At 50.3% G+C, this 66229-nt stretch overlaps 1 protein-coding gene across 1 annotated transcript; it reads right to left on the reverse strand.

Annotated features, from left to right (window-relative positions):
* Positions 1–21246: 21246 nt before the first annotated feature.
* Positions 21247–46338, reverse strand: MAL (mal, T cell differentiation protein). Its single transcript, XM_005891592.3, has 4 exons — positions 46104–46338; positions 27713–27880; positions 26153–26278; positions 21247–21796 (listed from the first exon to the last, which is right to left on the reverse strand). Exons 1-4 carry the CDS (start codon positions 46194–46196, stop codon positions 21722–21724), a joined length of 462 nt encoding a protein of 153 aa, XP_005891654.1. The 5' UTR covers positions 46197–46338; the 3' UTR covers positions 21247–21721.
* Between the last annotated feature and the right edge of the window lie 19891 nt (positions 46339–66229).

Here is a 66229-nt window from a genome sequence, read left to right on the forward strand (position 1 = left end):
ATAATAGGCAAAACCTGGACCGATGCAGGTATATTTCAACAGGTGAAAGTATACACGCCCTGGACTATGTCCACATGAGGATTACTGCTCAGAGATAAGCAGGATACATACCCAACATGGATGCATCTCAAAATAGCCATGTTGAGTAAAACAAGTCAGGCAAGATTTATCTCATTGTATGATTCCTTTTTTTGTAATAATCTATAAAGTGCACGTTAATGTATAGTAACAGAAAGTAGATCAATGGTTGCCTGGGGATAGGAGAGGGTGGAGAGAGGTGGGAGGGAGGGATGACAGAAGGGTATAAGGAGCTTTTGCGAACAACAGGTATGTTTATTATCTTGATTCTGGTGATGGTTTCACTGTACATGCAATGTCAACATTTTCCAAAGTGTATACTTTAAATATGTGTTCTTTGTTATTGAAACATAATTAAAATGGTTAAAAAGTTATAGTTATGAGACCACCCTGGTAGTCCAGTGGTCAAGAACCCGGCTGCCAATGCAGGGGATGCAGGTTTGATCCCTGGTTCGGGAAGCTTCCACATGCTGCAGATCAACTAAGCCCTGGGCCACAACTGCTGAGCCTGAGCTCTAGCCCCACTGTGCAACAAGGGAAGCCACCACAACCAGAGGCCCGCTCACTGCAACTAGAGAAAGCCCACGTGCAGCACCCATGCGCAGCAAGAAGAACAAGCTCAGCCAAAACTAAATGAATAAAAGTACATTTAAAAAATTATAGTTACAACCACCAGGGGGCAGGCAGAGCTCCCCCAATAGTCCCTGTTTGTTTACTGAATGAGGCAGTACCTGCTACCCTGTAGAAACTGATCATTCTAGTAAAAAGTCATCTCTCTTCTCAAAGAAATATTGTGAAGTTGGAAATGCTTGCCCGCTACACAGGTAAATCATTCCAACTTGAACTGCTAGATGTGGGATTCCTAGGAGCTATAATCCCCTACTAGCATCCCAGTTCAGGTTAAACATATTCCAGATTTGTGCTACAAAGACTAGTCTTGAAAGAATCCCATTTGCCTCTCTTCCTCTCATGCAGGGCTTGCAAACGGTGATTAGGTGGCAGTGGAAATCTTCAGAAGGTTCTTTCTTTGATTAGTGATGCAAAGAGAGCGCCTATGGACTAAGGGGCAGAAAGAAAAAAACCTTTACTTGTTCAACTGATGGAAGGCTCAGTCCAACCTCTGCCATATGGTCAATGAAGAAGTCAGAAAAAGCCAGCTGTGTGGGCTGGGGCTGCTGTTACTTCTCAGGGTCTCTGTTTCCCCCTATCTAAAACAAGGAGATAGGGCTTCCCTGGTGGTCCAGTGGTTAAGAGTTCGCCTTCCAATGCTGGGGACATGGGTTCGATCTCTGGTCGGGGCACTAAGATCCCGCCTTCCGTGGGCCACCAAAGCCCATGCACTGCAACTGCAGAGCCCACGTGCTCTGGACTGGCATGCCACAACTAGAGAGAAGCCTGCACGCCACAAGGAATGATCCCACATGCTGCAACTAAAACCCAATGCAGCCAAAAATAAATAAATACATATTTTTAAAATAAAAGAAGTAAAAAATTAAAAAATGAAACAAGGGGATAGACCAAGTGGCTCATTAACTGGGGCTGAGACTGCTGTTCCAGGCTCATGGGGAACAGTTCCTGACACTCAGTAGGCACAACCCGGGGTCCCTGGCCCCTCACTTAGGAGACTGACACAGCCATGAGACCCTCACTGGAAGCCCTGCCTGAGTAAGCAGCTGTAAGTCCTGAGCTTAAGTTTCACTTTGGACAATGGTGATTTCTTAGAAAGAAAGCTGTCCCTGCCTCTAAGGGGATCTGTAGGACCCACACAGCAGGGCGGTAGTATTTTTGTCTCATCTCATTCCTGGGGATGAGCTCAGTGTCTGGTAAACTTAAACTAGGAGTCTCTCTTTTTGGGAGCACCGCAGATATAACCAAACAATCAGGGTAAGATTTTTCATCTTACAAATGGAGCTGTTGCTGTGGAAGAGGCGATGACCTCTGGTTCATAGGAGCTCAGTTACTAAGATTCATGTTAACAAATACTCTTTTTTTAAATATTTATTTATTTGTGGCTGTGCTGGGTAGTCGTTGCTGTGCGGCTTTTCTCTAGCTGCAGCGGGGGGTTATTCTAACTGTGGTGCACAGGCTTCTCAGTGCAGTGGCTTCTCTTCTCGCAGAGCTCTAGAGCACAGGCTCAGTAGTTGTGGTGGATGGGGTTAGTTGCTCTACAGCACGTGGGATCTTCTCAGACCAGGGATCAAACCATGTCTCCTGCACTGGCAGGTGGATTCTTCACCACTGAGCCACCAGCGAACACTCTTAAAAGCATATCATCCTGAAGGCCAGGGAGAGAGGCCCAGTACGTGTTCCGTCTGCCTCCTGAGCCGGGTCTGGGACGCGTCTTCTGGGCAGCTACCAGGGAGCATCATGGGTGAGGGGGATTGCCATCCCTACAGCCAGGGTCATTCCTTGAAGCCCACGAGCCATGTTCTCCGTGGCCCTCAGGAAACCCGTGTGTGTCCTTTTAAAGGGGTCTTTAACCTCAGGCCCTCTGCCAGTGCTGGGACCACGCAGTCCTCAGAAGAGACCCCCCCAGCCACACCCCTTCCTGAAGTCCTGCTTGGTGACGTGCTCTCTGGCCATCTGCAGTCTCTTCCTTCCTGAACCTGTCCTGCCCTTTCCAGAGGCCCCACGGGGATGTGAGTTACACTCCCCTCCTGAGTCCCAAGCTGCTAGTGGGGAGAAAGACTTCTCTCCAACTTCCAGCTGTCCTCACCCACCACCCTGGGGGTTTTATTTCTGTTTACTCCAAGCCCACCAGCTGTGAGCAGGCTTCCAAGAGCCCTCTTGGAAGGCTCTATGCTCCCAGGGTTGGCGAGAGCCTCCCTCCTACCCAGAGCCTTCTTGGTAGCCCTCCCTGGCAGCTTCTGCCCAAAGCTGGTGGCCTCCAGCAGAGCAAGAAACCACACCCAACACCAGGTCCCATCCAGTCCCTCCTTCCCTTCTACTGAACTAAAAAGAACCTGAAGGAATTCCTGTTATTAAGCTGTAGAGCAGTAAGGCAGCTTCCAAAGAAACTGCTCCAAAGTGCTAGAGCAGCAAAGGGTATTTCAGGATTTGGAAATGGAGATACTTGGAGACCAAACTTCTGAGAGTGGACACAAGAGCAGCAATCTGAGCATGTGTCATGTCAGCTTTAGCAAAACAGAGCACTGGTTGGCCGGAGCGAGAACAAGACCTGAGGTTCCCTTGAGAAGGTCGGAGGGATGATTTTTCAGAAGCTCAGCAGGACAAATAGGATTTCCCAGCTGGAGTGAATGGGCTTGGGGGAAAAGCCATGAGAACAGGGTGGAGATTCAAGACAGTTCAGGAGGGACTTGCCTGGTGGTCCAGTGGTTAAGACTCTGTGCTTAATGTTGGGGGCTGCGGCTCAACCCCTGGTTGGGGAACTAGATCCCACGTGCTGCAACTAAGAGTTTGCCTGCTGCAACTAGTGATCCCGTGTGTGTGTTCAGTCACTTAGTTGTGTCCACCTCTGGGACCCTACGGACTGTAGCCCACCAGTCTCCTCTGTTCATGGGATTTCCAGGCAAGAATACTGGAGCGTGTTGCCAATTTCTACTCCAGAGGATCTTCCCGACCCAGGGATCAAATCCAGGTCTCTTGCATCTCCTGCATTGGCAGGCGGGTTAAGTCCAATGATCCCGTGCTCAGTCACTCAGTCATATCCGACTCTTTGAGACCCCATGGACTTCAGTCTGCCAGGCTCCTCTGTCCATGGAATTCTCCAGGCAGCAATACTGGAGTGGGTTGCCAAATGATCCCATAGGCCCCAACAGAGTTGGAAGATCCTGCATGCCACAACCTGGATCCGGCATAGCCAAGTAAGTGAATAAATACATATGTATTTTTGAAAAAAAGATAGTTCAGGAAAATACAGTCTTTTACTTACACATATGTGTGCAAACATACACACACACACCCTCATACTGCTGCATACTTTCAAATGGCAGCATTGTCCAGGCTTCTGTGTCTTGGGACGCATAGGAACAAAGTCTGCCCTCCCCTTAGCAGGAAGCCACGTGGGCCTTCCAGTGGCCAGGACATCTGATGTGAGCTTGTGAGTCTACACTCACTGCTGCTAAGTCGTTTCGTCGTGTCCGACTCTGTTCAACCCCACAGACAGCAGCCCACCGGGCTCCCCTGTCCCTGGGATTCTCCAGGCAAGAACACTGGAGCGGGCTGTCATTTCCTTCTCCAACGCATGAAAGTGAAAAGTGAAAGTGAAGTCACTCAGTCGTGTCCGACTCTTAGCGACCCCGTGGACTGCAGCCTACACTAGGTCTCTCCAAATTCACTGCTTGGTCACACCTAGAGAGGGGCCTTGAGTTTGGCTCGCCAGTGAGGGCTTGTTCCCGGTGTGCTGGGGCCTCACGGCAGGCTCTGAGGCTGTTAGTGCCCAGAAGCTGGGTGTGCTGAGAAACCCCTAAGAATGTGAGTCAGCCTCAGTGGGGCGGGGAGGCATCCGCTTGGATGGCTGCCAGGTTGTCTCCCCTTCCTGCATTGGTCAAATGACTCCCTCCCTTCCGAAGCCTCCCTTCGTATGAAGCCCTCCCTGTCACAGACTGGTGTGGCTCAAATCCTTGATGTCATCTGGCCAGTGGGTCACCCCAGTGGGGCGGAGCTGGGGGGGGATGGCTGCTGGCCACACAGCTGCTCCTTAACTCAAAAGCCATTGCTGATTCTGGGGAGATCCTCTCCCCTCGAATTTCCAGCCTTTCCATGGATGAAGATCTTTATTTAGAATCTGGAAAATAAAAAATAAAAACCATATACTGGCTCCTTCCCTGAGGTATATCTAAGAGTAGATGCAGTTCTAATGATTGCTGATAGAGAAAATAAAAACCAATAGAAAGCTGCTCTGAATTTGGTTATGTTTTTAAATGATACTTGTTAGCATCACAAACACATCTACACATATCTGAAAAAAAGGAGCTGAAGGGCATGTAGGAGCTTGAATTACAGATGATGCTCAGATCCAGTCCCCAGGGTCCTCAGGGTGAGGGCCATAGGTTTATAAAATCAGAAAGTCCCCCAGCTCTCTAGGAGAGCTGGACTTGGCAGTGTGCATGCGCGTGCACACACACACACACACACACACACACACACATTCCTGCTTCACTCCGGCTACAGCTGGCCCTAGTAGATCAGGCTGTAAGGTGTCCAGGTAATCTCTGAGACCCTCTGTGAAACTCTAGGTTTCAGTGATAACAATGCTGAGGTCAGGGCCTTCCAAAAAGGATGTGAGATATATGTATACACAAACACCACAATGGAATATTACTCAGCCATAAAAAGAAATGAAGTAATGCCATTTGCAGCAACATGGATGGCCTTAGAGATTATCATATTAAGTGAAGTAAATCAGACAGAGAAAGACAAATATCATATGGTATCACTTATATGTGGGAGCTAAACAAATGATATAAGTGAACTTATTTACAAAACAGAAATAGACTCACAGACATAGAAAACAAATGTATGGTTATCAGAGAGGATAGTAGAGGGTAAGGGGGATAGATAAATTAAGAGTTTGGTCTTAACATATACACACTGCTATGTATAAAGTAAGTAAACAACAAGGGCCAATTGTCTAGCACAGGGAGCTATATTCAGTGTCTTGTAATAACCTAGAATGGAAAAGAATCTGAAAAAGTATACACTGGGTTAGCCAAATAGTTCAAGTTTGTACGGGTTTTTGGTAACATCTTACAGAAAAACCCAAACTTTTTGCCCAATTCCACATATATACAGATACACACACATATATATGTACACACACACAGATGCATATATAACTGGATCACTTTGCTGTACACCTGAAGCTAACACAACATTGTAAATTAACTATATTTCACTTGCTGCAGCAGCTGCTGCTGCTAAGTCGCTTCAGTCATGTCTGACTCTGTGTGACCCCATAGACAGCAGCCCACCAGGCTCCCCCTTCCCTGGGATTCTCCAGGCAAGAACACTGGAGTGGGTTGCCATTTCCTTCTCCAATGTGTGAAAGTAAAAAGTGAAAGTGAAGTCGCTCAGTCGTGTCCGACTCTTCGCGACCCCATGGACTGCAGCCTACCAGGCTCCTCTGTCCATGGGATTTTCCCGGCAAGAGTACTGGAGTGGGGTGCCATCGCCTTCTCCGATACTTCACTTAAAAGTGGTTAAAAAATGGACTTCACCGGTGGTGCAGTGGATAAGAATCCACCTGCCAATTCAAGGGACAGGGGTTTGATTCCTGGTCCGGGAAGATACCTCATGCCACCAAGCAACTAAGCGTGTGTGCCTCAACTACTGAGCCTGTGCTCCAGAGCCCGAGAGCCACAATTACTGAGCCCATATTCTGCAGCTACTGAAGTCTGCATGCCCTAGAGCCTGTGCTCTGCAACAAGAGAAGCCATCACAAGGAGAAGCCTGAACACCATAATGAAGAGTAGTCCCACTCTCTGCAACTAGAGAAAGCCCACACGCAGCATTGGAGTAAAAGTAAAATTTTAAAAATGGTTAAAAAATGATAATAACACTCTAATCAGCTTCTTAAAAGTACAGATTCTTGTATTAACCTTGGGGCAAATGGATGAGAATCTCCAGGGCTTGGGCCCAGGGCTGTATTTCTTTAAAGCTTCCCAAGTCTGGGCAACACACAAAAAGACAACTCTATCAACCCCACATGTGCATCCAAAGAAAAATCCCAAATAAATTATGGCTTACATAAAGAACACTACAGCATTAGTCTGTTGGCTCCTGCTGGAATTATTCCTCTTTCTGCGTAAAGCTTTACTTTGATTCCTTTGCTGTCTGGGAGCAAAGTTTCAAGACAATAAGACACGGAGGCCAAAGGACTGCTCATCCCTAGCCATCTCTCCACCCAAGGTGCAGTTGCTCCTGAGCCTGAATGTCCTGGGCTCCGGTGTCGGTGGCACCCTTGTTCCAGAGGTGGACTGGAGGGGTTTGGCTACAATCCATAGCCAGGTCTCAAGGGCATGACTGAGGGTGGGGGTGGGGTGTTCTGAGTGCTAGCTTTCTGAAAGCAGAAATCACAGGTCTGGAGCACAGCCTACCTTGGCTCCTTCCTCCTTCAGAACATGAAGAATGAAACTGTTCTCTAAACAATAAGCAAGCCTGATCTTCAAAGACTGGTCAGAAATGGAAAGTGTGCAGACCTACACAGTGCTGCTATGTGAGCTTCACAGATCCTGGTGAAACCAGCCTGAGAACATGAGCCCTGGTTTATTCTCTCTGTCTGACCCCTTGAGAAGGAGAAATCATCACATGATGGGGTTAGTGTGTCCAGGAGGCTGCCAGAACCATGGCTTCTGAATTGGTTCACTAGTCTATCAGTTTAATTTAGTAGTGCGTGCACGCTAAGCCGATTCGGTCGCGTCCAACTCTTCGTAACAAATAACAGCTTAAAAGAGAAAACCTTGGGATTGCTCCAAGAGAGGCCCAAAACACTGATCAAAGTTACACACACTCTTGAAAAGAATCTCTTGGCAAACTAAGAGGAAAGAGAGTTTCCTTAATGTGATTCATTGTACAGACCAGAGTAAACCTGGAACTTAAGGGCCTTAGAAACATTCCTTCCATTTAAGGATGAAATAGGACATGCATGCCCACTCCTCCACCATTAGTTCTGTCTCTGGGGTTGACCCAGTCTTCATTTGTAGTGGACATGATCCTCCTACATAGTCCAAGAATATCAATGGACAAACTCTTAGAGCAAATACAAGGGAGGCTTAGGATGGCCAGATACAGGCAACCCCATAGGAAATTGTCAAGTGGCCAGTGTCCCAGAATGACCAGTAACATAAAAGAGATTCTAGCCATGATAGCAACACAAATTATAAAGAACACAAGAACACACATAACAGACAATGTGCAAAATTGCTAAGGGGGAAACAATAAATCTCTACTGAAAGATATAAACAGCTCAATCAAATGGAGACATGATTTTCAGGAGTTCGAAGACTCTGTAGGCAGTTGTGTCCATAGATCTGGAGCTGAGATAAAGGGAGGTGATAAATGGACTAAAACATCCTTCCCATGGGTGTGAGTAATTTCTTCAAGGAAGAATGTGGACACAGAGCAGAAAGCAAGGTAGCTTCACATGGAATGCTGCAGGTCACCAAGCCAGAGAAATAGACGGCAGACAGGACAGTGTGAAGTCACTGAAGCCCAGGAAGGAAGCAGTGTCAAAGCAAGGAGGCCCAGTGGTATCAACAGCTGATAAGAGGTCGAGGAAGCTGGGGTTGACCCCAGGTCAGCTACATGCAGTAAGGAGTTAGTGACCTGCAAAGGAGTAGCTTTCTTGGGATAGATAGTGATGTTGAGATTCCTTCACCAAACAGCCCATCCACATTACCCTTCAGTGACCCTCCAGGGGATTCCCCATTTGAACTTCTAGACCACATTTTAGAACTTCCGAGCAGCTTTTAGACCTCCTTATAGATGTGAGCTATCACACAAATAAAACTTCAGGTGCAGATTAATTTAACCAAACATTTTAAAAAGAAAATAATACCAATCCTGCACAATTCAGAAAATGGAAAAGGAGAGAAAACTTCTCAAATTATTCTATGGGACAGGCCTTACCCTAATATTCAAACTAGACAAACACATTACAAGACTATTATAGAACAACAAACCTTATAAGCCAAGACACAAAAGACACAAAATCTTTGGCAAATATTAGAAGGTTGAATTCAACAAAAACCATTTTTCTACAAATCCATTAAAAATACATCATGACCAAGTGGAGCTTATTCTACAATGCGAAGTTAGTTTAACATTTAAAATTCAACTGATGTAATTCCCCATATTAACAGACTAAAGAAAACCCATTTGATTATCTCAACAGATGATGAAAAAGCATTTGACAAATCTGACTAAATTCAGCAACTTTTCATGGTTAAATCTCTCAGAAAATAAAAAACAGAAACTTCAACAACTTTCAGTTCAGTTCAGTTCAGTCGCTCAGTCATGTCCAACTCTTTGCGACCCCATGAATCGCAGCACACCAGGCCTCCCTGTCCATCACCAACTCCCGGAGTTCACCCAGACTCACATCCATTGAGTCAGTGATGCCATCCAGCCATCTCATCCTCTGTCGTCCCCTTCTCCTCCTGCCCCCAATCCCTCCCAGCATCAGAGTCTTTTCCAATGAGTCAACTCTTTCCATGAGGTGGCCAAAGTACTGGAGTTTCAGCTTTAGCATCATTCCTTCCAAAGAAATCCCAGGGCTGATCTCCTTCAGAATGGACTGGTTGGATCTCCTTGCAGTCCAAGGGACTCTCAAGAGTCTTCTCCAACACCACAGTTCAAAAGCATCAATTCTTTGGCTCTCAGCCTTCTTCACAATCCAACTCTCACATCCATACATGACCACAGGAAAAAACATAGCCTTGACTAGACGAACATTTGTTGGCAAGGTAATGTCTCTGCTTTTGAATATGCTATCTAGGTTGGTCATAACTTTCCTTCCAAGGAGCAAGCGTCTTTTAACTTCATGGCTGCAGTCACCATCTGCAGTGATTTTGGAGCCCCCCAAAATAAAGTCTGACACTGTTTCCACTATTTCCCCATCTATTTCCCATGAAGTGATGGGACCAGATGCCATGATCTTCGTTTTCTGAATGTTGAGCTTTAAGCCAACTTTTTCACTCTCCACTTTCACTTTCATCAAGAGGCTTTTTAGTTCCTCTCCACTTTCTGCCATAAGGGTGGTGTCATCTGCATATCTGAGGTTATTGGTATTTCTCCCGGCAATCTGGATTCCAGCTTGTGCTTCTTCCAGTCCAGCGTTTCTCATGATGTACTCTGCATATAAGTTAAATAAGCAGGGTGATAATATACAGCCTTGACGTACTCCTTTTCCTATTTGGAACCAGTCTGTTGTTCCATGTCCAGTTCTAACTGTTGCTTCCTGACCTGCATACAAACTTCTCTTCTCAACAACGTTAGCCTGACAAAAACCATCTGTGAGATACATCCAACAAGTACCTTGTTTAGTAGCAAAAGACTGAATGCTTTCTCTCTGAGATTAGAAACAAAGCAAGAATACTCACTCTCACTATAACTATTCAGTGTTTTAATGGAGGTCCTAAACAGTGTCATAAGGCAAGGAAAAGAAATGAAAGGCATCTAAATTGAAAAGGAAAAAATAAAATGTCTTTATTCACAGATGACATGATTGTATCTATATAAAATCCTACAGAATCTATGAAAAACTATTAGAATTATTAAATGAGTTTAGCAAGGTCATACAAGATCAGTATACAAAAATTAACTACATTTCCACATATAGCACCAAACATTTAAAAATGAAAATGTCATTTACAGTAGCGTAAAAAGGAAGGATATTAACAATGTGTGTAAGATCATGAAAAAATAGTTGCTGAGAAGTTAAAGAAGATTAAATAAATGGAGAGATATGCCACATTTAAAGATTAGAAGACTCATATTGTTAAGATGTCAGTTTTCCCAAAGTTGATCTGTAGATTCAGTGCAATCCCAATCATAGACTCATTAGGCAGAAAATTGATATGGAAATGTAAAAGACCTAGAAGAGTCAAGCAATTTTGAAAAAGAAGAAAAAAGAGGGCTTACAATAGCTGATTTCAAGGCTTAAAAAGTACAACAGTGTGGTATTGACTAAAAGATAGAAACAAATCAGGGGGTACACAAAAGAGAATCCAGAAATAGACCTACAGTATATTGTGAAACCAGTTTTGACAAACACGGCCAACTGATTTTTGACCCAGGCTCCAAGGTAATTCAATGAGGAAAAGGATAGTCTTTTCAACACGTAGTGCTAGAAGCCTTGGATATTTGAACAGGAAAAAAAAAAATAATGATCTTACTTTAGGCTACACACAAAAATTAACTGAAAATGGAACGTAGATCTAAACATAAAAGTTAGATCAATAGAATTTCTAGAAGATAGTGTAGGAAAAAGAATCTTCGAGACTTTGGGGTAGGCAAAGACTGAGGTATCTTAGAAATACAAACAGCAAAAAAAAAAAAAAAAAAAAAGAATGCCGTTACTGAGTGTAACCCAGTAGGGAGCAGGTGGTGACTGATTTTTGGTAAATCAGTCTTCATAAATATAAAATCTTCTGCTTTTCAAAAGACAGTATTAAGAAAACAAAAAGCCAAACCACAAACTGGGAGGATAAACTCAAAAAGGTCTTGTATCTGCCAAATGTCTTGTATCCAACTTCAGTCATGTATTCCTCAACGATATGTACAATTATTGTTGTTGTTGCTCAGTTGTGTCTGATTTTTTGAGACCCCATGGACTGTAGCCTGCCAGACTCCTCTGTCCATGGGATTTCTCAGGCCAGAGTACTGGAGTGGGCTGCCATTTTCTTCTCCAGGGGGTCTTTCTGACTTAGGGATCAAACCTGTGTTTCTTGTTTGGAAGGCAGATTCTTTACCACTGAGCCACCAAGGAAGCCAAATGTACAATTAATTGCCTCTCATTAATTCTGGTTCTGTATTGTGAGTTGACCCACTTGCTAATATTTACCTGTAACCCCGAAATCAACCCTCATGGCACTTCTACAGTCGTTTGTGGACATGTGCAGACTACTTAGGAACTTGACTCGCCTGATATACAATTTTTGGCTGAGGTTGAACAAGGTGATGCTCTGCCTTCAGGTTTCAGCCCTTGTCCTGATATCAAGCATCCTTTTCATGGTCCATTTAGTGCCATGTGTTTTGCATTTTTGTGCTTTGTGTTGGTGATCTTGTTTTTTCAAATAGTGCCCAAGCATAATGCTGGCTGCTGTTGACCAAGTACCAAAAGCTGCAATGTGCCTTAAAGAGAAAATGCCTGTGTTAATAAGGTTCATTCACGAATAAATTAGAGTGCTTTGACCATGAGTTCAACGTGAATGAATCAACAAATTACATTAAACAAGGTACCTTTAAATAGAAACAGAACAAATGATGTATTTGCCAGCTGGTGAAAATGTAGTGACCACAGGCTTACAGAACCCGATCCTATATTTACCCTAGGAGAAGTAGTTCATTATTTACTAAGCCAGTGTCTGTGGTGACTTTACCAAAATAACTACTGCAAATAATGAAATTCAAATATATATCTGATTGTGTGTGTGTGTCTGAAGCATTGTCCTATTGCACTCAAGATTTCAGAGTTGCAATTTCTTTCATGTTTGCAGGGAAATAATTTTCAATGAAGCTGGGACTACGTTATAGGTTCTGGGCTATGGAGGGCGTGGTGTGTTCCTGCAGGTCTGGCGCAGGCGCACTGCTTCCGGAACCTCAGACTGATGGGCGGGGCAGCGTCTGTGCACACAGCCCACTACTGCCATCTTGGGCTGACTGTGGGGGGCAGCTTCTCCTCAAGGTGGCTGCCAGTCAGGGTGTTGGTGAAGTGTTAGGTGCCAGGCATCTGCACAAGCTCCCTGTAGGCCACTGAAACTAGGTTTCACACAAAAGAGGTTAGTCCTATCACCTGAATTCCAGCTTATTTGTCTTGGGGAGCTCATAGGTTGGTAGTGACCACTATCGTGCTCTTAAGTGGCTCAGCTCTGAACGGGCCTGGAGCCGATTCTCCCGGAAGTCTGGCTGTGAAGGGGAAGAGCACAGTGGGCGGAGATCTTTGGGGTTTTTTTGGTTTGATTGGGACTGTTGCTGGTTTCTTATATTTGGGTCTTGCTGTTACTCTGTGGCTCCATCGGTGTTGACCTTGGTCTTGTTTGGAGGGACGGGACCTGAGCAGGAGCTGAGGTGTAACCCATCACGGAGCAGGTTGTGGCTGAAGGTTGTGCGCCGCAAGGGATGCTGGGAGGAGGGCGGGGCTTGGACAAGGGAAGGCCCCGCCCCCATTCCTCTCCCCGCCGCTCCCCCGCCACCACTGTCTAGGGCCGAAGAGGATGGAGGTAGGTTTGTATTATGGGAAGGACCAGGAGCAAGCAAAGAACCCAGCGAAGACAAGCGAGCGGGAGATTGCTCTGAACAACTTCTTCCCTTTTTCCTTCTCCTCCTCCCTTTTAAAATTTTTAGTCCTTAAAAAAATTTTTTTTTAGAAGTAGGAGGTGAGGTCACTCACTGTGCTGGAGTGGGTAACCAATAGGGACGTGAGAAGAGACCTGAGTCTGAAATCTATTTCAATTCGTGGATGAGCCACCATGGCTGGCTGAGGCCCTGGTGACTCTGGAGCCAGGCAGGTCGGCGGGACTCAAGAACACATCTGCTGGTGTGGCTGTGTCAAACAAAGTACAAGGTCCTTTTAGCCAGGCTGTGAGGGGGTGTCCACTCCCTGGGGGTCTGTTCTCTCACCCTAGCTGGAAGAACAGTCTCCTTGAGCGAAGTGTATCCTGGGTGGGAAGGATGGGGTCCTGGTGCCCACACATGCTCTCTGGTAGCACAATGATAAAATAATCCACCTGCCAATGCAAGAGATGGGAGAGCCTTGGGTTCAATCTCTGGGTCAGGAAGATCCTCTGGTGAAGGAAATGGCAACCTACTTCAGTATTCTTGCCTGAAAAATTCCATGGACAGAGGTGCCTGGTGGGCTACAGTTTATGGGGTAGCAAAGAGTCAGACACGACTGAGGACGCATGCATGCATGTGCTGAAATACAAGCATCTTCAGGGGACACTGGCCCTTTGAAACTCCAAAGGTGAACAGGGGCATCTGAGAACCTGTATGTAGCTGGGGGAGTTGGGGAGACCCATCCTGGAAGGGACATGGGACTGTGGGGGGTGGAACATTTCTTCAGGGGTGGTTCCCCTGCCTGGGTGCCCGTTCAAACTACCTGGTTCGGGACTGGTCTGAGCCTCTTAGCAGAGACCTCAGCGGGCTGTGGTCCAGAGTCTGTACAGTGGAAGTGGTAATAGCATTTGCCTGGTAGGATTGCTGTGAGATGACAGCAGAGAACGGGTGGGGAGCTCTTAGTTTCAGTCCCATTGAGAACGCACGCTGGCCACTCGGGTCCCTCATGTTTAACACAGGAAGGACAGAGCTGAGCAGGTGGTGAGGGGCAGGATGGGCCCTAAGGTGACCACAGGGCAGCTTTCTCATCCATCAGCCCTCCCCACCTGCCTGGGGGTGAGGCCAGAAACCCCTGTTCCTTCCACTACAGCTAGGGGGTTGTGCATACAGGACACCCTGTGGGGAGACCCCCTGAGGAAGGTCAGGGACCCTTCCTCAGAATCAAAGGCTGGAAACCCACCTGACTCAGGTGAGTAGGGTGAAGGGCAGGCAGCCCTATCTGAACATCTAACCGACAAGGCCAGCTCCCCAAGCAAGCTATCTCAGGGTGCATTCTGGTCACTGTTTGCCCAAGGCAGGGTGCAGGCCGAGACTGGAGGCCCCTGCCCCGCTTTCAGGAGTCAGGGCTTGGCTAAAATATGCGGTCCGTCTACCTGCACTCCCTCTGCCTGCCAGCCCTTCCAGGCCTGGGTGATAGGAAGGAGTCATAGGAGGGGCCTCCGGGGCCTTTGCCTGCTTCTGCCACTCGCTCTCCTAGGAGTTGGTGAGAGTCCCTCGATCTTTCTAGCCTCACTGTGTCCTGTTGTGGGCTGGTTCTGCAGAGAAGCAACCAGTCAGGGCGTCTGCTTGGGCGGGGTGCTTGCTGGCTTAAAAAGCAGAGGCTGGGGGTGTAGGACAAAGGACACCCAAAAGTTGGAGCTGGCTGGGTGTGGGGACACATTGTCATCATACAGGAAGATAAGTGATCTGCACATGATTCTCAGGGATGGCCATGCCTTCCACCAGCTGCTGCTGGATGTGGTCTTAGGTGATCCACGAGGTTGTCATCAGATCTCACCCCAGAGACTGAAGACCGCAGGGTCTACTAGTGGCCCGGAGCCTGGGCACTGCCCCCTGCACTCACAGGGATGGCTCTTTTTGACCTCTGGCCCTGCCTTCAGTGCAGGTTGTTAATTCAGCTCCTCCCTGTCTGTCCTGCCGCGGTGCATATGGGAGAAAGCATTGGCGGTATCCTAAAAGAGGAAGGTGTAATGCCCTGTTTCCTGGCAGCGGACAGTTAGATTGTTTCTGTGTCTTGGCTTCTGCCATGAACAGGTGGGTGCCGGTATCTCTCTGAGACAGTGATTATCTTATACTAAGGGAAGTTAAATCAGACAGAGTAGAACACATCTGTATCGTCTCACTTCTATGTGGAAACTAACAGGAAAAGAAATAGTAGAAACAGATCAGATTTATGGCTGCCAGCAGTTGCGGGTGGCAGAGGTGGGAGAACGGGGTGAAAATGGTCAAAGGTACAAATTTCCACTTAAGAGATGAATACGTCCTAAGCATGTATTATACAGCATAATGATGATAGATGACAGTACACTTCTGTATATTTGAAAATCATTAAGAGAGTAAATCTTAGAAGCTCTCATCCCCAGGAGAAAAGATTGTATTAACTGTGTGAGTGAAGGTGAAGTTGCTCAGTCTTGTCTGACTCTTTGCAACCCCGTGGACTGTAGCCCACCAGGCTCCTCTGTCCATGGGATTCTCCAGGCAAGAATACTGGAGTGGGTTACCATTTCCTTCTCCAGGGAATCTTCCCAACCCAGGGATCAAACTGGGTCTCCCTCATTGGAGGCAGACGCTTTAACCTCTGAGCCACCAGGGAAGCCCATTAAGATGTTAATTAAACTAATCGTGGTAGCATTTCACAGCATATATAGAGAGCAGTCATTATGCTGTACACTTTAAACTTCTCCAGTGTTATATGATGATTGTATCTTAATAAAACTGGAAGGGAGAAGAGGCGGGCAGCAGAGGCAGGGAACAAGGTGGGCGGCTGGCAGAGGAGGTGACTGGGAGGCCTGTGGCTGAGTGCCAGCTCCAGCGCCAACTCAGTGGGTGCTCTGGCCAGTCTCTTGGCTTCTGCAGCCTCCCATTCTTCATCAGTAATGTCCCAGACCCCTCCCAGCACTGCCCCATGACGGAGGAGGGAGGCTTCTGAGGTCTGGCTACTCATGCCAGGGCAACTGAGGGACTAAAGGGTCTGGTCAGATGACCATGACCTTTCCTGGCCTTCCTAGTGGTCTGACCCTTCACTTAGTGGTCAGAGGGCTCTGGCCGAAGTGACTTCCTTCCCAAGGGATTAAAATCTGGTTTACTATGTTAACCAAAATTTGGGGAATGAAGACTTAATTCGAAAAATGTGTGTTAGTTGCTCAGTTGTGTCCAACTCTTTGCAACCCCATGGACTCTAGCCCACCGTGCTCCTCTATCCATAGGATTCTCCAGAAAAGAGGACTGGAGTGGGTAGCCATTCCCTTCTCCAGGGGATCTTCCCAACCCAGGGACTGAACCTTGGTCTCCGGCATTGCAGGCAGATTCTGTACTGTCTGAGCCATGGGTGAATTGGGAAAAAGAGGCATCATTGGGTTTTTTTTTAGGACTGCAGCCCAGTAGACCCAGATTCAAGAAGCAGTTGAATTGTGTTGGACCACAAAATGGAGAGAACTTATCAAGGAAAGCCCACAAGGCCACAGTTTAGTTATATGAGTTGTTGATCGAGAATTGTAATTGGAGCTGGCAGGAAGTAAGGATCAGCTGGAGTCAGAAATTATTGTGTAGTTAGAAGGGGGAACAACCTTGAGACCACAAGTTTGCAGCTGGCAGATACTGTTTAAAAGCAAGTGGTGTTGTTGGTTTGATATAGTTCAGAAAAAAGTTGAAGTTGTCAGTGGTGCAAGGCTGTGTCTGAGACCAGACCCTTGATGCCCATGGGGCCTATTTTGTATGCCTGAACTGTGATTACTTCCTTATGATTTCATCTGTGCTAAACTAGGTGAAGCTATTTTAAAGTGCGTCATTACTGACTAAATGTTCACTTTTGTGGGGAAAAGCAAAAGTATCAACCCAAATTTATGACAGTGTCAGGGGAACATGGTTAATTTATAAACACAATGCCAATAACCATCATCTGCCCTGGTTAGAAACAGGATCATTCTAGATCTTTCCCTCCTTTGTGCCCATCATGATGAGCCCAGCTGGCGTTTCCCTCAGCCTTCCTTGGTTTTAGGTGCTTAGCTGAACCAAGTCCTTGAATCCTTCCAACAACCTGTGAGGCAAGACGAATATTCCTGTTCTGCAAGCAAGGGCCGTGAGGCTAAGAGGCCACACTCGTGTGCTGGCTCAGGGTCCATGCCGTAAGCCACTGTCTTCCATGGGATCACTCTCCCAGCCTAGCCTGTCTGTCCACCCCTCTTCTCCTACCACCCCCTCTACTGCCCAGACCCACAGCATCCCTCACCAGGAGAGCTGCCACCGTCCAGTGGGTGCTCACCTTCAGGGCCATGCCTTGGCCCTCCTAACCTCCTGAGACCTCACCTCCTCCACCTCACCTGGCGGATCACTGCCCTGGCTCTGCCTGCGGAAGTTTTCCTGCCCCCAGGTGCTCTCGTCGCAGACACACCTCCTTGGGAGGTTGGGCTTCCCCCTGGATTTCTCTGACGCTCCCGTGTGTGGTTTGGAACCTTCACTATCGTCTGTCAGTGTTGTGGGTTGAGGGACTTGCCTGGCAGCTCTGCACCCCTGATCCTGTGAGATGTGGCACATGACAGGTGGCGCTGGGGGATGTGGAGCTAGGTCCTTGGAACACCTACTTCATCTGTGACCTTGGGTAAATCCTTTAACCTCTCTGTGTCTAGAGTCTTCATCTGAATAGTATCCACCACATAGGGTTGTCATGAGGACTAAGTGACTAAAGAGCTTCAAGCAGCACAGGGCATCCAGTGTTGTTGGCATGTCTTATCCCATCACGTCCCTGGGTGCCTGCCTCCTTCCAGGCTCTCCTTGACTGTAAATCGACTGAAGGACATCTTGGAAGTTGAACTCCCTACATGTATCAAACCTCGCTGGGTACCATGTAGAGAGCCTGGCACTCTGATTGTCCCAGGTCATCTGTGAGAGAAGAGAGAGGTCACAGCTAGAAGCCCTGGCATCTGTCTTCAGCACCCCAGTTCTTAGATGCCGCCAAGACCATATGATGGAGACAGAACAAAGCCCATGGATCATGCGGAGAGAGGGGAAAATCACTTTAAATCTTTTTCTCAAGTCATGCTATTTTAAATGCCTTGGGCAGATGCCCATGTGTGCAGGAACACTTGGCAAGCCCACAGGCGCTTTGTGCCCTCAGAGGCCCCATTGTGACCCCGAGCCGCCCCGAGCAATTCCCTGAACAACAATCCCTTGTGTGGGCCTGAAGGCTGCACCAGCCCACGGCCCATGGCTGGCAGCGGGAACCCTCTGTCCTGCTAAGGTCACCAGGAGGAGGTCTTCAATCCCTCATTTGGGCTATTGTGGGGATTCTGAGATTCTTGAGAGTCCCTTGGACTGCAAGGAGATCAAACCAGTCAATCCTAAAGGAAATCAACCCTGAATATTCATTGGCGGGACTGATGCTGAAGCTGAAGCTCCAATACTTTGGCCACCTAATGTGAAGAGCTGACTCACCGGAAAGCCCCTGATGCTGGGAAAGATTGAGGCAGGAGAAGGAGGCAACAGAGGATGAGATGGTTGGATGGCATTACCAGCTCAACGGACATGAATTTGAGCAGGCTCTGGGAGATAGTGAAGGGCAGAGGAGCGTGGCGTGCTGCAGTACATGGGGTCACAGAGTCGGATACGACTTAGTGACTGAACAACAGCCACCACAAAAATCAGGCATGTAATGTGAATCTCAACTCCTCTAAACTGTGTCCTCCCCAGGAGAAGGGCAGATCTGTTGCCACTGACTGTGAGCAGAAGAGAGTGGCGGAAGGGAAGGGTATTAGAAGATAGTTCCCAGAGGGGGATTATATGTGGCTGAAGCCCCTACCAGGTCACCTGCCCTCCATAAGAAACACCTTCAGGATGTCCCCCAGAGCCCCTGAGGAACATGGGGTCCACAAGACTGGAGTCGTAGGTGGAGGCCTCCAGAATGTCTGGGTGGGATGTGATCCAGAGCAGCCTCTCCCTCCTTTGGTTCGTGATGCAACCCTCACCCACGTTTATAGTCACCATGGTTTGTTCTGTGTTGCAAGCTTTGGCTCTCGGTCATGTACAGACATTGGCTTCTTTTTACCCCTTTCTCAGGTCCGTGGAGGGTCTTAGCTCTTTGTTCTATGAACTTAAAGACACCTAAAGTGTCAGCAGGACGGGGTCCTTGGCTTCATGGGGGCTGCAACGTGGAGCTCGGTAGTTGCCTGAACCGGCCTGGCCTTGACTGCAGCTCAGAGCAGGCAGCCCTTTCAGGAAGTGCGCTGTGCCCAGGACATGGACCCAGCCGCGTGGCCGCCTGCAGACTCCGCTGGTGGTCCAGGGCTGCCCCTGTGCCCGGTGTCATCTGCCCCTGATGTCCTCTGCCCACTGGCCTCAGGTCCACTACAAGGCCTTGTCTCACTGTCACTTCCTGAGAAGCCAGAGCACAGACCTTCGTGGGGACAGGTCTGGGCACCTGAGGGCAGGGAGTGACTACAGAGCTTCGGGGGCAGAGGAAGCCAGCCCCACCAGCTCCAGTTCTCACCAGCGAGTGCACCCGTCCCCCTGCCTGTGAAAGGACAGTCGTGGCTGTGTCCTGTGCCCAACTGGGAGGAGGACAGGAGGCTCTCTATATGGGAGCTGCCTGGCCCAAGGCAAGAGCCTTATTACACCCATTGCAAAGAGGAGGCAAATCGAAAGCTCAATGAAACTCCAAGTGATAAAAATGACTCGGGATAGGAGGAATGAGAAAGTCATATCAGAGAATCTGCAAAGCTTGGAACTAATGAGGGTTTAGAGTTAGACAACTGGCAACTTTCAGTAGCATGTCGAAGTTCCTTTAAACTGGGTAAGTGCAAAAGCATTCAGTTAGCCTCTGGTTTCTTTCTTTTTTTGATGGGGTTGAATGTGAGCTTCTATTAGCATCTTGGCACATCATGAGAAAAATGAGACTTCCCTCAGTCAACACTTAATTGGAAATTTTGTTAAATATGTGACAAACTTCCTATCATTTCTTAACCTGTATTTTCATTTTTCAGAATATAGCCCCTATGTCCTTTTGTTCCTAATACTATAAAATTTTAACTTAAATGGACTGGGTGAAAATGGCCTTTTCTGGTACAATTACATGGGATAACAGACAGCTCCTGAAGACACCACTGAGACCCAGTTTAGTCACAGGTCCCTATACCAGAAGGGGAGTAAGATGTCAACTAGTTAAACCTCTGCTTGAGGTTTGACTCTTTGTTCTGCGTGCCCACTCAGAAGCGATTGTCCAGCCTCTGCCCCTTCACCTCCGCGCTGGGACCTGACCAGCCTCTGAGGCACCTGTTCTGGTGTCCCAGCTCGGGAACATCATGAACATCTTTGATTGAAGTGATAATGGAGCATTTCATAACAGGAGCTGAGCTTTTAGCATTTCTAGCCGAGGGCCCTCTTTCCTCATCATCCTCTTTCCTTCTGACCCAGACAACTCATACCCAGCATGGCACTGCCACTTGTCATCATGCTTCCTTTCCCATGGTAGCCCAGTCCCCTTTATCTCCTATGGAGTGGCCCAAGGAAATTCTAAAAGCAGTTTCTAATTCACATTCCCGATGGGCATAGAACACAGAACATTGTTGTTTAGTTGCTAAGTTGTGACCTCATCTTTTGGACCCTGTGAACTGTAGCTTGCCAGGCTCCTCTGTCCATGGGATTTTCCAGGCAAGAATATTGGAATGGGTTGCCATTTCCTTCTCCAAGGAATCTTCCTGACCCAGGGATCGAACTTGCGTCTCCTGCCTTGGCAGGAGGATTCTTTACCACTGAGTCACCAGGAAAGCCTGACATAGAACATACTGCCCAGAAAATTTCTGATCAGTGTTTGTATAGAGTGAGAAGAAACGTCTGCCCATTTTCTTTTGGTATAAGGACTTTCTCATTGAGCACAGGCTCCTTTGTTTTGTAGGAAAAAGAAGGGGTCCCCCAGGCTGATAACTTGGTGAGTTTCTAGAAAGAGTGAAGCCATCTGACCTCCCTGTTAGCTGAGGAGAATGGGATACCCTCTCTGGGCTCTCGGAGATGCAGGGACCAGGCACACACAGCTGTCATCTGAACTGCCCTTTGCAGCTGCCTCTGAGATTTGATCTAACCCAAGGAGTCCTCAGAAAGTGGACTGACATGATGGTGTTCCCATGCTGGAGAATTAAAAAATAAAACACTCCCACAAAAGTATTGAACATAAAGACACTTTATAAAGTATTTCAAGGGTTTATCCCATCCCACCATGGACATCTGCAAATATTTGCTGAATGACTTTTATTCCCCACGACAGGTAGATTATCCTTGAAGATGCAGAATATCCATGAAGATGGAGAAACTTGCTGCAAGATGGACCCTCAGAAGCGCCTGAGGAAAATTCCGGTAGGCAGTCCTCACGATCCAGTCCAGGGGCCAGCAGTCCGGTGTCATGGTTAGTCCTCACTCCCCACCCCACTGCCCCCTTTCAAATAGGAAACGATCTTGGAAAGACAGCCCAACAGTTGGAGGGTAAACGTAGCAAGCCCCCTTACTCTGACATGAAGGTATACGGAAGAATAAACCTCTCTCTTTATCCGTTCTCAAGAACATTCTGCATTCTAAAGTGTTATGCTGGAAGGCTGGCCGATCGGTTAACACCTTCTTGGTGTTCAGTTAAAGTTCTGCTGCTCTAGGAAGACTTCCATCTGATTAAGGAAAACACGGCATGGACCACGTACAGCAGAGTGGCTACATACGAAAACACCTGCAACCGAGATAAATGACAATTAACTGGGTATTCACGGGGGGAGTTCAGAAAGCCATGGGCTGTCCATGCTGGGCTGGCCGCTCTTGCGGTGCTCAGGGTTGGTAGCCCTGGAGCGTGTGGACGCCACTGCTTCCCATTACACATGCAGACGTGCTCTCCTGTGGAGCCTGCGTGCGACCCAGAATGCCCTGAGCACAGACTCCAGGTGACCTCGTGACACCCTGGACTTGGCTTGCAAGGTCAACCCTCTGCCTGCACATGTCATCACATCAGTGCTGCCTAACTAGAAATGAGGGCCCCCAGAGACCCCTCCAATGATAATTGCAGGTGAATATGCCCTGCTCTTCATGGAAAACTTCCTTCCTGCACACCAGTAGGACCAGAGTCCGCCACTGTGATCCCAGTGGCCTTGGCCAAGAGAGTTTGAACACATGGGTTTGCCACCTGGGTATCTTCTGACCTTGACCAGAATTTTATTTGGAGGGAGCCAGGCCATAGGAAGTGAGGGGCTGGGATGGGGAGGAGGGATTTTGAGGTTTTGGCAAAAGGAGAGGGCTTACTGAGAAAGCTGCTGGGAGCAGAGGCCAGGAAATGCAGCAGAAAGGTCACTCCATGCATGCCCTTTCAAGGCCCCGATCTGCTGTGTTCGCTTGGGGAGTATCACCCAGCTCTGGGTGGCTGGCCCCCAGAGGTTTCCTGCCCCTTAGCAAATACCTGCACCTGGCTTGTGACCTTGGGTGTGAGGGTCAAGAGTTTCCAACCGAGGCACAGCATCCAACTGGCTGCACTCCCGTGACTTGAAAATTCTCATAAAACCAGCAGTCATGGTGCCCCCCCCCGCCCTGCCTCCACACCTGGGTGAACCCTCACCCTCATTGCCAGGGGCAGTGAGTAACTTGAGTTATTTAATAACCAGGCAAAAAAATCCATCTGGGAATCAGACACCCTGTCCAAAGGGAGCAGTCACAGATGAGTGAGAAGCCCTCAAAAGAGACCTCTGCCTATCAGGCAGGAGCAGTGTACCGTGTGGGGACTTGGGGCCCAACAGAGACCCTCAGCAGGAGCTCCTCAGAAGAGGGGCAGGAAGGTGGTACACTGAGGAGAGAGAGCCAGGACCAGGAGTGGATGTGAACTCAGACCCTCAGAAGCCCCTCTCCATGAGCAATGGCCATTGCTGTCCACCACAGTTAAGACCTCGGAACCACCAGATTTCTCCAGAAATTTCCAGCTACTTTTAGTCAACTCTCAACAATCCTCAGGATCCCTCTGGTGCAGGCTGTCTGCTGCCAGCCCAGGAGAGAGGGGGAAACAGCTCTTGAGGAAGGTGTGGAGTTACAGGAGAGAGTGAGGGGTGGTCAGATGCTCATGAAGGCCAGGCACGTGGGGGAGAGGGTCTTGCCAAGCCTTCTCACATCCTCAGACCGCCCCCACATCCGCTGCTGCCACCCCACCTGATCTTGGGAGAGGCATGTGCGGTCTGGGCAAGGTCTGGGGTTAAATCCTGAGCCTGTATTCAGGATCCCTTCTCCCCCATGCATGGACACAACTGATATTTTGAATACAAAGATGTGACTTTACATGAAAACGGGCTCATATTTCCCTTGGTTGGTGGGGGAGGGGGTGTGTTCAGCCCAGCATATCGGGCCCGCAGGCAGCATTTAGATGCCTGATTCTGCCCCCGTGACTTTGCCAGAGTCTTCTCAGGGCTCTCCAACTGAGCTCACAAAGATATGGGGACATGATCAGTCATGAAAAGGATAAATAGATGATGCTGGTGTAGTCATCAGTGGAGCAGTAAACAGCAAAGAGAACAAACCTCTACTTCCCCACCCAGCGATGTGGAACAGCCTCACAAACCTGATGTGGGGAGAGAAGCCAGACATGGGAGCAGGCACACAGTGCTCATGGGGACCCAAAGCAGGTGGAGTGGACCCCAGAAGCTAGACACCAGGATGGGGTTTATCCTGAGTGAAGGGCACGATGGCTGGGCAGGGCACGAAGGGGACTTCTGGGATCCTGAGTGAAGGGGCATGATGACTGGGCAGGGCACGAAGGGGACTTCTGGGATCCTGAGTGAAGGGCACGATGGCTGGGCAGGGCACGAAGGGGACTTCTGGGATCCTGAGTGAAGGGGCACGATGACTGGGCAGGGCACGAAGGGGACTTCTGGGATCCTGAGTGAAGGGGCACGATGACTGGACAGGGCACGAAGGGGACTTCTGGGATCCTGAGTGAAGGGGCACGATGACTGGGCAGGGCACGAAGGGGACTTCTGGGATCCTGAGTGAAGGGGCACGATGACTGGGCAGGGCACAAAGGGGACTTCTGGGAGCTGCTTGTTATGTTCTGTTTCTTAGTCTGGGCGTTTGTTACACGGAGGGTCGTGAACTATGAATAATGGATGGATTACAGAATTCATCAAGCTGTACCCCTGTGTCCTCACCTCTCTAGAAGCCTATTTGTGCTGTTATTTAGTTGCTAAGTCGTGTCTGACCCTTTTGTAACCCCATGGACTGAAGTCCACCAGGCTCCTCTGTCCATGGGGTTTCCCAGGCAAGAATACTGGAGTGGGTTGCCGTTTCCTTCTCCAGGAGATCTTCCTGACCAAGGGATCAAACCCACCCGTCCTGCATTGGCAGGTGGATTCTTTACAGCTGAGTCACCAGGAAAACCCAAGACATCTATGCTGTATTTTGATAGGAAGTAAAAAAGTCAGAACGTGGTGGAGCCCAGCAGTTTTCAACTAGAGGTTAGACCAGTGGACAGGGTCATTAACTCACCCCACTTGGATTGTTAGTCAAGTGCTGGCCCACTATCCACATTCCATCTAGGTTTAACTGCCCTTGTCTGCAGTAATTCTACAGAAATGGTTGTCAGATGCCTGACTGATGTCTGTTCAGAGAGAAGGCTTCTGGGGTCGGGTTGGGGGCGGTACCTGTGGTTTCTCTATCGAGGGGGCAATGAAACAGTCATCTGAAGGTGATGGAGGCGGCAAATGATTCGTCTCAAGGGAAAGAGAGCCTGCTGTGATTCTGTTTAGAATCCAGCCATCTTGGGAGATGATCCCATATGGGAGAGGCTCCCACTCTGTGGGACAGTTGAGGGGGTCCCAGGGACCATGAGGGGGCCCTGCTTATGGCACTGGGCAGTGGCTGGGAGCTGAGGGGAGCGTGTGGCTTCCCCAGGGAAGGGGATGGGCCCCTGGAGGCTAGCAGACAGGCTTCGAGGCGCTCTCCCCGAGACCCGTCCCTCTGGGAGCAGGAAGGGCACCCCCTTCCCAGAGCCCAGCGGTGCCCACCCCATGGACTTTCTCTCCGCCTCTGTCCTGCCTTTCCCCAAAGGGGTGGGGCAGCACAGCTTTGGCACTGGGGGCGGGCATCTTGTAGTCTGTCATCACATCTGACCTTGGGGTTTACTTAATTCATAGGTTGCTCACTAGAAATCTGGGCGCTGTTTCTGAAGCTTTTTCTTAGTTTTTAAATAATATCCACAGTTAGAAATGTATCTGATATAACGAGTCAGCATACTGGGGCAAGCCCACACATGCGTAACTCTGGAAAAGAGTTTTATTAAAGGATATATTCTCTTATTCCCTGTCATCCTGACCCATCCCAGCAACAAGAAGATTCAGATTATGACCTCACAGCCTGCCAGAGGGTCTGGCTTCCCAGGCGGAGGACGTTCCTTTCAGAGCTCAGAGACTTGCAGGCAAGGTGCCCCCCAGATACACAATCTCATCCCCTCTGTCCTCCTAACGAGGGGAAGGTGGTTCCAGCACCCATTCCACCCGTAGCTTCAGGGGGTAAATAAGGTTGTCCACAGGAGCCCACACACTGCCCGGCCCCCACGGGCACGCACCCTCCTGCATCTGCCATCTCAAAGCCCGCCCAGCCTGGGCAGTGCGCACTGACTGGCGCCTGGGAGCCTGGGCACACCAGTTCCCTCCTCTGGGGCTCTGTTTCTTCAGAAATGAGGGGGGAGTTTTATTTTAATTGAAATCTCAGATCAGATCAGATCAGTCACTCAGTCATGTCCGACTCTTTGCGACCCCATGAATCGCAGCACGCCAGGCTTCCCTGTCCATCACCAACTCCCGGAGTTCACTCAGACTCACGTCCACCGAGTCAGTGATGCCATCCAGCCATCTCATCCTCTGTCATCCCCTTCTCCTCTCGCCCCCAATCCCTCCCAATATCAGAGTCTTTTCCAATGAGTCAACTCTTTGCATGAGGTGGCCAAATTGAAATCTAGTGAACTAAAAAATAGCAGGGAGGGCCTGGGCAGCCTTCCACTCAGTACCTGTGACAGTGAGCAGTGGGAGCTGGGAACAGGGCACCTTGACGGGGGACTCACCACAGCAGAGATGTTTTCATGGTAATATTTGTAGAGGAAGCCGTCTTGCAGCTGGATGGCGGCCAGAGCTTCCAGGACAGAGGCACCAAAGTAAAACAGGGAGGCAACACAGTGGTAGGCTGCGTCCTGCGGGGTCAGAAAGAGCCATCAGAGAGATGGGGCGGCCAGCTGGGAGGCCTGGGGCGGCTGTGGTCCAGCAGGGCCTGTCCACCCCGCCTGACCCTGCCTGGCCTGGGCCAGGCGCCTCCACCAGCCTCCGCCACTTCCTTTGTCACCCCCCCCCACCCCCTCCTCAGAGACACTGATTGCCCAGGGTCGATGCGCTGAGCTCGGTCTCACCAGTCTGGGGGCAGAGTAAGGACTTTGATGGAGGAGGGGCACTGCTTTCCCGTGAGGTGGGATCTAGTCGTGGGTCGGGGAGTGGCCCTTTCTGCGTGCAACTGGTAGAAATCAGTTCTGGGCCTGAGAAGTGTCCGCTGTGGTCACAGTCCCCAGTTTGGATGTGGCCTCAGTGCTCAACTCAGAAACAAAGACTCAGGCCATTTGTATTGTTGTTTTGTTGTTAGCTTTTTTCTTGAAGGATGACCAGGGATGGGGGCTCCAGTTATGTTTAAAAGCAAAACAAAAGGAACTTCCCTGGTGGCACAGTGGGTAGGAATCCACCTGACAATGCAGGAGACACAGTTGGATCCTTGGTCTGGGAAGACTTCACATGCTGCGGGGCAGCTAAGCCCATGCGCCACAGCTACTGAGCCTGAGCTCGAGAGCCCGGGAGCCACAGCCAGAGAAGCCACTGCAGTGAGAAGCCGGGTACCACATGGAGAGAGGCCCCGCTCACCTCAACTGGAGCAACCCCGAGCAAAGCAGCGAAGACCAGCACAGCCAAATAAATAAGTAATTTTTTTTTTTTTTTTCAAAAAAGGACTAGAGCAGGCTTTGAGTAGTTATAATTTTCAGGGGGTTTCTGAAGTCTAGGCTGGAGGCCTTTGGAGAGTAAGGGGCCTGGCTGACGACCCCACCCCATCCAGGGGAGGGCAGGGCAGGTGGCCCAGGCGTCATTTCCCCCCTTCACGGGCCTCAAGGCAGAATTCACGCGGAAGGGAGATCACAGGCCATCTCTTCCCCTGCCAGGCTCCTCTCTGGTGACCCCGCGTTAGAGGCCGGGACGGGAGTGGGGCAGTGAGCACGCCTCACACCGGGCAGCAGGGCCCACCCCTGGCGCCCTGGCCCCTCCCCGGAGGCGAAAGCCAGTCCTGCGGGTGGGGGGAGACGCCGACCGACCCCTGGCAGGTGCGGGAGGGACAGGGAGGGATGCTGGGCTGCTGGTTTCCAGGAAAGGGGTGATCACAGAGGAGAAGGCAGAGCAGCCCCCGGAGAACCAGGCAGGGACAGCGTCAGTCAGCCTCCTGCTGCGGGAGCCCTGGGCTGCTGTCACCACTCGGCCTTGGAGGGCGCGCAGGAGACACCCACAGGGCTCCTCACCCCGCACTGGGAAAGCCCGCCTCCCAGGGGAAGCGCCCATCACTACCCCCTGCCCCAGACATGCAGGGCTGGACTCACCAGGGTGATCCATGATGTTCTGTTGCCGTGGGCGCCAATTACATACAAGAAGGCCAGGACAGTGGTGGCTACGAAGCAAAACACAGACGCGAACATGACCCAGCCCTGGATTAGCGGAATAGGCACGTGGGACGAGGAGACCAGGATCCACACCAGCCCCCCAAAGACCTGCAGAGGGAGGCAGAGAAGGGGTGACGGTCAGACCAGGAAGGCCAGACCCCGAGGCTGCGCTGGGGTCTGCCAGGGCACTGCACAAATACTAACTCAGTTCATCCTCACAGTGTCCCAAGTGTGGGCCTGACCCACTTGTGAGATGGAGAAACAAAGGCACATGTGACTTAATAGGTTATCCCTAGAAAGGATTCATACCATCCAGTTTTATCAGTAAAGGGCAAATTCTGGGATTATATTTTTCCTAGTATTTCTTATAGAAAAATATCCTTTTGGTCGGAGCGGGGGGAAGGCTATGCTGTGCAGTTTGTGAGCCAGCGACTGAACCCAGGGCCACGGCAGTGAAAGCGCCAAGTCCTAACCACTGGACTGCCCGGGAACTCCCCCAAATATTCTTTCTTTTATAAAATGGTAGTGAGCAGCAGATTCTGTTGGTCTTGGCCAAACAAATTAGCCATACTATATCGTTAGCATTTAATAAAAAACTTGATCTTGAAATCCCCAAGTCTCAGAAGTTCTCTGACTGTTGGAGGAGGGGTGGAGTGGGGAGGCCCAGGCCAGCCTGATCTCAGGTTTCCTAGGACAGGCATGAGACGAACACTCCTCCCTGCCACCATTATCCAGAAGACACCCTGCTTCATGTCCCTCAGGGTCAGGGAGCCCCCAGGATCGTAAGGACAGACATAGGGGTCATGACCTCAGTGCCCCGGTCTAGCTCCCTCTGTGGACAAGGCACAGTCATGCTGGGAGTCTCTGTGCCTGCTTTCCCTTCTTGTCCCTCTCCATCCTAGTGAGGTCACCTCAGCCTCCCCAGCGTCCCTAGCCAGAAAAGGCCTGGGCTGGGACACAGGTGCACGCGGCTTTGCAGTCAGAGGGTCCAAGGAGCGGCAGAGCTTGGCGTCATCCTCCTGAGGGTCTGGGGGTTGAGGACGGGCCCCCTCCTAGCCCTGCATCCCCTGTGGTGTGACTGCATGTGGCCACACCTCGACCCTGTCTCCCTGAACCTGCTGCCCGCTTGCTGGGTAAGAGGCAGCACTTCCTCACAGGTGTTCTCTGAGCCTCTTGGCTGAGAAGCACCAGGGGACCATCACATTTGGGTAGAAAAATCAGTGCAGTGAAGAATCTGCAGTTATCAAAGCCAAGGTGGGCCCAGTGAATCAGATGCAGGCAGCTCTCACCAGAAAATTCCTCTAGTGGTGACTGAGAGTTAGTGGGACACACTTTCCAATAATCAGTGGAGCAAAGTCCATCAAATAAGCCCCTCAGACTGCCGTAGGGTGAGATGTGTGTGTAGGTTCATCCATAACTGCCTTGAAGATCAAACAGACCGCTAGGCCTTATTCACAGGAACAGGGACAGAAGGATGTGAGCGTGCCGAAGGGTGAGACGGATTTGGACTTGGAAGGCACGAGAGCATGGCTTGGAGAAGAGGGTGGATGTGGCATGCCCGTCACACGAGCAGGGGCCTGCTGGCACATAATGTGGGAGGGCCTCCCCATCAAATCTGCTGGAGGAGGCCCCGGCTTCCTCCACTGCAAATGGCACTTAGGGTGGCGTGAACTGCCTGAAACTGTGGGCATGCGTGTGAAGCTTCTGGCCCTGTGCCTGGCATCACCCAGGCAGGGGGAAGACTCCTAACAGGATGCCAGCAGCCCGGGCCATACAGACCCCGAGTCAGTCAGTGACAACTCAAGACAATTACCAGCCCTGAGTGGGCAGAGTAGCACCAACTGGGACATGGCCCCAGTAGAGGTTTGAAGGGAGAGGTGGACTTAGCTGATTTCATTTGTTTTTAACCACTCAGTGATGTCTGACTCTGTGATCCTGCCAGGCTTCTCTGCCATGGGATTCTCTAGGCAAAAATACTGGAGTGGGTTGCCATTTCCTTCTCCAGGAGATCTTCCCGATCCAGGGATCAAACCCACATCTCTGCCTCTCCGGCACTGGCAGACAGATTCTTTACTGTGCCTGGCCAAGTGGTCAGGACGAGGCTTTCCAGGGGAGGAACAAGCACCTCACGGACCCAGAGGCTGCTGGAGCCGCAAGGACGGCTTAGGAAGGCAAGAGGTTGGGGCACAGGTGGGAGGAGTTGCGGCTGGAGGCAGTGTGACCTCCACACGAGTTGCTGGGCCACCTCGAAGGCTTCCCTGGCCCCACTCAGTGGAAAGCCGAGGTTCAGTATAAATCACGTGGCTGAGCCAGTGCCAGGCCACACTCCACCTACAAAGTTTGCAGAGAGCAAACAGAGCAAGCCGAACACCCACACCCAGGAGATAAGGCGTCCAGGGCAGGGAGCAGTCCACCCCACCCTGGCCTCAGCACCCCACCGGCCAAATATTTGTCAAGAGCAAAGGGGTAGGTGAGGGTTCAAGCACTTCTCCTCCTAAAGAAAACCCGGAGGGGGCTCCCAGGAAGCACTCTGAGAGGCAATGGTTCTGAAATGTCAGTCACACCATGGAGGCATGGCCCCAGTTTCCAGTCATCTCTGTCACCAGGCCTGGTTCCTGCCACCCCTGGCCTGCACCCTGGACATCATCCTCCATAACAGAGATGGTGAAGCCAGCAGGGGTGGCCTCAGACGAATGTCTCTAAGCTGAGTGGCCTGAGGCTCACCAGGCTTGAGCTCTCTCTCTGGGTCCCTGATCCCCATGCTGGACAATGCAGGTGGCGCCTGGGCTAAGGCACTGTGGTCCCTTAACCATCAGTCTACACTGCCTGGGTCACCTTCAAAACCCCAGTGCCTGGGTCTCATGCCCAGGAGAGGAGCAGAGTTCTAGGACAAGAAGCACACATCCCAAACTCTTTGCAAAGGCTTTGGAATGTGTTTCCATAACACAATCGGTCCACGGATGATGTTCCGGTAACTCTTGTCAAACCCGAAGAAATGGCTTCTGTCTCTAGTGTCTAGCAATGCTGGCCAAGATGCCGCTCCAGTTCCCAAGTGGCTCCAGTTCAAAGTTTCCTTTCCTCTTCTTAAGCTTCCATCCCTGTTTTCCTGAACGTGGGAGTCACTCCTCCTTGGGTGTCCTCGGGACGCAAGGACATAGCCTGTGTGTGTGTGAATGGAGTGGAGCTGGGGATCTGAGCCACCCTGGTGTTTTAGGACTGGAAACTGCCATCTTTCATTCTGTCTGGTTTTAGATGCTGAGCGGAGGTGAAGTGCTGTAAGAACCAAGGGTATTGTACAAAACTAGACAAAAAATTGCCAAAAAGTTTTTATTGGTTGTTCACTCCCATCAAATTATTTTTGTGAATAAAATTTCTTCAGCAGGTGGTCTTGGGGAAGGCTCTCATGTGAACTCAGAGTAGGTCCTTTCTCTTTCTTTTTTTGGCCACACCACAAAGCATGGGGGATCTTAGTTCTCCAAGCAGGGATCGAACCTGTGGCCCCTGCATCAGGAGCTCAGAGTCCCAACTACTGGACCACCAGAGAAGTCCTCTGTCTTTTCATTTCTGAATTAATCAAGAGGAGGCAGGTGAAGGTGGTTAAGGGTGTAGATTTCAGAATAACTGAGTTCGAATCAGCTCTGCCACATTTTGCTGGCGACTGGTTGTCCCTGGGCTAATTCCTTCCTCGCTGGTCCCTATCTGAAAAACAGTGACAGCAGCAGGTCCCGCCCCATGGGGCTGGGGTGAAATGGGTGTGTACCTGCAGGAGCAGCGCACACCAAGTGCTCTGGATACTCACTGTCACGACTGTCATATGATGGGGGGAAGCCTCACCTGTAGCCACGTGCAAGCCCCAGTCAGGATGGCAACATGTACTTATCCCCGCTAGACCTCACTGGGACCCAGAATTTTAAAATAAAAATAAAATTTCAAAAGCATCAAAAAGAGAAAACTCTACCATCTCCTAGAAATCAAAAGTTGGGGGAAATTTGTCTGGTTCTGCAAAAGGGAACAGAAAGGACATAAAAAGATGAGAAAGCCTTCCTTCAAACAATGAGCTTTGGTTACAAGAGAGGGAAAAGGATTCCATCGGCACATTCTTGAGACTGGCAGACCGCCTCCTTCGCTTGTGCAGGGCCAAGAGCTCCGGGTCCACAATCGTCCAGTGTTTTCACTGCCGGACTCGGATCACTGAGGACAAGGCAGAATTGCTCAAATTCTCTGAATATTTTTCTGGGGTTCCATTTTACTCTGTCAAGGCCACCACGGGCAGGCACTCTTCCAATAGCAAGGCAAGACGTTTCCCAAAGAGGACGTCCCACGCAAGGTTGTTAAGACACACACCTAGTAGTGTGGTCCCTGGGGGCTCAGAGTCAGAATTCCCAAGCTCCCAGGGCAGGGGGTGGTCCTGAAGGCATGTGTGGACAGGAGCCTGTGCCTCTAACTCTGGACGGTTACAGGGAAGTGGCCACAGAACACAGCCAGCCGGGACCCCCAAGCCCTTAGGTGCTCTCCCAGGAACAGCAGCTCCAACTCGTATTTCTGGAAGTGTCTGTGCTCACTGAACTCTTTTGGCAGTCAGGGATCATTGTGATGCCAGGCAGGTCTGTGAGGGTGGCCTGACCTGTAGAGGAACCATGTTCCTGGAGAAGCAGCAGTCCCAGCTCTAAGTCTTGGTTGATTGAAAAGAGCAATCATTCCATGAGGTAGAGTTGAGGGCATTTTCCTGTGTGTGTGTGTGTGTGTGCGCGCGCGCGTGCATGCACGTGTGTAGAGGCTGGGTAAGGATGAATTATTGCAAAGAACAGTTTGGCCACCTGATGCGAAGAGCTGACTCATGGGAAAAGACCCTGATGCTGGGAAAGATTGAAGGCAGGTGGAGAAGGGGACAGAGGATGAGATGGTTGGATGGCATCACGGACTCTAAGGACATGAGTTTGAGCAAACACAGGGAGATGGTGAAGGACAGGGAAGCCTAGCGTGCTGCAGTCCATGGGGTCACAAAGAGTCAGACACGACTGAGCGACTAAACAGTAACAGCAGCTGCAGAGAAGGGAATAATCACCAAGTCAAGAGGACGGGAGCATCAAACAGCAGGAGGAAGCACGGAAAGGGAAGTCAGAGCACTGAAGACTTCCCCAGGACCCAAGAAAACGGGTCTGAGAGGGAGGCTGGGGCCTCTTCCGGTTCTGAAAGGCAGAGAGAACAGGAAGCAAGCACTAGTTCTGATATGAGCCCCTCCACTCTTGTGTGGAGGGACTGGGCTCCCAGCAAGTCTAAGGAAAGCCTTCTTTCACTTGCTCACGTACTCAGTCACCCACTCATTCATTCATTCACTTGTGCATTAGCAGACACTGAGAGCAAAGTGCGCTGAGGGCAGGTACGGCCAAGGAGGCAGACTTTATTCAAAGCTACACTAGTACCTGGGGCCCGCCTCTCTCTTCCTGTCCTCTCTCATCCAGTCCTACTGCCAAGCCCCACCGGAGCAGCTCTGGGGCCACCGAGGGCAGAGTCAGGTCCTGGTGAAAGTGTCGGAGCCCCAGTGAGGAGGACCAGCTAAGCACCACTGCCCAGGACAGGGACAGTGCCCAGAAATTTGCACAAGGTCCCCCCTCTGACCCTATGGAGGTGTCTGGGGCAGGTCAGAGATTCTCTGGGTGGGAACCCTCTCCTCCTCTACCAACTGAGACGTCTGGCCTCTGAGGCTACTCCCATGGTGAACACTAGGAGTGGTGCTAAGGCTTTGTGACTCAGTTTACTTACGAGGTGCTCTGCCCTTGTGGCCCCTTTGTCAGTAGGCTTGTTCTTTCTGGGGGACCCATTATGACATCACCCTCCCAATATAGACTTAGATAGTGTCCCTTTTTCTTCCCAGGTGGCTCAAGTGGTAAAGAATCCAGCTGCCAATGCAAGAGATGCAGGGGACTCAAGTTCGATCCCTGGGTTGGGATCTAGAGAAGGACATGGTTGTCCTCTAGAGAAGGACATGGTAGCCCACTCCAATATTCTTGCCTGGAGAATTCCATGGCAGAGGAGGCTGGTGGGCTATAGTCCATGGGGTCATAAAGAGTTGGACACAACTGAGCGTACATGCATGCACTCAGTTCAGTTCAGTTCAGTCGCTCAGTCGTGTCCGACTCTTTGCAACCCCATGAATCGCAGCACGCCAGGCCTCCCTGTCCAGTACCAACTCCCGGAGTTCACCCAAACTCATGTCCATTGAGTCGGTGATGCCATCCAGCCATCTCATCCTCTGCCGTCCGCTTCTCCTCCTGCCCTTAATCCCTCCCAGCATCAGAGTCTTTTCCAATGAGTCAACTCTTCGCATGAGGTGGCCAAAGTACTGGAGTTTCTGCTTTAGCATCATTCCTTCCAAAGAAATCCCAGGGCTGGTCTCCTTCAGAATGGACTGGTTGGATCTCCTTGCAGTCCAAGGGACTCTCAAGAGTCTTCTCCAACACCACAGTTCAAAAGCATCAATTCTTCAGCGCTCAGCTTTCTTCATAGTCCAACTCTCACATCCATACATGACCACTGGAAAAACCATAGCCTTGACTAGACGGACCTTTGTTGGCAAAGTAATGTCTCTGCTTTTGAATATGCTATCTCAGTTGGTCATAACTTTCTTTCCAAGGAGTAAGCATCTTTTAATTTCATGGCTGCAGTCACCATCTCCAGTGATTCTGGAGCCCCCAAAAATAAAGTCTGACATTGTTTCCACTATTTCCCCATCTATTTCCCATGAAGTGATGGGACCAGATGCCATGATCTTAGTTTTCTGAATGTTGAGCTTTAGGCCAACTTTTTCACTCTCCACTTTCACTTTCATCAAGAGGCTTTTTAATTCCTCTTCACTTTCTGCCATAAGGGTGGTGTCATCTGCGTATCTGAGGTTATTGGTATTTCTCCCGGCAATCTTGATTCCAGCTTGTGTTCTTCTAGCCCAGCGTTTCTCATGATGTACTCTGCATAGAAGTTAAATAAGCAGGGTGACAATATACAGTCTTGACGTACTCTTTTTCCTATTTGGAACCAGTCTGTTGTTCCATGTCCAGTTCTAACTGTTGCTTCCTGACCTGCATATAGGTTTCTCAAGAGGCAGGTCAAGTGATCTGGTATTCCCATCTCTTTCAGAATTTTCCACAGTTTGTTGTGATCCACACAGTAAAAGGCTTTGCAATAATCAGTAAAGCAGAAATAGATGTTTTTCTGGAACTCTCTTGCTTTTTCAATGATCCAGTGGATGTTGGCAATTTGATCTCTGGTTCCTCTGTCTTTTCTAAAACCAGCTTGAAATCTGGAAGTTCATGGTTCACATATTGCTGAAGCCTGGCTTGGAGAATTTTGAACATTACTTTTCTAGCATGTGAGATGAGTGCAATTGTGTGGTAGTTTGAGCATTCTTTGGCATTGCCTTTCTTTGGGATTGGAATGAAAACTGACTTTTCCAGTCCTGTGGCCACTGCTGAGTCTTCCAAATTTGCTGGCATATTGAGTGCAGCACTTTCACAGAATCATCTTTCACGATTTGAAATAGCTCAACTGGAATTCCATCACCTCCACTAGCTTTGTTCGTAGTGATGCTTTCAAAGGCCCACTTGACTTCACATTTCAGGATCCTTCACATTTCAGGATGTCTGGCTCTAGGTGAGTGATCACACCATCGTGATTATCTTGGTAGTGAAGATCTTTTTTGTACAGTTCTTCTGTGTATTCTTGCCACCTCTTCTTAATATCTTCTGCTTCTTTTAGGACCATACCATTTCTGTCCTTTATCGAGCACATCTTTGCATGAAATGTTCCCTTGGTATATCTAATTTTCTTGAAGAGATCTCTAGTCTTTCCCATTCTGTAGTTTTCCTCTATTTCTTTGCATTGATTGCTGAGGAAGGCTTTCTTATCTCTCCTTGCTATTCTTTGGAACTCTGCATTCAGATGCTTATATCTTTCCTTTTCTCCTTTGCTTTTCACTTCTCTTCTTTTCACAGCTATTTGTAAGGCCTCCCCAGACAGCCATTTTGCTTTTTTGCATTTCTTTTCCATGGGGATGGTCTTGATCCCTGTCTCCTGTACAATGTCACGAACCTCTGTCCATAGTTCATCAAGCAGTCTATCAGATCTAGTCCCTTAAATCTATTTCTCACTTCCACTGTATAATCATAAGGGATTTGATTTAGGTCATACCTGAATGGTCTAGTGGTTTTCCCTACTTTCTTCAATTTAAGTCTGAATTTGGCAATAAGGAGTTCATGATCTGAGCCACAGTCAGCTCCTGGTCTTGTTTTTGCTGATTGAATAGAGCTTCTCCATCTTTGGCTGCAAAGAATATAATCAGTCTGATTTCGGTGTTGACCATCTTGTGATGTCCATGTGTAGAGTCTTCTCTTGTGTTGTTGGAAGAGGGTGTTTGCTATGACGACTGCATTTTCTTGGCAAAACTCTATTATTCTTTGCCCTGCTTCATTCCGTATTCCAAGGCCAAATTTGCCTGTTACTCCAGGTGTTTCTTGACTTCCTACTTTTGCATTCCAGTCCCCTATAATGAAAAGGACATCTTTTTTGGGTGTTAGTTCTAAAAGGTCTTGTAGGTCTTCATATAACCATTCAACTTCAGCTTCTTCAGCGTTACTGGTTGGGGCATAGACTTGGATTACTGTAATATTGAATGGTTTGCCTTGGAAACGAACAGAGATCATTCTGTCGTTTTTGAGATTGCATCCAAGTACTGCATTTCAGACTCTTTTGTTGACCATGATGGCTACTCCATTTCTTCTAAGGGATTCCTGCCCACAGTAGTAGATATAATGGTCATCTGAGTTAAATTCACCCAACCAGTCCATTTTAGTTCACTGATTCCTAGAATGTCGTCATTCACTCTTGCCATCTCCTGTTTGACCGCTTCCAATTTGCCTTGATTCATGGACCTGACATTCCAGGTTCCTATGCAATATTGCTCTTTACAGAATTGGACCTTGCTTCTATCACCAGTCACATCTGCAACTGGGTATTGTTTTTGCTTTGGCTCCATCCTTTCATTCTTTCTGGCGTTATTTCTCCATTGATCTCCAGTAGCATATTGGGCACCTACCGACCTGGGGAGTTCCTCTTTCAGTATCCTTGCAGAAGCGTGGCTGAGAGGAGCTACCCCACGTCCGAGGTCAGGGGCGGTGGCCAGGAGGAGCTACCCACATCCAAGGTAAGGAGCAGTGGGTGCACTTTGCTGGAACAGCCGTGAAGAGATGCCCCAATTCCAAGGTAAGAGAAACCCAAGTAAGACGGCAGGCTCTGAGAGAGGGCATAGAGGACAGACACACTGAAGCCATAATCACAGAAAACTAGTCAATCTAATCACATGGACCACAGCCTTGTATAACAATGAAACTAAGCCATGCCATGTGGGGCCACCCCAGACGGGTGGGGCATGGTGGAGAGGTCTGACAGAATGTGGTTCACTGGAGGAGGAAATGGCAAACCACTTCAGCATTCTGGCCTGGAGAACCCCATGAACAGTATGAAAAGTATGCATGTGCTGCTGCTGCTGCTGCTAAGTTGCTTCAGTCGTGTCCGACTCTGTGTGACCCCATAGAGGGCAACCCACCAGGCTCCATCCCTGGGATTCTCCAGGCAAGAACACTGGAGTGGGGTGCCATCCACTGCATGAAAGTGAAAAGTGAAAGTGAAGTCACTCAGTCGTGTCCGACTCTTAGCAACCCCATGGACTGCAGCCCACCAGGCTCCCCCGTCCATGGGATTTTCCAGGCAAGAGTAGTGGAGTGGGGTGCCATTGAGAGCATGTGCTAGTGTCCCTTTAATCTGAAGGTGAGGCCAGGACCCAGGGGGCCTCGAGTCTGTTGGTGAGGAGATGGATAAAGGTTTGGGATTCAGAGATAGGCTGTGAGTTCAGATCTGCAGTTGATGTTAATAGGACGAGTATGGACTGTGGGCCCCTGTCCAGGCCGGATTCCCTTCTCCTGGGGGTTTCAGGGAAATCTCCTCCTCCCCAGTACCCTTCTCTCTCCATGGCACTGGTTATAAGCATGAGGGGGTACTTCTCCCCCTCCTTCCGGCTCCTCTCTTCTTGTCCCTCCCCTCCTAGCCCGACGGCATTCTAATAGGAACCAAGGCTCCAGTGTGGAATTTTAGGTCAGCTGAGACTGGCTGTGTAGCCCTTCTTCCCACTGCCCATCGATGTGTGACAGCTTTTCTTCTAGTTCCTACAGATGTTTTTAGGTCCTAGGACCTTGGTGTATTAAAATGATTCAGCACGGGTCATTCTGTCCCAGTGTGAGTGCAATATTGATCACATAGTGGGAGGGACAGAGTCCCCTGGACGGCAAGGAGATCAAGCCAGTCAGCCCTGCGGGAAACCAACCCTGAATACTCATGGAAGGACTGATGCTGAGGACGAAGCTCAATCACACAGTAGGAGGGACAGAGTCCCCTGGACGGCAAGGAGATCAAGCCAGTCAGCCCTGCGGGAAACCAACCCTGAATACTCATGGAAGGACTGATGCTGAAGATGAGCTCCAACACTTTGGCCACCGGGACTCATTGGAAAAGACCCTGATGCTGGGAAAGACTGAAGGCAAAAGGAGAAGAGGGTGGCAGAGGATGAGATGGTCGGATGGCATTACTGATGCAATGGACATGAACTTGGGCAAACTCAGGGAGACGGTGAGGGACAGGAAGGACTGATGTGCTGCGGTCCATGGGGTCACAGAGAGTCGGACATGGCTCAGCAACCGAACAACAACGAAAAGGGAGGGACGGGGAGCCTGGGAATTGAGGCGGAGAGTCAAGGCTGCTACATTACCCTCAGAACTGGTTACACCACTAGAGACTGCCCACCTGGAGGCTACCAGGAACCACAACTTCCCACCAGAATGCAGGAGGCAAGTCAGAGTCCCATGATGCACAGAGTACCAGGTCCCTGCCCTATGCGCCGTGGGACAGTCTGGAAGCTGTGAGGAGCTGGCCCACGTCTCCTCAAGGCAGTGCCTCAGGGCCCAGGGGTGTCAGTCACTTGCTGTCCTCACATCCCTCAGCATCCAGAAAGAGCACCCTCTGGGGCATCTCCTCAATGCCTAACCCCAGGGGCCCTGGTCCAAAGCACCAAGACCAGGTGACAAGTGAGAGCCAGGAGGAAGCCCAGCTAGGCTTGTATGAGGGGTGGAAGCTGGTGTTCAGCACTGAATCCAGGAAGAGCCAGCCCCCAGCCAGGTGCAGACTGGCCCCATCCCACCTTGAGGCCGGCCCCAGGTGGCCCAGTCCCCATACCAGCCCTTCCCCCAGACAATGTGTCCTGAGTCCAGAGCAAAGCCCTTGGGTAAAGAAGACATGGTACACATATACAACGGAATATTACCCGGCTATGTGAAAGCACAAAATAATGCCATTTGTAAAGCATGGATGGAACTGCTTCTGCTGCTGCTGCTGCTGAGTCACTTCAGTCGTGTCCAACTCTGTGCGACCCCATAGACGGCAGCCCACCAGGCTCCCCCGTCCCTGGGATTCTCCAGGTAAGAACGCTGGAGTGGGTTGCCATTTCCTTCTCCAATGCATGAAAGTGAAAAGTGAAAGTGAAGTCACTCAGTCAGGTCCGACTCTTAGCGACCCCATGGACTGCAGCCCACCAGGCTCCTCCGCCCATGGGATTTTCCAGGCAAGAGTACTGGAGTGGGGTGCCATTGCCTTCTCCCATGGATGGAACTAGAGAATCTCATACTAAGTGAAGGAAGTCAGAAAGAGAAAGACAAATACCATACGATATCACTTATGTGCATGTGAGCTAAGTCGATTCACGCATGCTAAGTCACTTTAGTCGTGTCTGACTCTTTGCCACCCTATGGACTGTAGCCTGCCAGGCTCCTCTGTCCATGGGATTCTCCAGGCAAGAATACTAGAGTGGGTTGCCACGTCCTCTTCCAGGGGATCTTCCTGACCCAGGGATCGAACATATGTTTCCAGCATTGGCAGGCAGGTTCTTTACGACTAGCGGCATCTGGGAAGCTCGATATCACTTGTACATGGAACCTAAACTATGGTACAAATGAACCCAGCTACGAAACAGAAACAGACGCACAGACAGTGATCAGACCTGCTTCCAAAGGTGAGAGGAGGAAGGCAAGGGGCGGACTGGGAGTCTGCAGTTAGTAGATACAAACCTCTGCACTTAGAATGGATGAACAACAAGGATCTCCTGTAGAGTACAGGAACTATATCCAATCTCCTGGGATACACCATAATGGAAAAGAATATTAAAAACAGAATGTAAACCTATGGTTGCTTCATATTGATGTTCGGTAGAAACCACTGCAATACCGTAAGGCAATTATCCTTCAATTAAAAATAAACAAAATAAATTTAAAAAACCAGAATGTATACATGTGTAAACCTGAGTCACTTTGCTGTACAGTAGACATTGGCACAACACTGCAAATCAACTGTTCTTCAATTAAAAAAAAAAAGCCAAGCCACTCCTACAGTGGCTCAGAGCTAGCCTCGGCAGGCAGTGTGACCCTCCTCCATGCTCTCTGGCAGCTGGGGGGAGGGGGCGGGGGCCATGGAGGTTGTGGGTACAAATAGCCAGCCTGACCCTGAGTGTGAGATGTGCCTTTGCAGGGGCATCTGGAACCTGCCTCGTCTCTTCTGACAGCGCTCAGACAGAGAAGGGGGCCCCATCAGCGTTGACTTGGGGGTGACTTATGGAAAACTTAAAAAGTAATCTTTTTCAAGGTGGCTTGGTCGTGATGACACATGAACGCACAGATCCGGGAGCTAAGCTGCATCTTCACGCTTAGCATTTTCCAGAAAACAGCTCAAAGTCACTGTTTCCTGATCAAAGTAGCCTTCCCGTTCTTGAAAAACTTGAAAAGTCAAGTGTACCTCAGCTCCAAGGACAACCCCCTGAGAGACTTCCACCTCCCCTCCCTTTAGAGAAGAAGAAAGGTAAAAACCCAGCTGTGCCCTTAACAGCTGCAGGGAGGGGCCTGCAACACCGGAGACTCGGGGGCCGGGAGTCGGAGGGCACAGTCGGGGAAGCCAGGCTGCCAGCACTGGCCAGCAGGGCCGGCCCCCACTCTCTGGTGACTGGAGGAGAGGTGCTTGCCAGGAACCCAGGGGAACCTCAGGGCGCCTGGCTCCCCGCCCAAGCCTTTCACTGTCCCCCCTTAAACATTCAGGGTGTAGACTGGCCTCCCAAGGACCACTCCAGACCCAGCTGGGTCACTGGGGGCCAGGCGGTGGCATCACGTGCAGACTCTTGGACCTGCCCAGGAGCTAGCGGCTCAGAGCCTCCAGGGTGTTTGTAGCAACAAGGCCTTGGTGGGTGTGGGCTCCCCAAGATCTCTGAACTGTCCCTTCACCCTCTGGGGGAGCTAGGGGAGAAGAGGGAACCAGGCCTCACCCAGGGCTGCCAGGTGGGCAGAATGATCCCATTTCCTGTAGGCAAAAGCTTGTCATGGGTGTTGGGGTGAATTCAGGACCTGCTGTCACTGCAAGGAGGCCCATCCTGGAGATGGAGTTCCCAAGCGAGTGCCTCCCCTCTCTGAGCCTGTTTTTCCCCCAGCTCTAGAAACTCTAGGTTTCTGGGATTCTACAGCTCTCATCCCCTAGGGGTCTCCAGGCTGCCTTCCCCGTGGAGCCAGAATGCCGACCTCCCATTAGAAAACTGCTTTCTTATCCTGGCCCCACCCCACCCCCACTGTCTAGTTCCCATTCTGTGGTTCTGCCTTTCCCCAGACAGGTGAAGCTCTAGGGTAAGTGCCAGGACTTTTCTCTGCTGTGCTTAGTCACTCAGTCATGTCCAACTGTTTGAGACCCTATGGACTGTAGCCCATTAGGCTCCTCTGTCCACGGGGATTCTCCAGGCAAGAACACTGGAGTAGGTTGCCATGCCCTCCTCCAGGGGATCTTCCCAACCCAGGGATCGAACTCAGGTCTCCTGCATTGCAGGTGGATTCTTTACCATCTGAGTCATCAAGGAGCCTGGGAATACTGGAGTGGGTAGCCTATCCCTTCTCCAGGGGATCTTCCTGACCCAGGGATAAAACGGGGGTCTCCTGCATTGCAGGCGGATTCTTTAACAGCTGAGCTACCAGGGAGGTCCAAGGACTTTTCTGGTCACCGTCAAATAATAAAAAGCCCCCAGTCACTTTGGGCCCCTGCAAGTCTCACTTTAGTATTAATAACTACTATGTTCAGGCTTCCCTGCAATGCGGGAGACCTGGGTTTGATCCCTAGGTTGGGAAGATCCCCTGGAGAAGAGCATGGCAACCCACTCCAGTATTCTTGCCTGGAGAATCCCATGGACAGAGGAACTTGTCGGGCTACAGTCCGTGGGGTAGCAAAGAGTCGACATGACTGAGCGACGAAGCACAAGCATAGCACATGTTCAGTTCACTGTAAGCGTCGACACGGCCAACGATTCCAGGTGGTTCCCCATCTTCACCCCCTAAAACTGCACACTACAGGCTTTGCCCCTCATCTCTTGACCTTCTCTGATCCCTCGGGCTCCTGAGGTGTGCAGGCGGGGGTGGGGGGCAGCAGCGTGCCTGGAGAAGTGGATGGCATCCCCAGCACACTCTCCAAACAAAAGTTCTCTCTCAACGTCCCAGCCATGCTGTCAGCGGCACTGCCTCTAGCAGGCTGGGGAGAAGGGAGTTGGGTTAAAGATTATTACATAACCTGTTCTCAGGCAACCCCTCCAAAAGTTTTGAAAGGGAGGTGTCCCTCTCAACACTTTGTGAAAGAAGTTTCCTTTGGGGACCCTGGCTGGAGCTTGAGACAAAAGCATCCTATGTTAACATCCTGTTTTCTGAACAGTGTCATGAAGTCCCTGGCTTAGGCGAGGGCGGTGGCGGGCGGGGGAAGGGAAACCAGAGCCTTGGCTCCAAAAGGAAAAATTCTCTCGGGTGGGTGAGGGGGAACAGGCCAGAGCACAGCCCTGGGAGCTGTTGGGGGAGGGGGACATTTGACATTCTGCCTGCGCCTGGAGCGGGGTGTACACCTGTGACCCGCTGCCTGCTGCAGCAGCAGGGCCTTGGTGGCTCTGGGGTGCTTATGGAGACAGGGTCTGCCACAGCCTTCAGAGGTCAGGAGCCCAAGGGTAGGGGTGCAGGCCTAGGGAAGAGCTGCCTTGCTCCACCCAAGCTACCACCCTTCCCTACTCCTGGGCAGTTTCCTGGTCTTGGGGAGCTCAGCAGAGGTCCACCCTGCAGACCTGGAGGCGGAAAGTTTGACTGCGGCACCTCCCAGGCTACTGGGAGGTCAAGCATGAGAAAATGGACTGTGAGTAATCAACAACTTGCTGGGCCACAGATTTAAAAAATAATCAAGCCTTTCACACCCATTGGACTAGCAGAAAATTACAAAGTCTGACTCTACCAAGTGAGGCAAGATGAAGCACAATGGGGACTTTCATAAGCTGCTGGTGGGAGTCAGGAGGGTTATACAGTATGGAGACCTTCTTTCTAAAGGAACGCGAAGTCAGCCAGAGTCTTGGAAGGGGCCTGAGAAAGAAGGGGTCCTGAGCTTAATTAAGCTCCATCAGCTTCCTGGTAATCCCACTTATGAACTGGAGTAACCATTTTGGACATCAGTGTGCTAACACTGGGAAAATGAGGGCGTGCAATCCCTATGACCCAGTGAGTCAAATCTCTTTGTGTTCTTGAAAGAAATTCCCCAAAGTACAGGAGCAAACACAAGAATGTTCTTTGGCAGTGCCGTCTGCTGTATCACATTTGGAAATTGCCCAAATGTCCATCAATAAAAGACCAAATAAAGAGTGTCAGTGTGTATAAACCTCAGAACAAGGTTGTATGAAACCCGTGTTGAAGAAGGATGTGTACCATCCTTTTTATAAAGCGGGAAAATATGAAACCACACAGGTGTAATCATAAATAGTTAGGGGTGCAGTAAAAGTCTAACATTGAACACATGTTCAGCCCAGGGGTGGTCCTGAGGCTGAAGGGAAGAGAGTAAGATAATAGCAAAATATCCAGGTGGCTTAGATGACATCTGAAAGCTCTATTTCCTTACTACTGTGAGTAAATAAGGAAAAATATTAAGGTATAACAAAGTTGAGTGATAGTTACATGAACGCCTATTAAAGTATGTATACTTTTCTGTCATTTTTGAAACAGTTTTCAATTTTTAAAAAGTGAAAACGAAGTTGGCACAACAGAAGACTAACCATTTAAAACTGACCTGTTCAATAGCATTTAATACCTTCATGACGTGCACTCACCACCTCTATCTAACTTCAAAGCATTTTCATCACCCCCAAAGGAAACTCCACACCCATTAAGTTGCTCCCCATTTCTCTCTCCTCTCAGCCCCTGGCAAACCACCAATCTGTGCTCTGTCTCTAGAGATCTACCCATTCTGGACATTTCACATAAGTGGAACCAAATGCCATGTGACCTATTGCATCTGGCTCTTTCACTTAGCATAGTGTTTTCAGGTTTACCAACCTGCACCAGTGCTTCATTCTTTCCTACAGTTGAGTAGTATTCCACTGCATGGAATATCGCTATTCGTTTATCTGTTCACCTGTTGATGGGACACTTGGGCTGTTTCCACTGGTTGACTATTATGAATACTGCATGTTCACCTATTCAAGTCAGGGCAAGAGGAGGAAGGTGTGCCAGAGTCTTTTGTGTGAAGCCCAATGAACACATTTTTAAAAAATTTATTTATTTACCCATGCTGTATGGCTTGTGGCATCTTAGTTCCCCGATCAGGGATTGAACCCTGGCCCCTGGCAGTAGAAGGGCGAATTCTTAACCACTGGACCACCAAGGAATTCTCAACGCATTTTCTGATGCTTCGTGTTATAATGCTCCCCAAACAGCTACAAAGGCAGAGTAAACAACTCATTAGGGCAACTCAAGAGATACTAGCAAGTCCTTCTGTGGCTTAAAAATCTTTCTGCCCCATCACACACCTCACCTTTAGCCTTCATCACTTACAATCACCAAATTCTGTCGCTGTAAATACAGTAGCCTCTGAAGGAACGACCTATTGCTTACTATACATGCTCATTTTCAGGCTAAGTGCTGAATAGAAGCACAGAGACGAGCCGTTTGGGGAAGGAATTTTCCAGTGAATGCAAACCCCTTCCACTTTGGGACTGAGTGTCCCCACCTATAAATGGTGTGGCTGAGCTTAGAGGTGTCTAGAGCTTCTAGTCCCTTCCTGCATTCTGGCTAGCACCAGGATTTAAAGTTACTCTGTATACACGCAGGTTCGGGCTCAATTTCAGTGATATGGTGCCACCAGGCAACCTTGACCCCTTCAGCCCTCTCCCCCATGGGTGCTCCCTCTCTACCCTGCATGGGCAACAGAACCTGCTGGGTTTGGTGTTCATGCCTTCCCCAACCGAGCAGGAGGTAAGAAGCTGAGGTCCATTTTTGAACAGGTTGGATGTTTTCTTTACCAGCTGACTCTCAAGGCAGCCACTACTGCGGTGGGGATGCAGGGACAGGAGTCTCCTGGCTCATGGAACCACACCCAGGAAAGAAATACAGCCCGCCCCTTCCCAGGTGAGGGCCTGGGACCCTGGGGAGTTTAGGCTGAGGATGGTTTGAAGCGTCCCCACAGAGAGCACTTTCCAGGAGCCCTGAGGAGGAAGCGCTTTCCCACAGCCTCTGGTTGGGGCGCCGGTGTAAGGAGGGACCAACAGCAGGTGCAGAAGTCCTTGGATGCTCAAGGTCAGCCAAGTCCTGGCCCAGCTTTCAGGTCCCTCTTCCTTCCCCCAGCCTCCACAATGAGCACAATAACTGTGGCAGAGCAGTCACAACCTGTTGTGTTATTTCCAGATCAAAGTGGTGGCCAATTCCTTCACTCACCAGAAACGTTCAAGGGAAAATAACCCAGATTCGGCTCCTCCTATGACATTAACCCCATCTCCACCCTTCGCTTGGTAATATGCAGGTGTCTTTTGCTGATTTTTAAATTTTAAAACAAAATCCCAACCCTGGGGAGAGCCGGGTGCATCTACAGGGACGCCGATCGCCAGTAAGCCCATGGGAAGCAGGTTGGGAGCGCAGCTTTGGACCCGGTGCGCTCCCAATGGACCCGGGCCAGCTTACGACATTTGATCCGTGTTGCGAGTTTGGTTTTTCCACCCAAATCTCGGAGACGGTTTATCGTGGGCTAGAAGGGGCCAAAGTAGCATCGCGGGGTGGGGGTTGGGGAGAGCCTTTCCTCCTGCGGCTACCAGAGGCTCAGGGACCCTCGCGGCTTGCGGCAAAGGAGAGCGCGCTCCATGACCCATCCCGACCTGCCTTTCCCGGCGCCGGCGCCGGCGCCAGGCGCGCCAGCCACTCACAAATTCAAAGATGAAGAGCAGGTCCGGAAAGGTGGTGAAGACAGCGAAACCGCTAGGCAGGCTGCTGACGCCCGACGCCGCTGAGGGGGCCATGCTGGCGGGCTGGCGACGACCTCGGAACCGGACGGGACGAGCGCAGCTCTGACTCTGCGCTGACCGCTCTCTTGCTCGGCGGAGCCCAGTGGCCCGGGCGCCCCCGCGCGCGGGTTAAGAGCGGGGGCGCCCTGGCCGAAGAGGGAGGAGCCCCGGCCGCCGCCGCCGCCCGGTCCCCGCCCGAAACCGTGGGGCGCGCCCCAAGGGCCCTGCCCAGCGTCATAGGCGCAGCTCTGAAACACTCCAAGGTTGAGACTGGGGTTTGACTCCTGAGCCCCACGTCTGGGCGCTACCTTCCATCGGAAGCCGAATAAAGCCATTCGGTGAGGCGCTTTACACTCTTTGCAGGTGATCAGCATTTGTTAAGAATGATCACCATCAACAGTTGGCTCCCTAAACTCCGCAGGCACCGTGGCATCTCTTGGATCAGCATAACGCAAACTGTTCTTAAGTTGGGGCTCTTTTATCTTTCTGCCGGGTGCGTTAATATGCATCCAAGTTCACCGTGGGACTAGTTCCCTGCCTTGCAGGGACTGCTGAGACCAGGTACGGTCACCCATGCCTTCTCCCTGTGCCCTCAGAGCCTGGAGCCTGGAACTCTGCACCACCCCGATCCGCACCACTCGGCGCTGGAACTGCTGGGCGATGGATTAAGGGCAATCACACCTGCCTTGAATCTTGGACCTTGGAGGGAGCCAGCACTGCTGAGGGCACTGCTGGGCACTGCCCAGCACCGCCTAGGCTCTTTGCCCACGTGACCTCATTTAATCTCAAGGAGCCTTTCCAGCGGGTGTCACCCCACCTCCAGGCTCAGAGTGGAGAAGGAACATGCCCAGGAGAGCAATTGGGCCTCTTGACTGGCGACGGCTGACAGTCCCCACTGCCTCTGTGTCCCTTGCATAAAACCCACACACTCGAAAACTGTATCTGTGAGTCTGCTTCTCTTTTTATTATATTAGCTAGTTTGTTGTATAGTTTTAGATTTCATATATGAATATCACACAGCATTTGCCTTTCTCTGACATTTCATTTAGTCTGATGTCCTCCGAGTCCATCCATGTTACTACAAACGGCAAAAGGTTTTTCTTTTTTATGATTTAGTAGTATTCCATTGCGTATGTGTGTGTGTGTGTGTGTGTATCTCACATCTTCTTTATCCATTCATCTGTTGATGGACAGTTGGGTTGCTTCTATACCTTGGTGATTGAAAATAATGCTGCTATGAACATCGGGGTGCATGTACCTTTGCAGAGGAGTGGTTTGGTTTTCTCGGACATATACCCAGATGTGCAATTGCTGGGTCAGATGACAGTTCCAATTTTAGTATATTGAAAACCTCCATACTATTTTCCAAAGTGGCTGCATCATCAATTTACATTCCCACCAACAGTGTACGGGGGTTCTCTTTTCTTCACATCCTTGCCAACATGAATTGGAAGTATTAATATTGTTAAAGATTCAATACAACTCCTATCAAAATACTAATGACATTTTTTGCAGAACTAGAGCAAATAATTTTGAAATGTGTACTAAAACACAAAAGACCCTGAATAACCAAAATAATCTTGAGAAAGAACAGAACTGGAGGAATCACTCATCCTGACTTCAGACTATACTACAAAGCTAGTCATTAAAATAGTATGGTGCTGGCACAAAAACAGGCACACAGATCAATGGAACAGACTAGAGAGCCCAGAAACAAACCCATGCACTTACGGTCAATTAATCTGGGATGAAGGGAGCAAGAATATACAATGGAGAAAAGACAGTCTCTTCAGTAAGTGGTACTAGGAAAACTGGACAGCCACATATACAAGAATGAAGTTAGTACATTCTACTATACCACATACAAAACTCAAAAGGGATCAAAGACCTAAATGTAAGCCAAGAAACCATAAAACTCCTAGAGGAAAACATAGGCAGAACATTCTTTGAAAGAAATTGTAGCAGTAATTTTTTGGATCTGTCTCCTAAAGCAAAGGAAATAATAGCAAAAATAAACAAATGGGACCTAATTAAACTTGAAAGCTTTTGCCCAGCAAAGACAACCATGAAAGGCATGGCAACCATGACAAATGAAAAGGCAAACCACTCAATGAGAAAAATGTTTGCAGATGATAAAAGGAGTTAATATCCAACTTATCTAAACAGCTCCTATAACTCAACATAAAAAAATACCCCAATTTAAAAATGGGTTGAAGAATTGAATATACATTTTTTCAAAGAGGAAATGGCCAACAGGCGCATGAAAAGATGCTCAACATAATCAGGGAAATGCAAATCAAAACCATGGTGAGGTCTCACCTCATACCTTCCAGAATGGCTATCACTGAAAAGAACACAACAAATGTTGGCAAGGGTGTGGATCCCTGCCTTTCTGAAGCTCGCCCTAGAGCACAGGAGAGAGAGGTCAATCAAACACTGCATGATAAATGTGTAAAGGGTTTGGTGCTGGGAGGGAGTGCAGGCAGACTCAAGAGCACCCAGCAGCCCAGCCTGGCTTGGGCTCGGGGTCCAGGGAGCTTGTGGAGGAAGGGACCATTGAAGGGGGAGCAGTGGTTACCTGGAGGGAGAAGGCAGCCTTCCCTACAGAGGAGCAGCAGGCACCCGGCCCTGGAGTTTGGTCAGGCCCTGCTCCTCATGCTGTGAGGTTGCAGGATAGATATGGGAATCCCTGAGGGGGTCAGAGCCACTCTGCTGGGGGAGCAGTGGGGAGACCTGTGGCATCCAGGGCAGAAGGAAACAGCACAGATGGGTTCTGGCAAAAGAAGACAAGGGAGTCTGAGGAGAGCCTGAGCAGGAAGGGGGAAACGGGTGTGCCAGGCCAAGCGAGAGGCATACATGGGTCCTGGAGGCCGGAAAGGGTCTGATCTCTGTGGGGAGCAAAGTGGCTCCTGGGGCAGAGCTGGAAAGGCCAAGGGCAGGCTGGGCTCAGGTGGAAAGAAGCAAAATTTAAAGAACATAAAGCACACCTCAAGCTGAGTCATTTCTCTCCTGTTCAACCCTGAGACTGCTGCATGCTCGTGCTAAGTCGCTTCAGTCGTGTCCGACTCTCTGCAACCCCGTGGACTGTAGCCTCCCAGGTTCGTTTGTCCATGGGATTCTCCAGGCAAGAATACTAGATTGAATTGCCATGCCCTCCTCCAGGGATTTTCCCGAACCAGGGATCAAACCCATGTTTCTTATGTCTCTTGCATTGGCAATCGGGTTATTTACTGCTAACATGACCTGGGAAACCCAGCCCTGAGACTAATCCGACTCAATCTCTCCACCCTGGAGAGCGGCAGGACCCTCACCTCTGCAGAAGAGCTCACCCTCTGCCCCTCGAGTTGTGCCGGAATCTGGCCTAAGTCACCCAAAATATCAGGAAGCACTCGGTGCACAGGGAGGGCTGGGCCAGGGGCCCCCAGAGGCCGACTCACCCTCCAAGCAGGTTGGGGCAGACCGGCTGCTTCCTGTTAAGCTTGTCTCTTCCAGGTTTCACTCAAATAGCCTTTGCCACACAGCATGCATTTCAGACTGTGAAGAATTGAGTAAACATTAGAATTTTGCAGGTGCATCCTGGAACAGCCTTGATCGCAGGTATTTTGCTCTCAGACTCACACTTCTACCTGGGCTTCCTCCTAAGGCCTCCCTGTGGAAACTGACCTCTTCTGGAGGACCAGTCACCCACTCCCAGAGAAACCACTCAACTGGGAAGCCTTTTGCCTCCCACCTACTGTGCTGGTGGGCCCTCTTTTGCTGTCTGTTCTCTGCATTTGTTTTCTCTTGGGAAAAATACACTTACTAATGTATATTAGTAAGGAAAGTTGTACTGATGCCCCCACCCATCTCTTCCAAACCAAGGCAACTGTTTTCACTCTGTACATTATTTTTAGTTTTATTTTGTAAGATACTGATTGATCGATTTAGCTGTTCAGGTCTTAGTTGCGGCACACAGGATCTTCAGGCTTCATTTTGGTGTGCGGATTCTTTCAATTGTGGCCTGTGGGATCTAGTTCCCTGGCCAGAGGTTGAACCCTGGCCTGCTGACTTGGGAGGCCGAGTCTTGGCCACTGGACCACCAGCGAAGTCCCGCACATCACCTTTTAGGACTCGTGAAGAGGCAGACCTGAAACTCAGAGGCAGAAACTCGCTGAGCTTCAGTTTCCACCTGGTGACCTGTTCATTCAGTCAGTCTCAAACACACCCTCCAAGCGCCACGCCCACTATGTCTGAGCACAGGTGACCAGGCTGAGGAGGGAGGGATGCGAGAGCCTGAGAGGTGGAGGGGGGGCCCACTGTCCCTGGGAGCATCCCGTGTGGCAGCCATGAGGGCCTTTGCCAAGGCCAGTGTGAGTTCTCCAGGGAAGAGAGGGGAGTCCAGCAGGTGCCCATGTCTCTTTAGTCCTTGGAAGGCATGGTCAGTGCCAAGAGCTTGGGACAAAAACAGGGGTCCAGGGACCAGCCCGTAGTTCTATGCATTGGCATAGGGACCCTGGAGATCTGGGACAGCATAAAATCAGAAAACATAATAAAACCGTAAAACTTCAGCCAAGCAGATTATGAAACTCAGTGCAGAAGAATGGCATGTCCTTTTGAAGAGTAGCAGGAACTTGTTTATTCAGCCCTTGGTTTTGTTGTTTAGTTGTTAAGTCATGTCCAGCTCTTTGTGACCCCCTGGACTGGAGCCCACCATGCCCCTCTGTCCATGGGGTTTCCCAGGCAAGAGTACTGGAGTGGGTTGCCATTTCCTCCTCCAGGGCATCTTCCCTACCCAGGGATCAAACCCACATCTCCTGCATTAGCAGGCAGATTCTTTACCACTGCTGCTGCTGCTGCTGCTGCTGCTGCTAAGTCGCTTCAGTCGTGTCCGACTCTGTGCGACCCCATAGACGGCAGCCCACCAGGCTCCCCCGTCCCTGGGATTCTCCAGGCAAGAACACTGGAGTGGGTTGCCATTTCCTTCTCCAATGTGGAAGCCTATGACCCTCACCTCTCAATACCTAGTATTTAACGAAGTGCTTGCAGCATGGGAGGAGTGGTGACGGCTTGTTCAAGGACAGGGAGGGAGGGTGGGGAAGGGAAGGCAGTGAGAAAGGAGGGCGACATTACGCATGCCAGCGGGCTTCTGGGGAACCCAGGACCCTTCAGGCTCCACGGTGGCTGTGTCCCACTGGTCTCCTGGACTTGCCAGGAAGCATGTCCTTTGGGTAAGTTGATTTCTATCACTATAAACAGACCAGTTTTTGCAGCTCTGGGGCTTAAAAAAAAGAAAGGAAAGGCTCTTGGCTGCCCCACTGCTTGGTCCATGACTCAGAAGAGCAGAGCTCTTGTAAGGAAGGGAGGGGAGCTGCCAGTGCTTCACCTGGGTGATCGAGACGGAGGCTCCAGAGAGCTGCACCCAGAGGTTTGCAGGACACAGCCTGGCTGCCCGGAGTGGATAGCACCTCAGCCCCTAGAAGGAGGCTGCAGCTCAGCTCTTTGAGGGCAGCAGGCCTGACTATGTGGAGCTACCATTGCACCATGGGAGGTGTTTCAGACCCTGTAGCCTCACAGGCCCACCCCTCCTAGACAAAAGACTTTCTAGACCTCATCCATTTCCCAACTGTCAATCCCCTAGCCACATCACCCCTTGGGTCCGTCATCTCCTATAAATCCCTTAAACATCAGAGGGACCAGAGTCCTGGGATTACCAGATCCTCTGGGGCAAGATGTCACCTCCCCAGCTCCCCTGTCCCCACCTCTGGTTAGTTGATGGGAAGGAGCAACTCTGTGCGAAACCCATTCTTAAGAAGGCCTGTGACTATATCCACTCAGCACCCGGGCCCACAAGGGCTGTGTCTGCACTGTGGGATGCCATGCCATCTGTGCCAGAGAAGGACACTAGGCATCCACGTGCAGACTGAGCAGCCAGGAAAGCCCACCATTCAGAGATGAAATGGGCAGGCTGCCGGCCAGTACACTGCACGCAATCTTCTTTTAAGAAAATATCAATTTGTAAATATGTAGATAAATGATTCCCTCGTAGGACAGAAGCCACACTTTTCACAGTGGATCCCTCTGGGGGCAAGATTGATGGGTAAGGGAATGGGGAGGCTGAGGGGAGGAGAGAGATGTCAGTTTTTCATGAATAGTGGACATGAAACAGGGGACTTCCAAAGTGGCACAGTGGTAAAGAACCCGCCTGCAGTGCAGGAGACCTGGGTTCCATCCCTAGGTTGGGAAGATCCCCTGGAGGAGGAAATGCCAGCCCACTCAAGTATTCTTGCTTGGAGAATCACATGGACAGAGGAGCCTGGCGGACTACAGTCCATGGTGTCGCAGAGTCGGACATGACTGAGCATGCATGCACGGACAAGGAACAGAGAGCTTGTCGTTGGAAATCCCATTCAGGAAAGCATCTTGGCTCCAGCCTGCTGACCTGGGGAGGCTCTGCATTCTGCCCCACCAGGAGCTGGTGCCTGCAGCCCAACCAGCTGGGGGTAGGAGACCATGAACCTCAGAGCTCCCCACTTTTGGAAACGCCATCTTCTTTCTCTCTGCCCTCACATGGTCCCGCCGTCTAGCAGGCAGGCTGGAAGTGTGGCTATGCAGGGACAGCTGCGCCTCTGAGGCCGTGGGCAGGGAGCCATGGGGTCCCCGCTGATGAACAGCTCTGCTCTCTGCTTGCCTGGGCTGGTGTCGCAGTCCCCTTGTCCTGGGTTTCCTTCCTGCAAAAAGGACCTGATCATTCACATTACCATCCAGGAACCTGGTTGTTCTGAACTGTGGCCCCTGGCTTTCTCTTCTGCAGAGCATCTTCCACAAAAACAGCCACATACAGGCTCCACTGGTAGTCCAGTGATTAAGAATCCATCTTGCAATTCAAGGGACACCGGTTCAATCCCTGCTCTGAAAAGATCCCACATGCCTTGGAGCAACTAAGCAGGTGCACCAGAGCTACTGAGGCCGTGCTCTAAAACCCTTGGGTCACAACTGCTGAGCCTGCATGCTGCAGCTACTGAAGCCTGCGTGCCTAGAGCCCATGTTCTGCAACAAGAGAAGGCACCTCAGTGAGAAACCCGTGCACTGCAACAAAGGGTAGCCCCGCTCACCACAGCTAGAGAAAGCCCGCGTGAGGCAAAGAAGACCCACCACAGTAAAAAAAAAAAAAAGGAAAAACAGCCACATAGTGCCTCAGGGTTGCACCCCTAATTTTATCACAGTTACGGCCCTCTCTCTAGTCCCACCTTGAATATACAACAGGCATCTAACCAGACACCTTGGAGAACCCTCAGCTTGTTGAGAGTGAGTTTGGTATATCTGGGTTGAAAATCTCTTCTGTTTACTCACTGAGCAACTTCAGATGAATGACTTGATTTCTGGGTCTTGATTTGCTTGTCTATAGAATGAGAGTAATCCCCTCCCACAGGGATATTTGTGAATTAAATGAGATAATGGGTGTCGTGTGCCCTTTTCGTGGTCACCTTCGGGACTTGGAAGCCCGAATGAACCAGCGCTCACCAGAGTCCCCTGGGATGCGTCACTGTCACCGTGTGCCCTCTCACACACCTTCATTCTCAGCGGAGACGTCCTCTCCCTTACTGGACCCAGATTCCATTAGAGAACATTCTGGCTGTTACTCACATACCTGCAGCCCCACCCCTGTTCCTGGCTGTCACCTCCGGTGCCTGAGGCTGTTTTTGTCCCTTCCTCTTTCTGCAAGTGGGGGTTTCTGTACTCATCGCTTGGGAGACGCCAGCTGTGAATTCCTGTAACTCAGAAGATGCCAAAGCTATGGAAGTCCATCCACACCGACCCCGAGACCTAAACCAAAGGGTGATCCGTGGGCGTCACCACCGCCTAACTTTGTGTTCCTAAAAGGGGTCCTCCTGGCCTTGCAACCCCAGGGAAGGAAACAGGTTCAAAAAGAAACTAGAATTTTCATGAGCAAACAAAATTTCTCAGCCCAGGAGAAACCCACCCTTGATGGACGTGCTTCCCCCGCAGCTCACCCCGTGATGCCCACTGTGCTGTCAGCTGGCGTCTCATCAGGATGTGAACCAGGCGCTCTCCCCCGCCCCCAAGGCTGCAGTGGGCAGATCCTCCCTTCCCTCTCCCCACCACAGTCACCCAGCCAGCCTGCTGTGGACGTTCCACCCTTGGTGGCCTCCTGGGACTGTGAAGTGAGTGAGACCCAGCCAGCTCAGAAGTATGTACAGAGGCAGCAGCCCCTTCGGGCTCAGTCTGGGGTCAGCCTTGGTCACTGGGGTTCTGAGCAGCTGCCTTCAGCCCAGAAGGTTCTATTTCTCCGCCATGAAAAGCTCAGGCCTCGGGTCCAGCTCAGAGGGTCTGGGTTCTCTCCCCCTGCACACACCTGCATCCAGCTAGTGTCTGAGTCCTGGCCCATGGAGGTGGTGAGGGCGTGACCACCCTCCCCTCTCCTAACCCCTGGGCTCCCCACCCCCGCGTTCTCCTCACTCTTTTCCTGCCCCCTCCCCCCCCCCCCTCCCCCCCCCCCCCTCCCCCCCCTTCCCCCCCGCCCATCTGCAGGAGCCCCTCCCTGCCCCCAGGCCCCTCCTCCTAACCAGCCCAGGCCCCGCCCAGTCACCGTCTCTCTGTCTCTCGCCAGAGATCTATGGTAGCTCACACAGTTGGTGACACAGCGTGGGTGTGCACGGCCCTAGTTGTGCGAACCAGGAGGGATCAGCTCAGCTAATTTCCTGGGCTCACTATTCTACATACGTTCTATCATTAATCGCCCAACAAAACTGCTACTTAGAAAACAATTTTAAAAATTGTGGTAAAATACACTTCACATAAAATTTGCCATCTTAACCATTTTTCGAGTGTGCAGTTCAGTGGTACTAAGTCCATTCACAAACTGCTGTTCCTTAACCTGCTGAGCAATAACTTCCCACCCCTCTTATCCCCAGCCCCTGGCAGTCACCATCAGACTTACTCTTTTTATGAAGTTGACTACTCTAAATGCCTCAAATCATATAACTCAAATTATACAGCATTTTGTCTTTTCGTGACTGGCTTATTTCACTTAGCATATTGTCCTTAAGGCTCATCCATGTTGTAGCTTGTGTCAGAATTTCCTTCCTTTTTAAAGGCTGAATAATATTTATTCCACTGTATGTGTTAATGTGTAGCACATTTTGTTTATCCTTAAATGAACACTTGGGTTGCTTCCTCATCTAGTGTCTGTGAAGAATGCTGCTATGAACAGGAGTGTACACTTATCTTCCCAAGACCCTGCTTTCAATTCTGATGTATACCTAGAAGTGGAATTGCTGGGTCATGTGGTCATTTTCATTCTGTTTGAGGAATCCACTATACTGTTTTTCTTGTAAAATAGGAAGACCCCCTGGAGAAGGAAATGGCAATCCACTCCAGCACTCTTGCCTGGAAAATCCCATGGACAGAAGAGCTTGATAGGCTATACTGTTCATGGGGTCGCAAAGAGTCCGACATGACTGAGTGACTTCACTTTCACTTTGAACCATTTTACATTCTATATTAGTTTTAATAGTTTTCTGGTGGCTTTTTTTTTTTGGTGGGATATTTAGGGTTTTCTACATGTAAGATCAGACTGTCTACAAACAGAGACAATTTTACTTCCTCCTGTGCAGTTTGAATGCTTTTTGTTTCTACCTCTTGCCTAATGATCTTGCTAGAACTGCCAGTACTATGTTGAAGAGAAGTGGTGCAAGTGGGCACCTCACCTTGTTCCTGGTCTTAGAGGATGCACCTTTAGCATCTCACACTGAGTATGATGTTCATCATGGATCTGTCACACGTGCTTTTATCATGTTGCCATAGTTTCCCTTCATTCCTAATCTGTCAAGTGTTCTTCCCATGGAGGTTGTTGGATTTTGTCAAATACTTTTTCTGCATCAGTTGGGATGATCATATGGTTTTCTCCCTCTTTGTTTTGTTGATGTGGCTATTCTCCAGAGTACCAATCCTGTAACTTCCTGTCTTCAAGACCTAGCATTCTCAAACTCTTTAAATTTTGCCAAACTAGTAGGTCTGAGAAGGTATTTGTAGGTGGTTTTTGTTTTTGTTTTTTTGTATTTTCAAGTATTAGTGCTGGGTCAGTTTTATCCTTTGGAATGTTTTTCCGCAGACTAGGACTTGCCTTTTGACTAACAGAAGCTTTTATTTATTTCTGGCTGTACTGAGACTTCGTTGCTGCTCGCCGGCTTTCTCTGTTTGCGGCGAGTGGGGGTTCCTCTTCGTTGTGCGGTGCTTGGGCTTCTCTTGCGGCAGAACCCAGGCTCTAGGCACATGCAGTTCAGTAGTTGTGGTGCCCGGGCTCTAGAGCTCAGCTTCAATAGTTGCTCCGCGGGCTGCGGACTCCTCCTGGACGAGGGATCGAACCTATGTCCCCTGCATCGGCAGGCAGCGTCTCATGCACTGCACCACCCGGAAAGCCCAATTTGTTTGTTTTTAATGAAGTAGATAGACTTTCTCAGCCTTCTCCCTCATGGTTCATGTTTTCTGTGTTTCAAGAAACTCATCCCTATACTGATTATGGTTTTTCCTTTTTTCACTCAGGATTTTAATCCATGTAGAAGTGACGTGTATGCATGGTGAAGGTAGAGAGCCAATTTCCTCTTTCCGTACGATGGGTCGCTGTCCCAGCCACACGCAGTGTGTTGTTTGGCCTGTCCCCACTGGTCTCGCACCTGCTTTTAGGTGGCTGTGATGTCTGGGACGTGTGCACAGGCCCTGGTAGTGATGGTTGCCTCCTGCGAGGTCAGCTGGGTGGTTGAGGGAGAGACGTGAAAAGAAACTTATTTTTCTCCATTCACCCTTCTGAACCTTTTGAGTTTCATTTGAACTAATCCATAAAATAAAAAGAATGGTTTATTTAAACAACTTAAAAGGAAACACTTTTCTAACCATGTGTGTGTTAGTTGCTCAGTCGTGTCCATCTCTTTGAGACAGACTTCTCTGTCCATAGGAGTCTCCAGGCAAGAATACTGGAGTGGGTAGCCGTTCCCTTCTCCAGGGGATCTTCCTGACCCAGGGATCGAACGCAGGTCTCTTTTGTCTCCTGCATTGACAGGTGGGGTTTTTTTTAACTACTGAGCCACTGGGGAAGCCCTGGAGTAAGGTCACCACATCACACATGTCACCCCATTCACCCCATTTTTTTTCATGGGTTTCAAGTGCTACTATACTTGTGTTAATTAATACAGCATTAGAGTAATTTGGTGGAGAAGGCAATGGCACCCCACTCCAGTACTCTTGCCTGGAAAATCCCATGGACGGAGGAGCCTGGTGGGCTACAGTCCATGGGGTCACTAAGAGTCGGACATGACTGAGTGACTTCACTTTCAGTTCTCACTTTCATGCATTGGAGAAGGAAATGGCAACCCACTCCAGTGTTCTTGCCTGGAGAATCCCAGGGACGGGGGAGCCTGGTGGGCTGCTGTCTATGGGGTCACACAGAGTCGGACACGACTGAAGTGACTTAGCAGCAGCAGCAGCAGCAGAGTTATTTGGGGCTTCCCTGGTGGCTCAGACAGTAAACATTCTGCCTGCAATGTGGGAAACCCAGGTTCAATCCCTGAGTCAGGAAGATCCCCTTGGAGAAGGAAATGGTGACTCATTCCAGTATTGTTGCCTGGAGAATCCATGGACAGAGGAGCCTGGCGGGCTACAGTCCATGGGGTTGCAAAGACTTGGACACGACTGAGAGACTAACACACACACACTAGAGTAAGTTAGGTGGCACTAGCGATAAAGAATCTGCCTGCCAGTGCCAGGGATTTAAGAGACATGGGTTCAATCCCTGGGTCAGGAAGATCCCCTAGAGGAGGAAACGGCAACCCACTCAAGTATTCTTGCCTGGAAACTTCCATGAACAGAGGAGCCTGGTGGGCTGTGGTCCATGGGGTCGCACAGAGTCGGACACGACTGAGCGTCCTGAGTGAGTGAATGTGGAGTAATGAACTGCTTTCTCCCATTGATTGCTTTGCTCCTGTGCCGATGCATCATTTCCACTGTGTTGTGGTCTTTGTGGCCACCAACTTCTCCCTGCATTGGAAAGCAGGAGGCGGTCTGGTGACTGGCCACTAAAAACTTCACAACTCTTGGTTCAAAAGCCCCCAGGCTGGGGCCAGAAGGGAAGTTGTATGTAATCTTGGCTCCTGGCTCTGGATTCTGTCTGCCAGCGCATCCACTGCTGCTGCTGCTGAGTGCTTCAGTCATGTCCGACTCTGTGTGACCCCACAGACGGCGGCCCACCCGGCTCCCCGTCCCTGGGATTCTCCAGGCAAGAACACTGGAGTGGATCGCCATTTCCTTCTCCAATGCATGAGAGTGAAAGTGAAAGTGAAGTCGCTCAGTTGTGTCCGACTCTGTGTGACCCCATAGACGGCAGCCCACCAGGATGCCCCGTCCCTGGGGTTCTCCAGGCAAGAACACTGGAGTGGGAGGCCATTTCCTTCTCCAATGCATGAAGGTGAAAAGTGAAAGTGAAGTCACTCAGTCATGTCTGACCCTCAGCAACCCCATGGACTGCAGCCTTCTAGGCACCTCCATCCATGGGATTTTCCAGGCAAGAGTACTGGAGTGGGGTGCCATTGCCTTCTCTGGCATCCGCTAGGGAAAAGTAGCAATTTGGATTTGTTTTTATCAGCTGTGGCCTGATGGACAGAGCTAACAATGCAGAGAAGAGAGCTCGGCCCTTGAACAAACTGTAGAACCCTCAGCTTTGGGTGGGGCATGGAGGCAGGGCAGGACCAGTGCATAAATGGGTGGAGGGCATGTAGAGCCCTAGAAAGCAGAAGTGAGACTGAAGCCAGAAGGCACTGCTCTCCTGGTGGAATGCCGGGTCTGTGGACATCCCCTGGGCAGCTTGACTTCCCGCTCATCATCCTGACACCACGACCCATGGAGACTCCAAAAGGTTCCGCCTTCGGTCCTTTTGCTCCCTCTCCCCCACCGCCCTGGTCCGAGCCCAAGGACTCCATTGCCACTGCCACGATTCGGCCTCCATGCAGGTCTGGAGGTGGTTTTCTGCAGCCATGCTCAGGGCACATCAAGCCTGCGCTTACAGCCTTCTGGTGGGCTCTCCTCCCCAGCGCCGCCCAGCTGCCCTGCCCACCCCACCCTCATCTCAGGGTCTCACCACCCTTCTTTCCACTCCTTGAGCAGAGGAAGTATGTTCCCACGTCCGGGCCTGTGTGCTCTCCCCACCTGATCACTTTTTCCTGGGGGACTCAGGCACCTGATCTCTCAGAGACCTTCCCTGACAAACCCGCCTCCCCACTTCACTTATTTTTTCCCCACATCATTTCTTATGGCACTTTCTTCAGTTGAAAATCAGCCACTTCTTCCCTGGCTGTCCAGTTGTTAAGACTTCACCTTCCAATGCAGGGGCTGTAGGTTCGCTCCCTGGTCAGAGAGTTAAGATCCCACATGCCAAGGGGCCAAAAAAAAAAAAAGCATGAAACAGGAGCAATATTGTAATAAATTCAATAAAGACTTTAAAAAAATGGTACACATGAAAAAAATCTTTCAAAAATAAAATTACTGGTTTAATGAATATGATTACTATTTACAGGGCTTCCTCAGTGGCTCAAATAATCCACCTGTCAAAGCAGGAGCTGCAGGAGATGTGGGCTCGATCCCTGGGTCGGGAAGACCCCTGGAGAATAGAATGGCACCCCACTTCAGCCTTCTTGCTGGGATAATATCATGGACAGAGAAGCCTGGTGGGCTACAGTCCATGGGGTCAAAAAGAGTTGGACACGACTGAAGCGACTTAGCATGCATGCATTACTAATTACTTGTTTAATGAACATTTGCCCTCTGGAACACCTGCCTTGTTCTCCAAGCCTGCAACACCGCTGGCACGGAGAGGGTCCTCAGTAATAGTTGCTGAGTGAGTAAAGGAATCTCAGCAGGTAGCATGGTGAGATCCTTTGAAAAGCCAGCCTAATTCACAAAGCATCACTGGTCGTTCACGTTTCTACACACAAGAACTGGGCTTCCCCAGTGACTCAGATGGTAAAGGATCTGGCTGCAAAGCAGGAAAACTGGGTTCAGTCCTTAGGTTGGGAAGATCCCCTGAAGCAGGGAATGGCAGCCCACTCTAGTATTCTTGCCTGGAGAATCCCATGGATGGAGGAGCCTGATGGGCTACAGTCCATGGGGTTGCAAAGAGTTGGACATGACTGAGTGATTAACACACACACACACACACACACACACACACACACACACGCGCGAATTAGTCTGCAGTTAACGCAATCAATGCTGGAGCTGCCTTAGAGCAAGTGCTTGCAGCCACGCCCTGGGTTGGAAACCTTGGGCCTCTGAACAGGATCCGGAAGTGCCACTATCTGAAACATCTGAAGTCTGGGTTATGATGTGCGCTGCCTACATGAGGCTACCCTACTTTCTAAAATCTCCCATGGGCATCCTCATTTTCTCTGTTGATGTACATTTCCTCATCCTTGGAGATCAGCCAGAAATCCATCCACAGGCTCTCATTTTTCCCTTGAAGTGATGTCTGATGTGATGCTCACAGGTGGCGAGAAACTTCCCTGCCCTGTCTGTGTCTGTGCATTCACCTTCCGCTTCTTCTCTCGTTGGTGCATCTCGACTCCAGGTACACACCTGTGTGGCCCCACCACCTCTCCTTCCTGCACTCTAAGGCCGGCTTCTTCCCAGGGCTCTCCTGGCACCTTATGTCTCCCACAGTAATTATTTATTACCCGTGGAACAGGTCTAGGAGCTTTTCAAGGAAGGAGCAATCTTAATCATCTTTCTATCCTTATGGCCTGCAGTGTACATGTTTGATGAACAAGTAGTGAGTCAATGTGTGAATGACCAAGCGTGTGGATAAGTGAGGGAGTGAATGAATGATCCGTCTTCCTGGCTGTCATGGTGTCTCTCTGGTGGTTCTGACCCAGGACAAGCAGGGGAATAGTTTCGAGTGGGCAGCAACTTCCTTTGTCCTTTTGGGCTGCCCCTGGAGGCAGCCTACCCACATTCACCCCCACATGCCTTCTTCTTTGCTCAAGACCCAGATTTTGGTCAGGTCCCAGGTCCCTGAAAGCTCCGTGACACCCGCTCAGGCTTAGCGCTTCCCAGCCTTTCCTCAGTCAGAAAGGGTTTGGTCTGCTGGTGTTTTACAAGATTTAAAGATTCTTTTTTAGTATTTATTTATTTGGCTGTGCTGAGTCTTAACTGCGGCATATGGGAGCTTCAGTCTTTGTTGGGGCATGCAGGATTTTTGGCTGTGGCATGCAAACTCTCAGTTGCAGACATGTGGGATCTAGTTCCCTGACTAGGATTCAAACCTGGGCCCCCTGCATTGAGGGCACAGAGTCTTGGCCACTGGATCACCAGGGAAGTCCTTAAAGATTCTTTTGAGAGTGGACACAACACTTGGATGCACATGCGCACACACACACACACACTCGGGTAGATGAAAAGCAGAATTTTTTCTTACTTACAGCTCCAGGTGGGAGAAGGCCTCCAGGCAGGGCCAGTCTGGGGGACCCAGCACCTAGGGGTAGAAAAACAGGCAGCTGGAGCTGTGGGGAGCAGCCTGGGTGTGGCAAGTGGGATAGGGCTAACTAGATTTCACAGGCTCCCCACGGACTGGCTAATCTGAATGACCTGGCATTATAAACCCCAGGGCCTAGGGCCTACCCCTGGTTGTCCCGTACGAGTGGCACATGAAGTGCCATACAAGTGCCATGAAGCAGAACCTGATAAGGGAAGTGGCTGGAGTGTGGACTTGATCAGCTGCTCAAGAAAGGGAAATGACAAGCCTCCAACCGCGGCCTCAAAAGTGGGTCAAGAGAGTGTTCAAAACAAAGCTCTATTGCAACTGAGCCCTTTAATGTGAGTCCCACAGTGAGTTATGCAACCATAAAGCACCCGAGCAGCATGCACAGTGAGACGAGGATCGTTTCTCTACCTCGGGGGGTCCAACCAACAACAGAGAAATCAGGGTCCTGCCCCAAAGGACTACTTAAAACAAATGACTCTGGAGATAGGACGAGGTTCTGGATAAATGCAGGTTCTTCTGGAGACAGAGGAACGACCAACCCAGAGAGTGCTGCTCGATCAGCCACATGTCCCCTGTGGCTCTAGAGAGGGCTGCCCGAAGGCACGTGCGGTCCTGGTGCTTGGCCAGCGAGCACCCTTCACGTGGACATTCTCGCGCTGAGGATGCTCGGGCGAGGGGAGAGTCGCGGTCACGGAGCAGCAGCAAGCCCGACCCAGGAGCCCCAGCTCTGTCTCAAGCCTTCTCCTCTCACTGTGGACTAGAACCAACAAATAAATCGAGAGCGGTCTCCCTACAGAGCTGTCCAAGGGCCAGCGGTCACGGCCACGCCATCCTGCTCACAGCACCAATTGTTCTCTGAGACTTAAAGGTCCCTTTGATGGTGCCCAGCACAAAGGTCCTCAGATAGATGAAAGGCAGACTCTTTGTTACTTACAGCTCCAAACCAGAGCAGGCTGCCAGCAGGGCCACGCAGGCGCTCACACCCGCGGACCAGGGACCAGGCAACCGTTGCTGCAGAGGCCACTCGTGTGTGGCAAGTGGGGTGGGGTCAACTAGGTTTCTCAGGCTCCCTGTGGATGGGCTAGCTTGAGTCACTTCTCATTTCTTCTGGAGTCAAATCCTAGGCTTCCCATCACAGTCACGATGACCCCGCCGTCTTGGCTCTCCCACTGCAGAGCATCCCCCCCACCACCATGGCCTCTGACGTGCGGGGACTGGACAGGTACCAACCATGTACACACAAGGGTGTCCACACACCTCTTGCGACCGGCTCCAGGGTGCACGGCTGGATGAGAGACCCTGGAATGTGATTTGGGTTTCCAACACTCCACAGCTGGCGCAGGACTGGCCATTGCCAGCGTGTGCTGGGCTGTGCCACTGGTCACTGGGTGCCCTTAATCCTCCGTCTGGGTGGAGGACTGGAGCCCATGAGCCCACGGCGGGACTGACTCAGGGCGGGCTGGGCCCTCAGCCCTGCAGCTCTGGTTACGGGGAGGTTTGTCCCGGCTCCTGGTCCCTGGACTGGATATTGTCGTAGCTGTGGGGACCTCAGGAAGGGGCCCTCAGCCAGCGCTGGGAGGGCTGCTGGATGTGGGTCACATATCGTGAGTTCAGGTCTGCTTCTGTCACCAGAGGCTGTGTCGTCATTCCACCTCCCCCCCACCCCCAGAAGCCTCAGTCTCCTCACATGTGAAGTAGACACACTCGTGGTTCCACCTCTTGAGCTGCTACAGGGTTAAGCCAGCCTTTCCTACCTGGAGCCCATCCAGATGCGTCTGTGATAAGTCACTTCAGTTGTGTTCAACTCTTTAGTGACCCCACAGACTGTAGCCTGCCAGGCCCCTGCACCCACGGGATCTTCCCAGACGAGAATACTGGAGGGGGTTGCATGCCCTCCTCCAGGGGATCTTCCCAGACGAGAATACTGGAGGGGGTTGCATGCCCCCCTCCAGGGGACCTTCCCAGACGAGAATACTGGAGGGGGTTGCATGCCCCCTCCAGGGGACCTTCCCAGACGAGAATACTGGAGGGGGTTGCATGCCCTCCTCCAGGGGATCTTCCCAGACGAGAATACTGGAGGGGGTTGCATGCCCCCCTCCAGGGGACCTTCCCAGACGAGAATACTGGAGGGGGTTGCATGCCCTCCTCCAGGGGATCTTCCCAGCCCCGGGACAGAACCTGTGTCTCTACATCTCCTGGGTTGTTAGCAGGAGGGGCCAAGTGCAACCTAGTGGTGGCTAGAGGCTGGGTTCTGCACTTGACCGAGGGCTTGGAGAATGTTAGGGTGCAACACGCAGCTGCGCGAGATGTTCTAAAAAGTTCAAGAACAGAGACCAGAGTGGAACCAACTTCACGGGAGTGAGCGTGGCACTGTGAGGTCATGGGTACCTGGTGGGGAAACCTGGAAAGGGCCCGGAGGTCAGCTTGGCAGGAATGTCATGGCTTTAGGTCACACTAGGGGCTCTTTGGCCGGACAGACAGGGAGGCTCTTGTGGGAATCCCCAGGCGTGCATGTCCTACAGCTTGGTGATGCAGTGGTGGAAATCAGTTACAAGACCCTAACTGTGGGCTCACATCTCAGGGTAAAAGGCTGAGATTTGGAAATGAGAAGGAGTTTGGCGGGGGGGCCTGGAGCTTATCTCCAGGGGAAGGGAGCGGGGACAATCTGCTTCAAGTTCAGGCCTTGGAGCCTGCTTGAAGAATCTAACCTGTGACCGCACAGTCTGAGGGACACAGGGACTGGAATCAAATTTGAGCCTGAAAAGTCCAGAGAGGGAGGGACTGGCTGGTGGCCTGCTCCCTTGCTGGATCCCAAGTATGGGTGGTGTGGGGTGTGGGGTGTGGGGGCAGGGATATGGGGGGATGGCGGCTAAGGGGGTAGGGGTGGGGGGTGTCAGCGAGTGAGGGCCCTGGGGTGGTCTTGCCTCTGGTGGGAAGGGGCCACACTGAGGGACTGGAAGGACTGGAGGCCAGGCTGGCTTCCCAGGGTCCCTTAGTAAGCAGAGTAAGCAGCAGGGCGGACAGAAACACAACCTTCCTCATGTAGGGTCTGCGGATCACAGGTGCCCTGCAAAGCCCTTGAATCTGGGGGTGAAGAGTGAACTGAAGGGACAGAGGAAAATTAAAATGCAGCAACCTCCCTGCTGAGTCCAGTGGCTGAGGCTCTGTGCACCCCACACAGAGGCCCCGGGTTCAATTCCAGGTCAGGAAGCTAGAGCCCACACACTGCAACTAAGACCTGACACAGCCAAATAAATAGACAGACATATTTAAAAAAATTAAAATGCAGCTGCTTTTCAATTGCCTCACACAAACGCTCATGAACGTCAGTCTATGGGAGGGGCTGGGCTTGCTAGGAGATATAGAAGCTACTTTATTTCCTTCTTCCTTACCCTGCCCTTCAAACACCATGCAGAGTCCTTCTTCTCCTGACTCCTGGTTGAAATCTCAGCTTCTATCCTCACAGCCTTGTTGTCCAACAAAAAGATAACACGAGCAAGCCACATGGCTGCACGTTTAACTCTAACATTCTAGTAGCCAGAGTAGAAAAAGCAAAATGGGATGAGTAGAGTTAATTAATTTTAATAAAGTATTTTATTATAATGTATAACGTATGGGCTACCTGATGTGAAGAGCTGACTCAATGGAAAAGATCCTGATGCTGGGAAAGATTGAGGGCAGGAGGAGAAGGGGATGAGAGGACGAGATGGTTGGATGGCATCACCGACTCAATGGACATGAGTTTGAGCAAACTCCAGGAGATGGTGAAGGACAAGAAAGCCTGGCATGCTGCAGTCCATGCGGTCGCAGAGTCGGACACAGCTTAGTGATCGAACAACAATGATGACAATGTATTTTATTTAACCCAGTATATGTAAAATATTATGATTTAAACAGTTAATGTAAAATAGGAGATATTTTACACTTTTTCCCCATACTAAGCCTTTGAAATGCAGTGTTTTTAAACATTTTATTTTTTTGATGGTTTTCTTGGCTGAACATAAGCTTTTTAGTTTGATGTAGTCCCATCTGTGAATTTTTGCTTTCATTTCCAGTGCCTTTGGAGTCCGATCCAAAAAACTACCGCCAGGAGCAAGGTCAAGGAGCTTACTGCCCATGATTTCTGCCAGAGGTTTTACGGTTTCTGATTTGACATTCAGGTCTTCCATCCATTTTGCCTTAGCCTCGTATGTGTGGTGTGGGGTAGGGATCCAGCTTGGTCCTCTTGCACAAAGCTCTCCAGTTTTCCCAGCACCAGTCATTAAAGAGACTGTCCTTGCCCTGGTTTGCATTCTTGACTCCTTTGTTGTAAATTAACTGACCATAAATTTAGCATTTATGTCAGGGCTTTATGCTATTCCGTTGATCTACGTGTCTGTTGCTAAAGAAAACAGAACAAATGAACAAACAAAACAAAAAACTCATAGCTACAGAAAACAGACGGGTGGCTATCAGAGAGCCCGGGCCTGTGGGGAGGACAGAAGGGTGAAGGGGCCAGTCATGCAGCAACAGATGGGAGCCACAC

Source organism: Bos mutus, chromosome 11 (genome assembly GCF_027580195.1).
Source record: "Bos mutus isolate GX-2022 chromosome 11, NWIPB_WYAK_1.1, whole genome shotgun sequence".
Lineage (NCBI taxonomy): Eukaryota > Metazoa > Chordata > Mammalia > Artiodactyla > Bovidae > Bos > Bos mutus.

Bases quoted from the DNA above. Each gene is read 5' to 3' on its own strand.
- MAL (XM_005891592.3), bottom strand. From the start codon at position 46,196: ATGGCCCCCTCAGCGGCGTCGGGCGTCAGCAGCCTGCCTAGCGGTTTC. The intron at 27,881-46,103 runs GTGAGTGGCTGG...CTCCCTCTGCAG, and splicing joins TGCTCTTCATCTTTGAATTT to GTCTTTGGGGGGCTGGTGTG. The intron at 26,279-27,712 runs GTGAGTCCAGCC...CTGACCCCGCAG, and splicing joins GAACATCATGGATCACCCTG to GACGCAGCCTACCACTGTGT.